This window comes from Watersipora subatra, chromosome 2 (genome assembly GCF_963576615.1).
Source record: "Watersipora subatra chromosome 2, tzWatSuba1.1, whole genome shotgun sequence".
Classification (NCBI taxonomy): Eukaryota; Metazoa; Bryozoa; class Gymnolaemata; order Cheilostomatida; family Watersiporidae; genus Watersipora; species Watersipora subatra.
The window spans coordinates 16,174,258-16,237,738 of NC_088709.1; the positions used below are offsets into that span (position 1 = coordinate 16,174,258).

The 63,481-nt window shown below is 35.3% G+C and overlaps 1 protein-coding gene and 1 long non-coding RNA gene across 2 annotated transcripts in view; one reads left to right on the plus strand and one right to left on the minus strand.

Annotated features, from left to right (window-relative positions):
- Window positions 1-625: 625 nt before the first annotated feature.
- On the plus strand, window positions 626-29,765 carry LOC137387997 (CREB3 regulatory factor-like). Its single transcript, XM_068074515.1, has 5 exons — window positions 626-691; window positions 1,170-1,311; window positions 14,436-14,829; window positions 25,456-25,529; window positions 28,374-29,765. Exons 1-5 carry the CDS (start codon window positions 626-628, stop codon window positions 28,616-28,618), a joined length of 921 nt encoding a protein of 306 aa, XP_067930616.1. The 3' UTR covers window positions 28,619-29,765.
- Window positions 29,766-52,124: 22,359 nt separating this feature from the next.
- LOC137387467 (uncharacterized) overlaps window positions 52,125-63,481 on the minus strand; it is a 15,886-nt gene continuing 4,529 nt past the window's right edge. Inside the window, exon 3 of the long non-coding RNA XR_010977909.1 lies at window positions 52,125-54,266. This is a non-coding gene — a long non-coding RNA (uncharacterized lncRNA). The remainder of the gene's footprint in view (window positions 54,267-63,481) is intronic.

The following is a 63,481-nucleotide window of genomic DNA, read 5'->3' on the forward strand; positions in this document are numbered from 1 at the left end:
AACAGTACTATAGTAGTGTAATGCTGGGGTATGCTAACAGTACAAGAATAGTACTGCGGGATGAGAGGCTGAAGTAGCAATAGTTCAGGAACAGTACTATAGTAGTGTAATGCTGGGGTATGCTAACAGTACAAGAATAGTACTGCGGGATGAGAGGCTGAAGTAGCAATAGTTCAGGAACAGTACTATAGTAGTGTAATGCTGGGGTATGCTAACAGTACAAGAATAGTACTGCGGGATGAGAGGTTGAAGTAGCAATAGTTCGGGAACAGTACTATAGTGATGTAATGCTGGGATATGCTAACAGTACAAGAATAGTACATACTAGCTTCATGTGGTCTGCCTATCCAGGTCTGTTTCACCACAAGACAGGCTTGCGTCCCATTTGTAGGTCACATTTGTATGTCACATTTGTAGGTGACATTTGTAGGTCACTATGTAAGCGATTATAAAACATATCTTACACTTTCACGCAGATCGAAACTTTTTCACCCTTTAACAGAAATCTAACCTTTAGATGAGCATCTGGTGGGGTATATCCCGGCAGCTGTACCCTTTTTATCTTAACTGGATACTAAATTCAGTCATGGTAGCTGTCAGGTAATCAAACCTTTACCCATGACCCATGGCAGATACGCTGGCAGCTGTGCACTTTGTCTCTTATCCAAATTCTATCTCTCCTAGCTGTCAGGTAATGCAATCGTATGTCAGGTGACCAGGCTGCCTACTGTGTTTTCTCAGCTCTCACACTCCAGTTCGAGACAAAAAGTATAGGAAAATAAATGCTGGCCAATACATGGTCATTTTGGCAGCTTTTGATATCAGTATTTTCATCTGCCAAATTTTAGGCGTGACTAGCGTATTCACTTTCTGCTTCAAAGTCCAAGCAATTAAGTATGCATTCAAAAGGTCACCCACTCAAGAGCCAAAAAATTCAGTAAACAGCAACAAGGGGTAGTAAAGAATTGAGCACTCAAGCAGTGGATATACTCTGTATAAAGCTTACTGCAACAATGGATAATAAAGAAGTGAGCATCCATCAATGAATATACTATGTGTATAGCTGGGCCTGACTATCTACAGAGCAAGAGTGCAGTAATATCATGGCTTTGGGCATTGTTAGTTTTGTGTTAAACAAATAGAGATAATGACATACAGAGCTTTTCTAGGTTGAGGGAGTAAAGAGTGAGGCTGCTGACGAGGATGCTATAATAGAGAAGTATGAGCAGCCCACTACCCTTTTGGAACAGGCTGAGGCAGATTCAGCCTACACATCTCTAAGCATCGAACACGATGCTGCCGATGCTGCCGGTAAGATGAAAAACATGCACTATGTTTCCATGACGCCGTTAATCCGTAATTTTGTATCATCCGGATGAAGGAAACGGCCGCAACCCACAAGTCAAGCGAGTTTTGTTACTCCCAAATTTTATCAATTGCTTAATGCTTGCAAATGATGAAAACAGCACTTGCGAAAGATGCGCAAAAAATGTTTTATTAGCTACTCCATTTTAAGCATTTTCCACACTACGCTCATTTCTATTTCGAAATCGTACTGATAAGACAGAAATGCGCTATGACTGAGAGCATAGAATTTCTTATGTTTTGTAACAAAGCGCCCGTGTTAATCCACAACTTTTCAATGTCCATTGAAACACTATCACGAGTTAACTCAGCATGTGCACACAATTCCAAAATTTTATCATGCGCATGATGGAAACATGGTTAGGTCCCTACATTTAGACAGTTGAGCAATGAGTGCGCAAAAACTAATATTTTAAAAAGTGGCTTCGTTAAGAGAACTATCGTTTCAGAAATTCTAAAATCGCATAAAGCTGAAGGTTTTTAAACTACTGAAAACAGCAATACAACATATTTACCATAATATATAAATGACAACGATATTTGGCTCATCAGACATCAGGCTGAGTTGTACCTCACAATTGTAAAGCAATGAAAATGATCCATAGATTTGGTAGACAAGAGGGTAGATAGATAGATGTTCACTTTATTTACATAGGTCAAGGTCATTTAGAGCAAATTAGAACATGAGACAGAAACATAAAATAGTTAAGTAAAACTATGTGTATTGAAATAGAAAGCTCTTTTTGCATAGCACTGTTATATAACATAAATTGACATGGTGTTGGTGTTTGGTATAAGATGTAGTAGTTTTTTGGAGAAGTAGAAATGTAATGGATGGTCAGGTAGATTGGAGATATGATTTAAACATCAAATATCTAAAGGCACATACATGTATAGCTCCTTAGCATTAAGGGCATTTAGGTGCTGGTCATAAGTACCCATATCAGGTAGTATAACCCTAGAGCATAGTTCTTGCGGGGCATCTAGCGAGGCATCTAGGGGCATCTAGTGAGAGAGTAACTAGAGATAGAGAGTTAGTGGCTATGTCAAGTATATTGTAGCTTTGAGGTGCACTTGTCAGAGAGAAGTATAACGATATGGTTACACAAGAAAAGGAGTTCCATGCACTGCCTAACTTTTCTTTGATATTATTAAAGGTTTACTTGCAACAAAATTCCCATTACAGTTATTTGGTATCAAAAGCTTCACCATGTCTTACTCTGTTGTGTTGCAGGTGCAAAATATGTGGAAATGTGATTACAAGCTCTTAAAAGCTAAAAACTAACAGTTAATCGCAGTCATCACGAGAATGCCGTAGTTTGAAATCTCTTTATTTTGATGACGTTCTCAAACATATTGGTTATTGTTTTGACACGTGATGTTATCACGTGAATTGAAGGCCAATAACAGGCTCAATAATAAATGTCTCATAACACTAGTTTATGACAAACACTTCGGGTTTTTCTGAAAAAGCCCATACCAAATATAAATGCTCGCTACTTTACAGTTTTGTTTTGGCTTGGTCTAATCGTCTAGTCGCAATCAGATCATGTGACCCAAACTTCCGCGAATAATGTCTGCGGCATTTTTCGACTTTCACAGGTGACCAACAGGCTCATCATGTTTATCAGAGGAAGATATGCACTCCAAGCTAATGTTAAAAATTAAGCGAATTTTCACAGCAGGTTTTGATTTATCAGTGCTCAAAGTGAAAGCATTACCATGATGTTCGTATAGACGTGTAAAACAATAGACATGGTTTTATTGAATGCGAGAAGTATATTTGTGAAAATATTTCGACGATTGAGGCTACATGAATGTGTTAACAAAAGCCATCGTGTTCATTTACGTCCCATTTGAGCTGTTTTTGATAGGGATTTCAATCTACGCCGTTTTCGTCATAGCTGCAATGAACTATTCGTTTTTGAGCTTTTAAGAGCTTGTAATTACATTTCCAGGTATTTTGCACCTACAACACAGCAGAGTAAAACATGGTGAACCTTTTGGTACCAAATAACTGTAATGTGAATTGTGTTGCATGTCAACATTAATTTAACTAAAAATCACAAGCTACTACAAGTTAGTCAGCAACTTTTATATTAATTTGATATCACCAACTAAGGACCAAAGGCTATTAAAATTCCTTCTGGGCCACCTTTAATTTTTTTTTAAACAAAACAGGTTTTCACCGATTTAAAAAAATTGTATATATGGAAAGCGCTTCTCCAATGTAAATAATTTTTAATTTGTTCCGGAAACGTCTGCGTTATAGAAATTTTACTCTATACAATCAGTAAAATACATGTACATTGCCTTATTCGTTTCAAAATATTTCCAAACTTCCCTCTTAACCATACAAAAAGGAAAAAAACTAGACTTTACTTTGAAATTTTCTGGTTGTAACTGCAGTAGTATTGGTTTGCATCCACATCTTTTCTCTTTTTTTATCACTCTCACTCGTTTTATAGTTTATGATTGCAGTAATTTCACAATAAGTCAAGAACATTTTCAACGTTGATTTACAATTATTTGTTCATTTTTTCTAGACAGCAAGGTTTATTTTGCAAAGGAAAATCAATAACAATTATTTTGTATGTTTACGGTAAAGTAAAACAAAAATGTATTTTCATTATAATTAAAATGGTGTGTACCTGTTCATTGTCTATCTGTCTCTAAGAGGTCACGGTTAGGATAAAATGTATTTTTCAAAGATACTCCAACTTGTAAAATTCAAATTGGTAGATTGATGCTGTAACATCTGCACCAATCAATCATTTTTAAGTATTTCTGATCAATCTGTCATTTTTTTTGCGTCATCAAGTCGTTTGCACATGAGCTCGTTCACGAAAAAGCCACCATATTTGTAGAAAACGATCGTTTTCTTTGATTTGTTAGTACTTTTAAGTGTTGTTTTGATACCATAATAAAAAAAAATTGCAAACAAAAACATCATTTTCAAACTATCATTGCAAAAGCTTTGTTTTTTCTAACGATAAAATTGTCTATAAAGATGGCCGACAACGATAAAATGACGTCACGAAAAAAACGAAGGATTGCACAGCTACTTGTTCTCTATGTTTTATCGTCACATCAGACACAGACGATCTATCATGAAGAACTAGAATGTCATGGATCGTGTGTACAAGTGTATACATAATAGAGATTACGATCTGAGTACATCTATGTCGTTTTGTCTCACAACTGCAGTGAGAGAAAGAAAACGACGATTTAAGGCTAAATACAAAATTATCGTTATTTAAATTGAATTTGAGAACTTGCACCGATTTGACATGTTATATTATATGGAAGTTTTACCTAGTACAAAGCAGAAACTTTACATAACTTTTTTACGTTATGTCGAATTTATGCCATAGGGGGTATACTTTACAGGAGGGCTACTGTACTTTGATATCATATATACAGCTATTGCGTTGCAACTCCTGCTATGCACTCTTAATAATGAAGTGGAGATTGATAACAGAGAACATTGATAAGATATAAAAATGACAGGTGTCCAATGCTAAGGGAGAGCATAGCTCCCGCTTTGTGGATGAAAACTTGTTTGATAAGTAAAGTGAGGTATATATAAGTTATCTCAAGGAGGTCTAACAAAATGTAATTGTCTATAAATGTTATATTTTGTCGTTACAGAAATTAGCTTGTTATTTATTACCTGTTAATATAAAAGTTTAAAATTTTTGTAACTAATAGCAAACAGGATTGCGCAAGAAAAACTCTCAAGGGAAGTTTTTGAAAAGCTGAAAAGCGAAGCGCTACTAAAAAAATTGCAACTGTCTTTCACTAGCAAAAATGCACGCAGTCTAAGATGTTTTAGGAGGAACTATAATGTTGTTAAAATATAACAAATAAACATACAATGAACACAATGCAAATAAACAACTGTGTTATGTATTAGTTCATTTGATTTTTGCATTTACCATATTTTTGGTAATAACCAAAACCAAGAACCAAACAAGACTGGCACAATAAAATAACGCAAAATTTTGCATCAGCTTTATCGCCAGACAGTCACAACCTTGTTATAAAAATATAAAACAGACTATGCTTCGACAATAAAGGTAATAATAACAATAAAAATTTCTAAAGGAACGCTTTGATAAAATACTACATAATAATAATAATCTTTTGTATAGTAAGAACTTTGTTTGTCCGTCCGTCTGTCTCTATGTTCGGAATTATTGTGCACATACTTATTCTCTGTGCTTTCTTGGCTCAGCTGACAATCTCTCACAACACACAAGACTGACAGGGTACCAGTTATTGACAATAATGAGAGCAATAACAATGATAATTGTTATTGATGAATGATCCTGGAGCTTTCAATTGCCTGAGAGTCTGGGTGGCGGTACTGAGTGTTGACCAGAAGAGACTGGACAACACTCAACAAACTGGTCTATTTGGTTCAGCAAATATCTTAACCCTTTTGCAGGTGATGCGACAATAATGTCGTTTTGCGATAGTTATTCTGGTGGGTAGTGCGACATTAATGTCACTATCGTGCGCATTATGTATTAAGACTTACTATTGGTCTGTGTTCATTTTTCTATTCAATTAAATACTTTCTAAAGTAAAAGAACACATGTGAGGACTTGAATAACTACATTTTAGACATGTATCTTTTTATTTCAACTTGTTTTGGGCGATTGTTATCAAACGCCCTTTCTATGTTTTTTTTACTCAGTAAGATACTAAGCCTTTTTTCCCGCATTGATTTTTATGCTTTTATGTGAACAAAAGAACTTGCTATTAGTCTGTGTTCATTTTTCTATCCAATTAAATACTTTCTAAAGTAAAAGAACATATGTGTGAACTAGAATAACTACATTTTAGACATGTATATTTGTATTTCAACTTATTTTGGACGATCATTGTTGATGCCCTTTTTATGTGCCTTTTTACTAAGTAAGATCCAAGCATTGATTTTTTGTGAACACAAAAACATTTTATAATCATGGCTTCGTCTTCCCAACGACCTGCTAGATCAACTCAAAAGGCCCAGTTTGTTTTGGCAGATTCTATAGCTGATGACTCAAACAATGACTCAAATTTTTCTGATGTCAATCTAATGGACTTTGATGAGTCTAGAGATGACGATGCTTCTGTTGTTGGGCCAAGGGATGGTGGAGGAGATGCAATCAGTAATGATGGGGTTTTGACTGTAATTAGAAACCTTAGCAATGACAAATGCCCCAATGTCAATGATTTTACCAGTCCCATTGGGCCAGTATTTGCTCCACCAGAGGCAACTGCAGTGGATTACTTTGAGAGATTTTTTGCTCCAACTGAGCAGGGGGAGTGTTTCTTTGTGGGAACATCTAGTCATTGAAACCAACAAGTATAAGGAGTACTATACAAGAAAAAACCAGGTTCTCAAGCAGCACTCCAAGGTACACAAGTGGAAAGATGTAGCAGTAGAACAAATGAAAGCCTTCATTGGCACTATCTTGAACATGGGTATAAATAGAAAGAAGACTATTGAATCCTACTGGGACAGCACCAACTAGAGTCAGAATGCCCCACCATTCAAAGAAACATTTACACAGGATACTTTCAAACTGATCTTGCGTTTCTTTCATGTCAGTGACAGTGACCAAGAGCCAGGGAAAGGAACATCGGAATATGATCAGCTCTACAAGTTCAGACCAGTACTAGAGCATCTAAGCAAAGCTTGACAAAACGAGTTTAATCTGCGGCACGTTCTCTCAATTGACGAATCTATAGTGGGTTTTAAGGGGAGGCATCCTTTGGTGAATTACATACGCATCAAGAAACACCATCGATGGGGGCCAAAGGAGTACAACTTGTGGGACTCTGCAACTGGCTACTGTTCACAGACTATGTATCATACCAAGGGAATGACAAAAGGTGTCTCTGGTCAGCCATTTCCGTATGTGAAGCACTCATGGAGCCTCATATGAACAATAGCCACCATCTCATAGTAGATAACTACTACACAAGTGTAGACCTTTGTGAGAAGTTTCTGACCAAAGGCACATACGTCACAGGAACTGTAAGAGCAGGCCGTGTGAAACTTCCCAATGAGATGAAAGTGAAAATGAAGAACAAAGGAGAGATATTGGCTAGTAGAAAAGGCAACCTTTTTGCAGTCAGTTGGGTAAACAGAAAGCAGGTCAGATTGTTGTCCACTTGCTCAAGAGCAAACACGATAGAGAAAGAGGTATACAATGCAACCAGAGAAGTTCCACAGCTAGTAGTAGACTACAATTCTGGAATGGGGGGCGTAGATCAATCTGATCAGATGACAGATCAATATTCTGGAGAGTTTCGCACAGTAAAGCTGTGGAAGAAAGTAGTCCTACACCTCATTGACAGAACTGCTACCAATGCTTATATCTGCTACAAGGCTAATCCCAACATTGTAGAAAAGAAGATGGACCATCACCGCTTTCTTATTCTGTTAGTTGAAGGGTTGATTGGAGATTACCGTGAGCCTAGAAAACGTGTAGGACGACCTAGCTGCTCTCCAGCTGCAAAGAAAACTGCCAGGCATTTCCTTGAAGTCATTCCAGATGGTAAAAGAAAGAAATGCACTGTATGTGTTAAACCAAGAGGTCAAAGCTACAAGGGTTCTAGAATTGGTACATGGTGCAGATTGTGGAGTCGGATTGTGCAAAGGTGCTTGCTTCAACTCTTATCACAAATAGACAGTATGGACTATAGACCACAAATAGACTGTATGGACCATAGAGTTATCTCCCCCTAGAGTGATAACTACACGAGCGTTTCCGGTGCCAACAAGGAGCGTTTAGGCCACGCCCCTTTTTTGTGCTAGTCGTAGTGATTGACTAGATCAATGACATCAGCTATGAGAAGGGTTAAACAAGGATCATGAATTTCCAGTTAAGATAGTAATTAATGCTCATATTAAAGAAATGATGGTTATAGTTTATTACTCTAATATATGCTTATTATTTAAAGCAATTCAACACCTACCAGGGATCGCTAAACATATTATGGAAATGTTTACTTTTTCATATCCATTTCTATCAATGATATGCGGCCCCCCACAGCCCCATAAAGCAATGATATACAGCCAATGATATACAGCCCCCCTGTATATCATTGTTTCCATAAACATAAATATTTCCATAATTTTAGAGAGATGGATATGGAAATTTTATTTTAGAAATATGGAAATTTTATTTTAGAAATATGGAAATGTTATTGAAATGGAAATAATATGGAAATGTTATTGAAATGGAAGTAATATGGAAATGGAAATAATATGGAAATAAAGTAAGGAAATGTTATGGAAATGGAAATAATATGGAAATGAATTATGGAAATGTTATGGAAATGAAATTATATGGAAATTAATTATGGAAATTTTATGGAAATGGAAATAATATGAAAATGAATTATGGAAATGTTATGAAAATGGAAATACTATGGAAATGAAGTAGGGAAATGTTATGGAAATGGAAATAATAAGTAAATGAATTCTGGAGATGTTATGGATATGGAAATAATATGGAAATGAATTATGGAAATGTTATGAAAATGAAAATAATATGGAAATGAAGTAGGGAAATGTTATGGAAATGGAAATAATATGAAAATGAATTATGGAAATTTTATGGAAATGATATGGAAATGAATTATGGAAATGGAAATTGTGACATACACGTAATCCCTGATACCTACTTGACTTGCAAAGGCACTGAATAGATAGTGTTAAGTAAGTGAGTTAATGCAATCAGTTACTCATAGATAGGATAGATAGTCATACTGGGGTTGTATTGCATTGGTGTGATGGGAAGCTAATCGACTGCCATCAACTATGAGCTGTACTACCCGAGTTGCCCGAGTAATAAAAAAGTCTGGACAGAAAATTTATTTTTATATAACATTTACCATTCTAACTTTTAAATTTCATATCATGAGAAAATATTTTTAAGCAGTTCAAATAAATTAAGAGGAAAAAGAAAACAACTGTAAAGGTTTCCAAGCTTTTTCAAACAACTACAACTTTTAAATTTCATATCATGAAAGAAGTGTTTTGTTGAAATAAATTAGGAAAAAAAACTGTAAATGTGTTTAAATGTAAAATAATTAGCAAGTAATGGCTAAATATAATCTGTTTAGCTATGATTACAATGAAAAATTATTTAATAAATAAGGTAATAAAAGAGTCTATTTTATTTTTATATAATTATAATTTAGTATAATTAAGTACGTTATAATTTATTTTTATTTAACATATAACAACATTTGCCACTTTAACTTTCAAACTACATATTATGAGAAGTGTTTTGTGTAATTGAAATAAATGAAGAGAAGAGAGAAAATAAGAACAACTGTAAATGTTTTCAAGCTTTTTCAAACAACTACAACTTTTAAATGTCATATCATGAAAGAAGTTTTTTGTTGACATGAATTAGGAAGAAAAATGAAACTGCAAATGTGTTTAAATGTAAATGTGAAATAATTAGCAAGTGATGGCTAAATATAATCTTTTTAGCTATGATTACAATAAAAAATTGTTTAATAAATAAAGTAATAAAAAAGTCTTTTTTATTTTTAAATAATTACAATTTAGTATAATTAGGTATAATTTATTTTTATCTAACATATAGCAACATTTGCCACTCTAACTTTCAAACTTTTTGCTTGCTTACATCAAGCATAGATGTCCACTAACTAGTGGACATCTTTGCTTTAAGCTAGTCTATGTCTTTGATTGATATGTATTGAAATCTAATATTACATGCAAGGGCTGTTTGTGAACTGTGGTGTCAATGAACCACTCTATCACCAAACAATGTCAATACTTTCAGTTGATGGCAGTCGATTAGCTTCCCATCACACCAATGTAATACAACCCCAGTATGACTATCTATCTTATCTATGAGTAACCAATGATATACAGCCCCCCATGTGTGGGGCCTGTATATCATTGGAGTAACTGATTGCATTAACTCACTTACTTAACACTATCTATTCAGTGCCTTTGCAATGCATGTAGGTATTGAATTGCTTTAAATAATGAGCATATATTAGAGTAATAAACTATAATCATCATTTCTTTCATATGAGCAGTAATTACTATCTTAACTGTGGAAATTCATGATCATTCTCATGGCTGATGTTATTGTTCTGTCAATCACTGCGAGTGACTAGCACAAAAAGGGGCGTGGCCTAAACGCTCCTTGTTGGCACCGGAAACGCTCGTGTTGTTGATGGCACAGTTATCACTCTAGGGAGAGATAACTCTATGGTATGGACTATGGATATGTGCTATGGACGGTCTAAACAGTGGCTAATATGCATTGCAAAGTGTGGTTCTACTTGTAAACTGCTTTATTTGTAATATAAATACAGAATATGTTTTATTCAACAATATAACATTATCGCAACAATAATCCAATTTTTCTTTTTTTTTTAATTTACATGTGTAAGGGTAGTTTAAATAGCTCAAACAGGCACAAAGGGCGTAAAACTGTTTGCAAAATGCCTTTTTATATGATACAAACTTATCATGCAACCGTAGTGTAGTAAAAAAATATCATTTCAATAAAATTTTAAAATTTTCATTTTTTTTTAATTAATTCACCCAGGGCGATAAGAAATAGGCTCAAAAACTCACCTGCGAAAGGGTTAAGAAGGATGCTGTCTGTTTAGGTTCAGCGATTCTGAATGGATATAACTGTTATATCCAGCAACAGTTGTGTAACGCCTCATTGTAATCATAAGCCAACTAGAAACAGCTATGAAACTTTTGGAAAATAACATAATAAAAGTCTTGTAGAAATTTTCATTGCAAGCAAACCATGTATTTCAAGTTTTCATACTCGACATCGCGGTGACAAACAAGGAACATGACTATACATGGATATCATTATAGGCATTGCAGTACCTGGCGGCAATAGAACAGCAAAAAAGAAAAGAAAAACTTGAAAAATATCAATAACTCGCAAAAGAAAAAAAGGATGTTTTAAAACCATCTCCAACAGTAATACCAATGGCGGCGGAAGCACTGGAGGGCTATAACCAAACTACAAGGATACTTGCATATGTTGGACACAAGGAGGTAGACAAAGGGCAGTTGTCTGCCGTAATAGGGTCAGTGACTATACTGAGAAAGGACATTCTAGGTTAGGAGTTCTAAGCAGATGCCATTAAAAAGAGGTTGAAAAGCTGAGAAAATCAGCTCATTACAATAATAATAATAATGATGAAAACATAGATGAGAAAATCAAGGAAACACAGCAGAAATAACAGCAATTGACTTACTAATCCGAGATCGAAGTACGGGCTTCAAGATGGAAATCTCTCAGTGGTCGTAGAATTCATGAGAGGAAAAGCATTCAGGCTGAAGAAACAGGTAAAGAGAATATTGGGAGCTGATGAGAAACTAGTACATGTACAATATGACATGGAGAAAAATGTTGAAAACTATATTAGTAGAGAGAGAGTATAGTGAGGAAGGTGCTGTCAAGCATCATCGCATCACACTAAGAAAATATGAAGATGCCAGCAAGTTATTGTGGCACGCTAAGAACAAAGACTAAATGAACTGTATAGGTAATAGTAATAATAATAATAGTATGTGAATAAAGAATGAATTTATGAACAAAAAAACTGAGGATTGATAAATGCAGCAGAAAACCGAGAGCTAACCAAGAGATGGCGAAAAATCAATCCAGGAAAAACTAAAATGCAGGATGTGTAAAGAGAGAGATGAAACCATATTTCACATACTGAGTGCGGTTACACAGCTTGCACGTTGGAACTTATCTTGTAAGAATGAACTACCGCATGCAAAGAACTGTAGCAGAAAAAGTTGTAGAGAAAAACCAGGATAAACTACCCTGGGAAATCGCCATACAAACAGGGCGTATAATACAAGGTGACCGGATATATTGATGCTAGATAAAGAACTAGATCGTGTGTGGTTGGTGGATTTTGCTGCGCCTGGTGATGAGAAGGTGGAAGAGAAAAAAAGAGAAAAGAAAGATATGTACCAGGAACTGGCTAGAAGGATAGGGAAGCTGTGGAAGACAGCGGTGATACCTGTTGGGATCGGAGCACTTGGGGCGCAGCGGCAAATCAACGAGAGGATATGGGAAATATGGACATGGGAAAGAAGGAGATAGACAAGGCACAGTTTTCTGCTCTGTCAAGATTTGCAAAAATATTACGAAAAGTATCGAATATCTGAGAAAAGGGAGACCTTACCGGTTACCAGTATACTACCAGACAAGAAGCTGAGAAAAGGGAGACCTTACCGGTTACCAGTATACTACCAGACAAGAAGCTGAGAAAAGGGAGACCTTACCGGTTACCAGTATACTACCAGACAAGAAGCTGAGAAAAGGGAGACCTTACCGGTTACCAGTATACTACCAGACAAGAAGCTGAGAAAAGGGAGACCTTACCGGTTACCAGTATACTACCAGACAAGAAGCTGAGAAAAGGGAGACCTTACCGGTTACCAGTATCCTACCAGACAAGAAGCTGAGAAAAGGGAGACCTTACCGGTTACCAGTATACTACCAGACAAGAAGCTGAGAAAAGGGAGACCTTACCGGTTACCAGTATACTACCAGACAAGAAGCTGAGAAAAGGGAGACCTTACCGGTTACCAGTATACTACCAGACAAGAAGCTGAGAAAAGGGAGACCTTACCGGTTACCAGTATACTACCAGACAAGAAGCTGAGAAAAGGGAGACCTTACCGGTTACCAGTATACTACCAGACAAGAAGCTGAGAAAAGGGAGACCTTACCGGTTACCAGTATACTACCAGACAAGAAGCTGAGAAAAGGGAGACCTTACCGGTTACCAGTATACTACCAGACAAGAAGCTGAGAAAAGGGAGACCTTACCGGTTACCAGTATACTACCAGACAAGAAGCTGAGAAAAGGGAGACCTTACCGGTTACCAGTATACTACCAGACAAGAAGCTGAGAAAAGGGAGACCTTACTGGTTACCAGTATACTACCAGACAAGAAGCTGAGAAAAGGGAGACCTTACCGGTTACCAGTATACTACCAGACAAGAAGCTGAGAAAAGGGAGACCTTACCAGTTACCAGTATACTACCAGACAAGAAGCTGAGAAAAATCAACCCGTAATAATAATAATATAATACTAATAATACTGCTTTTCATAAGAATTACCTTACTAATAGAATGCGTAAACTTTAAAAACTAAACTAGTTGATGAAAAAAATTGATTTGTAAATAGTTGACTTGAGAAATAAATAATTTACAAGTTGTTTTAATTAGATTTGACTACATAGTTTCGAATCAAAATTATTTATGGGCATGTAGCGGACAGGGCTAAACTGACTTGTATCATTGAAGCAAACGGCTGAGAGGTAACATTGAATATGAAAAATTAAGGAAGTGGTCTGCCACAAAGCTTTTACGAAAAACTCTTGATAATCAAATAACAAAACAACCTAATACCTGCCCTTTTAGACAACTCTAAATACAATTTGTCAATAATGCTAAAAAAATTAATTTAATTTAAATTAATTTCCAAGAAATTTTAATTAAGTTTTTACTTTCGAGTTTAATTTTTTCAGTTTTTAGTTTTCAAGTTTTAGTTTTCAATTTTCAATTTCTACACAATTTTTAATTGAATTTCTTGAATTTTTAAATTTTAGTTTTAAATTTTTTCTTTTAATTTGTATATTCTATGTAATAAACTGAAACAACTCACGGGTCAGACAATAATTTTGAAATAAGTTTGCGGCACAAAACCTACTGAGAAAAACTAGAATGTGCATGCTTGAATTTTATAAGGAAAGGCTTTCCATGATCATCGTTCATGTTTTTTAATGGTATAACCATGTTTCAAACCTTAGTTAAGGAATGCACTTTTAATAGTGATCAGAACTTGAGTGGTTTGCCAGCAAATCAATTTCTTGTAGCACAGTTTTGCTAAACAATTTCGTTCAATTACGTGTAAATGCATTTTTGCATAAGGCATACTAATGGAAATACAACAGCTAAAGATAATCCCCTGTCAAAACTTGTAAAATTCTCTTGTACTACTGTTGCACAATTTTTTTTCGAAGACGAGTTGATGCTGCCTACAACCATAGAGAAAGCAGCATCTGATGACAGGCCAGATCTAAGAGATGTGTCAAGCCAGATATCTAACAACAGCTTCTGGAAATCCAACTCACTTTACAAACGCAGTCAGGAGCCAAGTACGAGGTTTGTAAATCAGCAGATAAATGGCCACAAACCTCTAACATTCATTGACCCCGCTTTTGAACCTCTACACAGAAGCAACAGCAACATCGCAGCCAAATACCGAATTGGGGAGGGGAATGACATTACACCGAACCCGGCCAAGCTCATGACACTAGGCAGAAAAATCCAGCGAGTGAAATCCGAGCTAATGAAACCAATTAGTGGAGATAAGCACCCTGACATGCCGAGGACAAAAAAGATGCTAATATCAAGGTAAGCAGAACGTCTAAAGTTTAACTTGGTTAACAAAGCGTGTTGATTAACTCGTTAACATCAGTGTACTCAATGGTTATCATTGAGTGCCCATTAAGATTTTGTGATAAACCATCTAAAATACCGTAAAACCTATAATTGAACGCCATGGCACTCTATTTTTCAACCCTTCCTCTATAGAGGTTATACGGTATCTACTTTAGAATGTGGATGCCCAATAAGCAAGCACTTAGGCCTACACATATCCATCAACCTGGAGTTGCCTTCTACCTGCTTTCTTCTATAACATGCATTCAACACAGTAGTTAATCATTCTATTGATTAGACTATAGAGTATAGAGAAGTTCATGAGAACCTTTTGGAATTCACCAAAAGTGCTTGCTAGCCAAGCATTTGAATATCGTAACCAAGAATCACTAGCTGTATATGTAGATCTAAGGCTAAAGGTTTTAATTTTGTTTCGGAAAACAAGCATTTGTTTGCTGTAATAGATGCCTATCTGACTTTGTTATTGAGCAACGTCAGCATTTGATAAACTATTACATAGTTTATCAAATTTTCAGAATTATAGCATATTATTTGATAGCATCATTGCGGTTATCTAAACTCGGCTTACAATGAATTGACGCTCATAACTCCTCTTCTATTGCACATAAAAAAGTTTGGCTGCAGACTGTGGCAGAACATGAATGAGTGCAACGGCTTTTATGCAACATTGTTAAATGTAGTTATAAAATAAAACTATGCCTTCAATTTTAGAAAGAAATAAAAAATTGAAAGCTCCAATAAATTGCAACACATGGCACAGGCTATAATATCATCCCGAGTTAATTGTAAGCAATAAATATCACTGAAAGGTTGACTTGCAAAAAGTTTACATTACAGTTACTTGGTATGAAAAGATTTGCCATGTATTACTCTGTTGTGTTGTAAGTGCAACATAGGTGGGAATGTGATTAAAAGCTCTTCAAAGCTCAAAAACGAACAGTTGATCGCAGCCATCACGAAACCGCCATAGATTGGAATCAGTTTATTTCTCTGACGTTGTCATTACATTTGATTATTGTTTTGTCACGTGATGTTCTCACGTGAATTGAAAGGCCAATAAAAGGCTCAATATAAAACTTCTCGAAGCACTAGTTTATGACAAATGCTTCGGGTTTTACCGAAGACCCCGTATCAAATATAGATGCTCGCTACTTTACAGTTTTGTTTCAGACTGGTTTAATCGTCCAGTGTAAATCTGATCATGTGACCCATACTTCACGAATAATTTATGCAGCATTATTCGATTATCACAGGTGACTAACAAGCTCGGCATGTTTATCAGACAATGATATGTACTCCTTCGAGCTAAGGTTAAAAAATTTAACGAATTTTTACGGTAGGTTATAAGATATCAGTGCTGAAAGTGACAGCATTACAATGACGATAAAATAGACGCATAAGAATGATATATTTGGTTTTATTGGATGTGTGAAGTATATTTGGGAAAATGTTTCGACAAATGAGGTTGCGTGAAAGTGTAAACAGAAGCCATCTTGTACAACTACGTCCCATTTGAGCCGTTTTGGAAAGAGATTCTAATCTACGGCGGTTTTGTGATGGCTGCGATCAGCTGTTCGTTTTTGAGCTTTTAAAAGCTTGTAATCACATTTCCACATATTTTCCACCTACAGGCTACAACACAACAGTGTAAGACATGGTGAATCTTTTGATACCAAATAACTGTAATGTGAATTTTGTTGCAAGCCAACTTTTAAGGTTAACCTCATGTATTTTGCGTCAAAGCAACAGAACGCCCTGATTTTTTCTATAATTAAGAGAGATACATGATTGAAAGCTGAAGATAACACATGTACATCATATAGTAGTACATAACTAAGTCTGGGGACCCGAGAGCACCTTTAGGGAGACCCTGCAAAGCATTCATGCATGTATCAAAACAATTAGAACTGCCCTCGGGCTGATCTTGGCAAAAGGTTTGGGCACATTGCCAACAGTTTGTGTAGAAAACTAGGACGCCAGCTTATCAAATGTGGAACAGTCGCCAGCTTATCAAATGTGGAACAGTCGCCAGCTTATCAAATGTGGAACAGTCGGTACACATGGCACGGCTGGTCCTTTTATCTATAGTGTACCACCAATTGTTTGCTTTGATAGTGTGATTCAGACCCAGACTATCAGAGATAACATTCGACCTCACTCGATACTAGCTAGCCTACTAAAAGTACGGCCACATGTAACGATTTTTTCTTTCATTTTGACCGAAATCACGAGATGAACGAAAGACACAGAATTATTCAGCCGAAATTCACAGAAATATCTGAGCTGTGCATGCACACCAAAATCGTCGATGAAACGCTTTCAATTGTCTAAACAAATTATTAGCGATCACGATTCTAAAAGCTTTTGCAATTTATGTAGTCCGAAGCGCATAATGCGACACGCAAGAAAATACTAACGCAATTTGCCATAGTAAATACGATGTAACTGACTTGATTGCGCTAAAGATGGCAACTTTTTCTACAACGGAACTTTCGCTGCTAAAAAGAAATTGTTATTATTAAAAAAGAATGATTCCTAGCCATAGTGTCGGAACGATAAAGAATCAACAAAAGCGCAATCTAGGCAGTTGCATCATATATACTATGTAGAATTGCACTGGTACTTTTATTGTGTGTCATAATACCTGTCTTGGACTATATAAATTGTAAAAGCTACTAGAATCGTGCTCGCTAATAATTTGTTTAGCCAATTAAAAGCGTTTCGTCGACGATTTCGGTGTGCATGCACAGCTCAGACAATTTTGTCAATTTCGGCCGAGTAATTTTGTGTTTTTCGTTCATTTCGTGATTTTAGACAGAATGAACAAAAAATCATTACGTGTGGCCATATCTTTACACTGGTGTTCTATGGAATACTTAAGTGTACCTACTTACACTGGTGTTACATAAAATACTTACATGTAGGTATACCTACTTACACTGGTGTTACATGGAATACTTAGGTGTACGTACATACACTGGTGTTACATAGAATACTTCAGTATACCTACTTACACTGGTGTTACATGGAATACTTAGGTATACCTACTTACACTGGTGTTACATGGAATACTTAGGTGTACCTACATACACTGGTGATACATAGAATACTTTGGTGTACCTACTTACACTGGTGTTACATGGAATACTTAGGTATACCTACTCACACTGGTATTACATGGAATACTTAGGTGCACCTACATACACTGGTGATACATAGAATACTTTGGTATACCTACTACCTACTTATACTCCCGTCACACAGAGTACTCAAACCAAAAACAGATAGTAGGAGTTTACATTAAATTAGGCAACAAGTGTGATCATTCCAGTGTCTGGCAATGTTTGTCTGATCAAAGTTTGTAAATATTATTGCAATAATGACCACATGAGTGCACTGGTTTGTGTTTGGCATATCTCCATGCGTATGTGTGTGTGTTTTATATCATCAATTAATATTATAGCCCATGTTTTGTGACAATTCACTAAAACCTGGCAGCATATATATATATATATATATATATATATATATATATACAGTCAAACATGGATAACTCGAACTTCAAGGGACCGAGCAAAACTGTTCGAATTATCAGAGCGTTCAAGTTATCAGAGCACTGTCACAAGTCTATATATTTACTTATTTATTAGTAGATACATGTACATATACAAACTATAATATAAATCAAAAGCACAAATGGCTTGTTTCAAATTAAATGCTTCTAATGTAAAGTTTAAAACGTTTTTATGAAAAAGTATAGAGATTTTTCTATCACTTGAGATTGGTTTGTTGTTTGAGGTGATGTTATTGCCAGGACGTTTTTCAGATTGACATTGGCAAAACTTGATCGTTGTTGAAATGCTCAAAAGAAAAGACATTTTTTTCTTTTGGGGTTTTACCCACGATCAATTTTGCCGTTTTTTCTTGAAGTTTATGCAAAGATTATCTTACTTTACCTGGGATTCATTAAGAGCAACACTCCGAGGCAGTTCAATTAGAAGTTTTACGAGGTTTTACGTACATTCTATATCACTCACGTTTTTAATAGATACTTATTGAATGTACACACGTATTCTGTGTTTAGGTCAAACGATGAATAGTTTTTTGTAGCTCAGACAACGTTAAAGTTTAATTACAACAATTTTTAAGACGTTTTAAACATTCAACATTCCGACGTTGATTCAACACGGAATCAACGTCGGAAAACTATTCATCACGGGCTAGCCGGGTCACGCACTCAAGGATTTTCGCCACGCACATACAAAACAAAAACAATATGCGATTTTTGTTTTGTATGTGCGTGGCGAGAATCCTTGCGCACGTGACCCGGCTAGCCCATGCTACTCATCGTATAGCAGTATAAATCAAATTTCACCAAACCTTTAGAAAAGTCGTTGACAAAAATATTTTGCCGATGGTGGTAATAACGACGCTTATGAATTACGAAAAGATGAAGTTTACCTCTATGGCTTTGAATAAAGTGATTTTCTAAAGCGATAACAACCGTTTCGGTAGCCGTTGGGCAAAAAAACAGTTCGAATTAACAGTGTTGAGTTCGAGTTATCTATAGCAATTTATCATTACGTGGGAACGGACCAAAGGAAATGTTCGAATTAACCATGTGTTCGAGCTATCCGTAGACGAGTTATCCATGTTTGACTGTATATATATATATATATATGTATATATATATATGTATATATATATATATGTATATATATATGTATATATATATATATATATATATATATATATATATATATATATATATATATATATATATATATATATATACATATATATATGTATGTATGTATATATGTATATATGTATATATGTATATATGTATATATATGTATATATGTATATATATACATATATATATATATGCTAGCTGTGCCACCCGGCGTTGCTAGTATAGAACGCCGTAATAGAAGTGTATTTAACATATAACAACATTTGCCATTCTAACTTTCAAACTACATATCATGAGAAAAGTTTTTTGTCTTATATACAATGAGAAGTAGTGAGAGTTTTGCTATTAGCCAGTTTAATAATGTGAGCGAACAGCTTCTCGTGACGTTATGCTATGACCCGCGTCATATGTAAAGCAGTTAGGTATTGCTCTGATATAATGACTTAAATTAGCAGGCTAGCAATTCGACTTCCGTAGTCTAGTGGGCTAGGTGTAACTCTGGTGAACGGCTTGGTCCGAAATCAAATCCTCTTCAGTACAAAACATTTATTGTAAGATTTAAAAATCTATAGCTGGATTTCCGAAGACACACGAACGGACTTTGAGAAATATATATATTTTTTTATGGCAATTATTTCATTTCGGACAGAAATGCTTTTCAAATTATGTCATACAAGAATCATAAAAATGGGGCAACAGTTATCCACTAAAATCAAATATGTCAACTTTGACATAATTTATAGTGTTTAAAATACCTTTCTTTGCTAAGAGAAGATATTAGATAGCAACTTTGACAATCTTCCATCAATAATATTTTTTCAATAATCAGTAGTGGTTGTATGCAACTTGTTTGTGTCTTGTGTCTCGTAAATTGAAATGAATTGAAAACCTGTAACTGACATGTAAAAAATGAGAACACAAACCATGAATGACCTCAAAACCTTTAATTGGAAAAAATAAACATTTAGCAAAGTAAGAAAATGCAAACTTAGAAAGATTACTCATTGGAATATAACATGCTGGAATATGATGGGGATTTGTATATCTATTTTACGTGTAAATGCATTCATGCGTAGACTGTTGCATTCATGTGTAGACCGTTGCATTCATGTGTAGACCCTTGCATTCGTGTGTAGACCGTTGCATTTGTGTGTAGACCAGTGCATTCATGTGTAGACAGTTGCATTCATGTGTAGACCGTTGCATTCATGTGTAGACCGTTGCATTCATGTGTAGACTGTTGCATTCATGTGTAGACCATTGCATTCATGTGTAGACCGTTGCATTCATGTGTAGACCGTTGAATTCATGTGTAGACCAGTGCATTCATGTGTAGACCGTTGCATGCATGTGTAGACCATTGCATTCATGTGTAGACCGTTGCATTCATGTGTAGACAGTTGCATTCATGTGTAGACCGTTGCATGCATGTGTAGACCGTTGCATTCATGTGTAGACCGTTGAATTCATGTGTAGACCAGTGCATTCATGTGTAGACAGTTGCATTCATGTGTAGACCGTTGCATTCATGTGTAGACCGGTGCATGCATGTGTAGATTCCCCTCCCCATACGAACCACATGTTGATTTGAAACTATTCAAAGCGCTCTTTTGGTAATTTTGCAATTACTATTTAGCCTGAAAAGCAGGAAGTCCTAAGGTCACATGACCAAGCACCATTATTTGGTTGTCTAAAGTCCTCTGCAAGCAGCTAGCCAATCGTGTCGCTGATATATTTTCACTGTTCGTCTTTTGCCCGTATTGCCATCTGGCTAGCTAAAATATTTTATCGCAAGATTAGGTCTTTTACTGATAGTGTACTCTGATATGCCATGATTAGTGCCACTTCTTTAGTCAAGATGGAAGTCATAAGGTCAAATGCCTTCTAGTTATCTTGAGTGCTCTTCAATTTCAAAACATTCCGCAGTTTGTAGCTAGCCAATCATATCGCAGATATAATTTCTATAACGGTTAGTTTTCCCCAGGGTGCTATTTTATCCCCAGCAATATTGTATTGCATGGATTTCCAAGGCTCTTCATGTAAGCAAACAAAGGTAAAGCGGCACCTTGAAAGTACAGTCATACTTCGACTTACGAGCTTAATGCATTCCGAGACTGAGCTCGTATGTCAATTTACTCGCATGTTGGTGCAATTTATTTATATATAGAACAATTAAAGATATATTGATTGGTTTCAATACTCTAAAAAATGCAAATAAAACACTCAAAACAAGATATTGTAACAGAAAGAACATGTTGGTTATTGTCCTAACTGACCACATGCTTTCAAAAAGCAACAAACAAAAAATAATGCAAGGAAATGTGATAAATTAACATGTAAAATTAAATAAACATACAGTAGCAGCTAACGCTAGCATTTGCCAGGGAGGGAGATATATGTGTTATCCGTCATTACAACAGTTGAATTTGATAAATTTGGATTTCATCAGTCTTAAAAAACAAACTTAGCAGCAAACCTAAAAGCAAACGTTCATTTTTAACATAACATAATTAAAATTTCTTCGGCGTTCATAGTTTGAAGTTTCTCGCTGGTTAGCTAACTTTTCCTTTGTTTCACTTTCACGACTAGCCGGCCGTTTTAAGATAAACCTATCTGAGGACGTTTGCCTTTGTCGCCCTTTCAACATGTTACGATTAGGACAAACACAGGTGTCGTCACAAACGGTTAATGCACGACCACTAGCCAACTTGTCCGAATGTTTATAGTTTTGATAGATAGCACCGGCCTTTTCACATAGCATCGTTCAGTTACGCTGTCACCGGCCAATTGTTTATCTTTTATCCAATGCCTGAGCAGTCTCTCCATCAGCGATCGTGAAGATCGCTGCGCCGTTTAGAAACTATGGTTAGTCCTTATGCGAACTAAATAAATGCCCTGAATATAACCCTTCTGTTTGATAATTGTGGATGTATTTGTGTCATATTGCTGAACTAGCTCAATCACGCATACACATTTCGCATATTTTTCAATAATTTTCTGTTTAACATCAATTGTTATCATTTGCTTTTTTTTTGCATTTCATCTTTCATTTTACTGGCAAACTTTCGGTCTACGCACAGTACTTTTAATTCACATAATTCTGCACTGAAAATCGTGCACATAATAAACACGGTACAAAAGTATAACCTGAGCAGTTGAAAAATACAGAGTGATGTTGTTGTCATAAAACACCTCTGGCATACTTGGCAACTGACTCACGCGCTCGTATCTCAAACATGGCTCGTATGTTAGTGCTAAAACTTGCTTAAAAGCTGGTTCGTATCTCAAGTTTCTCGTACGTTGGAGCACTCGTAAGTTGAAGTATTACTTTACTGAACTCCATTATTAAACTTGTTCATCCAGAATGCAGTGAAACTTGTCTACCGACACCATTGGTCTTCATGTATCTGTTACCGCTAAGAACGTTTTTGTCATATAAAACTAATGGTTTGTGTGAAAACTTATTATTATCATTTTAAGGAGAATACCAAATAAAAACAGCTTGGGTTCAAAGTTAATAGATCGTACCATTTATGTTTTCACTGCAGAACAGTACATTTCTGTCTTGCAGCCGTCAACGATGCGCTGGCTATGCAAATGAAACCACCGCTTTACAGATATAAAATGTAGCCTAGTTATTTATAGTACACAGGTGCTGAACAGGAGGATGTGATTTTTAAATTATATCTTAAACCATTTAACAGTTTATCAAATGGCTCTTGCGTTGTCAGTTTGCAAGAGCGTGTAGCTCCAAAATCATATTTGTTTCTTGGAGGCCAGGAAGCTCATATAATAAGCTTTGACTGACCATAATGATAGCGCTCAGGAACTTCATTGAACAATGTCGAAGGAACGGTGAAGTCTAATAGACTTCTCAGTGTTCTCTTTAACTACATATTGTACCTTTTTATTTACAGCTGCTGTATATTACTATGGCTTCTGTCAAAGCATATTTGTCTAAGCATAAAAGGCCAAGTACAACAGGCCATCGAGTTAGATTTATTAAGTTGCAGTAGTTATACTAGAAACTCATGAAACAATATGATGGCATAACTTAAAACAAGATTGGATATCATGTCGTTTGGTATTCAACATACAAACGTAGAAAGATACCGATTTATTTTTATGTAGATTGTAGAATTGAGCTTTCTGTAGCAGTACATACCATAGTGTGTAGTCAATCACTATTAACTAGTTTCATTTTATGCATAAGTGGTTAATAATAATAATAGTTATTATTATTATTATTGGCCTTTGGCCTTTTGTTAAGACCCGGACTCAACACGGACTAAAACCAGTCACCTACCACCACACAACTGTGAAGAAAAACTTTTACAACAATAATAATAATAATAACAATAATGGATGAGTTTGAAAACAAACAGTTCCAATAAAAAATTATTAAAAAGTTCATCTTTCAATTATAAATAATTAAAAAAGTGTAACTCAGCCAAAACGCTAGTTGGGCAAGTTCATAATATGCATTTTTCTAGCGCGGTGATTTTCATTACTAGTGATTGCTCAGAACTCAAGGGTCAATGTTTAGTCCAATTGTCAAAGGTCAGAGTCAAAGGTGTTCTTCTGTCAGTCCTGAAGGTAGAATCGAACAAAGGAAGTTGCTAGATAAACGTTTAGAGTACCTGTACGATAGGCCGACACATAACTTATTGTAGTATGTATGTCTGTGTGTCCGTGTGAACTTAGTGTCCGTATGCCTGTCTGAAGCCATGCTTAGAGGTTAAAAAAAATAATGCATCACACAAGTGATGCAATCACTTGTGTAATCAAACTCGAATCAAACTCAAATAATCAGCCAGGCAGACTTCCAACTGCACCACTCTACTACCTTGCTGCAGTGCGGAATAATTGTACACATAGCTATTACACATGCTGATCTCTTACAGCGCACTGTATTGCCAGGGTAGTAGTCTGCATAAAGCCTTCTCAAAATATTTTCAGAAAACAAATTTTGAAACCAGTAAGGGTAACAGGGCGGGTTTAAATGCAAGTTTGGCCCCGATCTCACTCAGTGAGCAGGTAGTGTTTCAAATTTATTTGATGTTGTTTGTTGATGTTATCAACAAATACAATGTTTATTTCATTTCTGCCGTTTTGATATGTTTACAATGTTTATTTCTCAAAGTTAGAATTGAATAAAAGTGGAACAGAGTATGGCAAAAATAATGTTAAGATCGGCAAGTTTGAATGAATTATGAGGGAAGACAACTTCTCTTTATTTATATTATGAGGGGAGAAAACTTTTTTCTATTTGTTTCCAAAGAGTACAGTAGGTTACAACTGGTATTTCAGTACTAATGGCTTAATAAAACAATGTTTTGTTACACAGCTAACACAAAAATACAAGCCATTGGTGTCATATTAACGACGCCATAGCGCCATTATGTTTTGATTTATTTGCTATTCACTCTAACAAATCAATGTTTAGCTACAGTGAATAGAACACGAAACCATTCTTCAAAATGCATAACATAACACGCATGTGGTAGGATTTTAACACAATTACATAACCTCTACAAATTTAATTCATCGTTGGAAATTTACAATATACTTCCCAGTAAGGTAGTATAGAACTTTTCAGTTCACAATAAAAAGTTTGTTTAAAACTTTTTAACTGAACAGTGTTTTTTTGCTTTTATTAACCGTAGCTAATTGTGTGTAACCTTTGTTGCAAAATATATAAAAGCAGTTTCAACAATTTTTCAATAGCAGACACTAAGACCAAGTTTGAGCTTCAACAAATAAATATCTTTGAATAAACTTTAGTATTTTAGAACTGCAATTAATGTTGTAAAAGTTTTTAGGTTGTTTTTTTTAATTTAATCGCATGCGTGCTATATATTGTATTTTTATGGGTATTTCAGACAGAGCCGATTGAAACGAAGTGCAAACCATGAAGCAAACAAGATCATTTTCGATGGCTTAGAGAAGGAAAGAGGTAGGTATTCTTTTATAGACATTGTGCATTCCTCTGTAAAGTTGAATAAATATGAACACTATGAAAGTAATTTCAAAATTTGCATTTGAACACAAACAATCAGAGTGTATTTTAATCAAAATTGTTGAAAATCATGTTTGCATTGAAGACCAAGTTTGACAGGTTTTGAATGCCTCAATGAGGCAAAATATTAAATGACCAGAAAAAATCGCTTTCAATTTGGCTTTCAAGTGCTTCAAAATTGACTGACAAGACGATTTTATGACTACATATTTATTTCACTTAATATTCTCTCAGCTAGATTGAATGATACCTAAAGTGTGTCAGCGTAAACAACTAACTAACATTCTTAACTAGCATTGCTAACTATCATTTATAACTAGCGTAGCTTACTAGCATTGCTAACAAGCATTGCTAACTAGCATTGCTCACTATTGCTAACTAGCATTGCTAACTTGCATTGCTAATGAACATTGCTAACGAACATTGCTAACTAGCATTGCTAACTAGCATTGCTAACTAGCATTGCTAACTAGCATTGCTAACTTGCATTGCTAACTAGCATTGCTAACTAGCATTGCTAACTTGCATTGCTAACTAGCATTGCTAACTAGCATTGCTCACTATTGCTAACTAGCATTGCTAACTTGCATTGCTAACGAACATTGCTAACGAACATTGCTAACTAGCATTGCTAACTAGCATTGCTAACTAGCATTGCTAACTAGCATTGCTAACTTGCATTGCTAACTAGCATTGCTAACTAGCATTGCTAACTTGCATTGCTAACGAACATTGCTAACGAACATTGCTAACTAGCATTGCTAACTAGCATTGCTAACTAGCATTGCTAACTTGCATTGCTAACTAGCATTGCTAACTAGCATTGCTAACTTGCATTGCTAACTAGCATTGCTAACTAGCATTGCTCACTATTGCTAACTAGCATTGCTAACTTGCATTGCTAACGAACATTGCTAACGAACATTGCTAACTAGCATTGCTAACTAGCATTGCTAACTAGCATTGCTAACTAGCATTGCTAACTAGCATTGCTAACTTGCATTGCTAACTAGCATTGCTAACTAGCATTGCTAACTAGCATTGCTAACTATTGATAACTAGCATGCTAGCTAGCATTGCTTATCAACAGCGAGTATTAGCATTGTTAGGGCCTTATCCTTCACTTACCTGTCAAGGGTAATATCATCTTTAAATAAGACTGTGTTGTCAAGGCCTCATGTCGTATCCCAAAACAAAGCACACTACACTTACCTGTATAAATAGTACAATTTTTGTATCTCTCTTTTTCTTTCTCGATTTGACTAAGACTGTACTCTGGTTTTGGCTTCATGGCGGTTCTCAATGATGCTCCGTTAGCTGTTCGTCTGCCGGGAACTGAAATGGATTTTCCTCCACTTCAAATGCTGTTTGGCAGCATCTTTAATGCTTAGTCTAAGCTGTCCTTGGTGATCAGCATTGCTGTAATCAAGTAGCTGTGAGTATAGCAACTTTCTAGGGAGTCAGTCCTCTTCCATCTTATGCATGTGAACTAGCTAAGGTTTTCTTTTGTCATACCGCTTGATTCTCGTTAAGTCCATTAGCCGTCTTGTGCATGCGTGTAGTTTCTTGACTTGGGCTATGTATATAGCACAGCTTTAAGACCCAAATAGTAGAGTAGACAGCACCGCTGCTCTGTAAACTTGACATTGGGCCTTCATAGAAACATTCTAGTTGTTCCATAGCCTAAGTTGAATCTTACCAAAAGCTCCACTTACCTTTCCTGCTTTGCTGAGAAGCTCCTTATCAACCTAAGAGAAGCTTGAGACAGTACTCCAGAGGCTCCTGAACTATGCTGATCATTGCGGGCTCAAGAATGGAATGGAATAGTTTGATTTGTTGGTAAATTAACTGGAAATAAAGCCTAAGCATCGACATGAAAAACTTTCTATTAAAATTTGTCAACCAACAGTCATACGCCCTCAGCATTGTGTAATAGCAAATAGCATATCCCACGAGGTGTTCAGTTGTAAGTGTCTTTGCTTTGAAACATTAGATGTTAACGAGGTTTGCGCCATTTCTAGTTTGTATGTACACTGTATGTACACTGCATGTACACTGCATGTACACTGCATGTACACTGTATGTACACTGTATGTACACTGTATGTACACTGTATGTACACTGTATGCTCCTCTAAGACTGGTTCACACTATATCGCCATATGTGAACGCTTTCCTTTCAGCGTTCATTCTAGACAATGAACGCCGCAGTCTGAGAATGTTTTACAGCGGGTGAGAACTTATCAAGATATGCTTTCATTTTCATACTGCTGTAGTGGTTGGTCGGGTAAGAAATCTATCTATCACCACCCTCTAGTGCTACCATGTGACACCAACTAGGAGTAGCCCATCGTGGGTTTTTCAGTAAAATCTTGGGGTATTTTGTACTATATGACGTAGTACTGCCAGGATGTAGGTTTTACACACAAGATTTACTGTATATACCAAGCCTGGTGTACTACATCTGTTATGCTGTGTTGAACCACACCATACTGTATGTTACTTTTATGTGTGGAGCATTTGTGGTTAAAGATAGGTTACAGCAAGTTTTGACAAATTAATTCACACAGATGAGGACAACTCCTACATGAACCATTTACAGAATTCTAATGTGCAGTATATAGCCAGACTACTTAGCTTGATTACCTGTATGCTTATATAAATACTATCTGTTTTTTAGAACTGCAATACTAAAAAATTGTCTTCCGCACTTCTGTTTATGAGCAAAGCATGAGATTTGTGATTGATTTTATGAATTTCATTCATTTAAAACAAATTTTAGAGGAATTGAGTAGAACAATCAGGCTCACAAAAAGAAAACTAGAAGAAAAAGCAACGATGGGCGAGAGTATGCTTGACTACTGCACACTTCTGCAAAAGGACCACAGCACGAGGGTAGCTGGTAACCTTGAAAAATATGTAAACGATTCGCTTGAGAAGGTTGAGAGACGGTCAGCCAATAGCGATACAGAAAATTGTAGCGAGATGGACAGCCCTGAGAACGACAGCGCTGTTGAGAGCGAATGATGCTTTTCAGGTCCATACAAAGATCCTCAAGATACAACCTTTAATATGATTAGAATGAGTTTTCATAGTTCCAGCTGGCTGGAGGTCGATCCATAAAGGCGACTTAGAGTTCATAGAGAGTCACTACTCGAGTGCACCTGAATTCAAACCTGTGGCTGATGATTCTCAGTAAAAATTAGCCATCTCATTAATAGCCTATGCAAAAATCAATTCATGCAAAACGCGTTGACAATAGTTACTAGTTTTATTAATTTTTTATAGTTTTGAATAGCTTTGGTAATCATTTTGCAGTTAGCCTCATTAAAAATTTTTTTGTGATATTGAATACATTTCTTCTACAAAAAATGACAGTTTTAAAAATCTAACTTTTATATGGTATAAGTGCTTTAATGTTTACCTTGTTATACCAACTTGCAAATTTCTGGCAAAGTAATTCTATCATTTAAAAGCTAAATTTATTAAATTGTCATTTTTTTTGTAGACAAAATGTATTGAATGTCGCAAAATTTTTTACATCTGTCCTACCAGTAGCCTACTATAATATTAATATTATAATAGGACTAACAACTAAGAATGATTGAAATATTTAAATTGTATAACAAATAGTAACGATGAAATGCAGCAACATTTAATATTGCGAAGCTAACTGTTAAAATTACTGTGATAAACAAAGCGTTTTAAAAATTTGCTCTGAGAATGATGATCGCAGTAAAAATATACATTAAATTTATCATATAAGAATAAGGAAAACCATGAAATACTAGACGAATTTTCCTTGAATGGTTGCTCTGACTGGTTTCTAAGCAAACTTGTATTGTACCACTACCCCGCTCTCTTATGAACTTTTTTTGTCAAAACTGCTAGAGCAATCTTAATTTCTTTTTGAGTTTGTATAAAATTGTTATCATGGGCATATTCGATCCATTCGTAATATGCCCTGCCCTTTCTTTGTGAACACAATACGCACAACTAAGCTGCAAACATATCTCAGTGAAGAAATCAGCAAAGCAACATTTATTTTTTAAATTTTACACTCTTATTTTTAAAAAATTATTTTATATACAATCTTTTTATAGTGTTGAATCTATCATTTTTAATTTTTGTTGATATGATTTGAACTTGCATGCAAATAAATGATTGTCTTCTGTCGAAAGGAGAAAGCCTGCTCAGGAAAAGGTGATAGTCTATGCATCTCTTTGCTAGCTTCCTTTGTATGTTAGAAACTTTTCACTTGGGCATAACATCAATCAATAAAAAGTCATATGGATTATTTCTAGATTATATAATGCGACATGCAGTAGATAAGGCGTATTTACTTTCCTGAATTTTCAAGTGTGTTCAATGTTGCAGTAAAAAGTAACATAAAAATGTGCTGAATTTTTTTAATAATAGCTGTGCTACCCGGCATTGCTCGGGTAATAAAAGTCTTTAAACAGAAAACTGATTTGTACTGGATATATAACAATATTTACCAATAACAATATATATAACTGAATATTTAACAACACTTACCGTTCTAACTTTCCAATTACATATCATGAGAAAAGTGTTTTGTGTAATTGAAATAAATTACGATAGAAAATATAAACAATTGTAAAGGTTTTCAAACTTTGTCAAACAACTTTTAAACTTCATATTATAAGGAAAATGTTTCATGCAGATCAAATAAAATTAAAAAATGAAACGACTATAAAAAGGTTTAGGAATAAATGTGAAATAATTAGCAAGCAATAGCTACAATAAGTGGGTTTCGCTACGATTATAATAAATGATGATTTGGTAATGATACAATTAGTATGAATTGAGAAAACAAAATGAATATCCTAAATATGTAGAATTAATAATAACTAGAAATTTCCCTGTCATACAGCCCACGACCAAAGTGATATTGGAAAAAAGAAAGGGTACTGCTTGTTGAGAAATGCAATATTAGCAGTCAACTGGCACTGCAGTGCAATAGGAGAACTGCAATGGTAGCTGCAATGGTAGCTGTAATGTACTGGGTGTTATTATGTACAACAAACAGCAATAATCAAAGAAAAAGATTATATGTTTGTATCTCTCCCCTGAAATAGGAGAAATGCAATATTAGAAGTAAAATGGCAAGCTGCTGTGTAATATACACAGTTTGAAAGTTGGTTGTGTTGAAAGCGGAATGGTTTTGACAGCGATTTGTAACCAAAGTGAAGAAATGGGTCATGATCACAGAAACCATGGTAAGTCAGGAGTGTGAGATTTAGATTTATCTAAACTAGCCGAAGGACAAAATTCTCAGTTATTTTGCAAAAAGAATTTGATTCCAGCTTAATCACAGCAGATTTTATGGTCAATAAACTGAATGCATGTTTACTATTAGTGCGAAAACATAGTTTTGAGAAAACTGGTGTTAAAGTGTGGGAAACGAAAACCAATGCACAATTTTGTTTACATTTCAAAACGTCATAGCAATCAATATCAAAAAATTGTGATTTTTATCTAGATTTTTGTATTTATATGCAAAAAATTATGTTGAATTTAAAAAGCTAAACAGATTTTAGTTAGTTGTATAGAAATAGCTGTATATCTATAAGAAAGTGTAGACCTATAACTTAATTTTGCAGATAGTAAAAATGGCTTGGCAGTACCGCGATATTGGGCACAGGCGTAGTATCATCAACAAAATCTTTAGAAAAAGAATAAAAGTAACATATTGCACACCATCAGTCACTATATACTTCGATCTTGTAAATTCAAATGATTATTCTTATAATTAAATTCTTATAATAATCTCATAAAATCGAATAACTATTCTTATAATTAATATTGTAATAATCTTATAAAACATGTTAGAAAAATATCATCGTCATTTCCTTTACTTTCACTGCTTTGGACAGCAGTTGGAATACTTAAGTACTCATTATAAGTGTCCTAATGTCAGTTACTTTGAAATCGGCAAAAAAGAAACGATTACTTTTCAGTATTTCTACATTAATTACATAAACCTTCGGCCATTGATCAATGCCATAGACTGGTGAGATGTGCACGTTTCTCTCGTGAAATGTGCACGACTTAATGGTTCTACTCTCTTTCTCACGGCCTTCTCAGCGCTTCGTTGGCCGGTCTTAATTTTGATTAAAAAAGGCTTGTCAAGTTTTAATGGCGATTTTAGGCCAAATTAATCTGTCTATTTATGTATAATCCGATCAGATGGGTTAGTTTTAGGATATTGTCTACAAATTTCAAAGACTTGGTAACATATTTAAATAGGTTTATATGTGTTTTGTATCATTATTACACATTATCATTATACTTAAACGACTCCATTGAAAAATGTTTAAATTTGTTGATGAGATTTGGGCACAAGGGTTTGGGACGGCCGTTCATGAATAATTTTAATGAGTTGTGTGCACATATGCATTTATCATAAAGCTCCCAAACAATCGCTTCGCTCGTGTTTGGTCGTGGGACAATTCTCGCATAGAAGTGTTTGTGTATAAAAACGGTGACTGTTCCACTAGTAGCTATCCATCAAAACTTTGAATACAACGATATGGAGACAATATAATTGTCTGCTTGAGATGAATTGGCCTTGATCACAGATGTAGCAATCGAGCCACGCGAAAAATATTTCTTAACATGGGGCATCGTACCATGTGGCCGCCTTGGTAAAATAATCAGCGTGCACTATAGCCTGAATGACAGATCCACAGACATACTTTGAGAAATGTATATATATATATATATATATATATATATATATATATATATATATATATATATATAAATAATCGGCAATGCCCATACAAACATATCTACAAGTATATTCTATATTAATGAATGCCACATAGTGTCTGTGCACATGCGAGCGAGTGCATAAATGGTCTGTATTTCCACATTTTTTGACCGATTTCAAACCCATATGTTTTGTGCCTTCTGTCAGGTTGCTGAAAATCTTGGTTTTAAAACTCCATCCGGTTTCTGTGATCCAGCCTCTTAGACACTCACCTGCTGACTATCTGACCTGCTGACTATCTGATTTTAAGTAAAAGAACGTCAATGCACCATTTCCTTCTTTACATCGGAGGATAGTGGGTAAGAAAAACGATGACTATGCAGTAAGTGTCATACCAGAATCATCGCCTCACCTGATATTCTACAAGCAGTTTTATGGGAGTGTCAAAGATCCAGGTGCCGAGGGAACTGATGTGCCAGTATCATGGCAAAGCTACCTCACACAGAGCTTTGTACATGTGTGCACTAAGACAAAAACTGAAGCGAGAGTAGCAGAGGATGTCGATGGTGAGGACAATGACTAAGAACTCAACATATTAAACAAATAATTAAGATACGCGATATTTTGAAATATCCCAGCTCAGTTTGTAAGACTTGATACTAGCTACTAATACTACTACTAATAATAATGCTAATAATAATCACCTGTTCATACTGCTTGCAGCGTTCTTATTATTTTTGATGACTCCTCAGTTTCAAGTTATAAAACATAATTATAGTGTTTTGAATTATTTTTGTGAAATAAAGCTATTAAACCATACAATTATATACACATGTACATATACTGCACATGTACATATATAATTTACATGTGCATGTAACAATCGTAGGACATGGAATGTTCGAAAGTAGATAGAAGACGAATTTTATTTTTACCACTGACATTCTAAATCACTGCCAAATAATTATGATAAAAGTTGCAAATCTGACGCTTCTGTGGAAGGAATCTTATTTACAGGAGAGATGAATCCTAAAATATCATTTTTATCAAATTTCTTATAGAAGTGGGAATGGCAGCTGCCGCAACTCTTCGGTTTTGAATTCTCCATACTCAAATTAGTCTAAACCACTGCAGAAATTGCCACTGAAAGGGAGTGCCAATGGAACATCATTTCTAGAGCTCTTCTGCCTGCTTGGCCCATAGCCTAATAGTGTTTTGAGAAATGTTTGTGTTATACAAGGATTTGTATATTGAGACTATACAAACGCCAAACATTGTTGATAACCTGTCAGTTTCTGGGCTATATTGATGTTTTGTTATAACGTAGAGTTTATATTACATGTCCTAAACTAGCCCATGCAGAGAAAAGTGTTAAAAAACAGGCAGACTTCACAGGCTCCATGCCTTCCGTCAGTCACCAAAAATATTCGGTTTTAAACTCTATCTGGTACCTGTGAACTAAACTCTTGAACACCTACCTGCAGTTTATCTGTTTGAACTTGAAGCAAATTCCAGGCATTGTCAGGCGTATTGCTTGTCATGAAAACAAGGTAAGCCGACAATATACATCCAGCAATCATAGCAAATAGCTAATTGCAAAAATCTCGACAGAAACAACTGAAGTATGTTATGGGCAGTCGCCCTAGTCAAAACTACGGAAATTAACATTGTTTCGGATGTTTCTTGATGTTCTTTATCGGCACCCATGACACTCTCTCAAGCTACACCAGACTATCAGGGTACTAGTGCTGAGAACTTTGAATAAAAAAGCTTACAAATCGCTTATAGTTTACCATTGTAACTGTTACAATAGTAACAATTGTTATAGTTTACCATTGTAACTGTTACAATGGTAACAGTTACAATGGTAACAATTGTTATAGTTTACTATTGTAGCTCTTACAATGACAACAGTTACAATAGTAACAATTGTTATAGTTTACCATTGTAACAGTTACAATAGTAACTATTGTTATAGTTTACCATTGTAACTGTTACAATAGTAACAGTTACAATGGTAACAATTGTTATAGTTTACTATTGTAGCTCTTACAATGACAACAGTTACAATAGTAACAATTGTTATAGTTTACCATTGTAACAGTTACAATAGTAACTATTGTTATAGTTTACCATTGTAACTGTTACAATGGTAACAGTTACAATGGTAACAGTTGTTATAGTTTACTATTGTAGCTCTTACAATGACAACAGTTACAATAGTAACAATTGTTATAGTTTACCATTGTAACAGTTACAATAATAACAATTGTTATAGTTTACCATTGTAACTGTTACAATGGTAACTGTTACAATGGTAGCAGTTACAATGGTAACAATTGTTATAGTTTACTATTGTAGCTGTTACAATGACAACAGTTACAATAGTAACAATTGTTATAGTTTACCATTGTAACAGTTACAATAGTAACTATTGTTATAGTTTACCATTGTAACTGTTACAATGGTAACAGTTACAATGGTAACAATTGTTATAGTTTACTATTGTAGCTCTTACAATGACAACAGTTACAATAGTAACAATTGTTATAGTTTACCATTGTAACAGTTACAATAGTAACAATTGTTATAGTTTACCATTGTAACTGTCACAATGGTAACTGTTACAATGGTAACAGTTACAATGGTAACAATTGTTATAGTTTACTATTGTAGCTGTTACAATGACAACAGTTACAATAGTAACAATTGTTATAGTTTGCCATTGTAACAGTTACAATAGTAACAATTGTTATAGTTTACCATTGTGACTGTTACCATTGTAACTGTTGCCATTGTAGCAGTTACAATAGTAAACTATAACAATTGTTACAATTGTAACTGTTACCATTGTAACAATTACAATTTTAACAGTTACAGTTGTAAACTATACCAATTGTAACAGTTACCATTGTAACTGTTGCCATTGTAAACTATTTCAACAATATAGCCACTCACTAAAGTGCATTGATTTTCTACATCAAACCTAAGATGCTGCATAATAATAATAGCTAATAGGATAATGTTAGTAAACTAGCATAATAATAATCTTTACTATAATAAGAGCTATGTCTGTCTGTCTGTCCCGAAGCTAGGTGAAGACTGGGAAAAAGGATTGCATCATACAATATTCGAACTCGTGACATATGCCAGACATGCAACCACCTGCGCTGATTGTTCGCATCCTGTTTTTTAAAATAACTAGCCGAATGCTTGGTGTTGCAGGTAATAGAATAATTACCTCATGAATTTGATTTACTTACCTGAATAAAATCTACTAAAACAATATCCGCGCTTTGGGCCAGCTTAACAACCGTTACGAGTAATGACCAACAGTGCTAGTTATTAACCCAAGCAAGCGCTTCAAGCGCGAGTATCTTAACCAATGTAATGACTATTTGCCCCATGAATTTTTTTGTATTCCATGTAGCTTAATGGTTAAGTTCACCATCTCTAGATCTGGAGGTTCCGAGATCAAATCCAGTGCCATGCGAATTATTTATCGCTAGATTGTAATTGCTATAACTGGACACAGGGTTTAAAGATGTGGTTGCGTCAAATTTGAGTTGATTTTAAAAGAAAGTATTTTTCTTTGTCTACCAGTTGATATGTTGTTTGTTGTGTTAGGCGATCTCAATGTCAAGATATTTGAAGATTAAAATCGAAAAAATTCGATCGCGTTAAAAATGCTTCGGCCAGAAAACATGCCTAGACTTGCCCAAAGTGATGTAACGCGTGATACAACCTGTTTATATCTCTCGTAATCACATCGGCTATTTCGATAAAAGTCTAGTCCTATTCGTCCAAATTAGTCGTAAGTCTAGTCGGCTCTATTGGCATTAATTTTATATTGTATTTGCTTGTGTTGGCTAGAATAAAATATTAAATCCAGCTACAGATACATTATTACCAATGTCTCAAATGCCTCAAACAAGGAAAATTAAAAGCTTGTCCTATTAGCTTCTTCTAAATGCTGTGTAAAAATCTTAGTACCGACTACTAATTCTACCAGTCTACGGTAATTCTGTCAAGCAAACTATGTCGAAAAAGGTCTTTTGTATCGGCACAGTTCCGTTGCTACCCGCACTAATGATATACAGCCCCCAAAAACCCCGCTCACATGATGCCCATCGCCTATCCTGGGAGAGGGGGCTGTATATCATTGGCCCCACCAAAAACTAGTTTCTTACTAAGTAAAATAAGCAATCTGCGTCTTTGAAAAAACAATGTGGCGAAACAAACTATACATCCCTAAAAGTCATTTACATTGTATAGTCGACTGTCAACGTTATCTAATCATTATGGGTATCAATTCGTAGAAAAAAATTCACTGCTCACATTTGATTAGTTGATTTAAGTACTAAACCAATGGTCGAGCTATGCAAAAACGCCCGTCCATGCAGCTCTGATTGCACCTTATAAATCCATCTATCAGACAAGATTTCAGCACAGGTGTCGACGGGGCTATGATGTATTCAATGTTCTGCAAATTATGTGTTGCATTATCTTCAAATATTTTATTTTATTACATAATTTTCACATGCAAAAAAATTTTCATCTTATCATAAAGCTTTTATTAAAGATATCCACCCAAGTCATGGCCATCACATAATTACAGCTCATACATATGGTGCCTTACAGTGCCTCGCGTTTCGTGTTCTCAACTCGAGTTGTTGAACTCGAGTTGCTGTTCAAAGAACTCGGCCTGGGTTTTTGATGAACTCGAGTTGTGTTTTGCAAAACTAACCCGAGTTTGTAAAAAAAAGCAATGTGAGTAATTGGGTGTCTCATTTACAGAACTGCATTTGAGCATATTATATAAAATTTAATAATTGATTAATTATAATAATAATTTAAATATATATACATATTTAAATTATATATATTGGCGATATTTGCGCATATTTATTTATTTAAATATAAAGAGACAAAAACAATTGTAGAATGTAAAAAGCAAACTAAAAAACAATCTACCCGAGGGCTGGACCACTTCTTTTTCAAATGAAAAAAAGAGTTATCTCTTTAGAACCTGACAAGAAACCATAGTGTCTCGCGTTCCATGTTCTCAAGCCGAGTTGTTGAACTCGAGTTGCTTTTGAAAGAACTCGGCTTGGGTTTTGATGAACTCGAGTTGTGTAACTCGAGTTATATTTACAAACTCGGGTTTGTCAATATAACTCGAGTTGTACAACTCGAGTTGTACAACTCGAGTTGCAAGCTCGGGACACTATAATTCGCCATTAGCTTTTGTTTTACAGTACATACATACATGTACATAGTTTAATTTTTATTAGCTAACGGGTGCCTATTGAGGTACCATTGTTAATATAACTAGATCTATGGTTATGCTACCGTAATACTAATATAGTGCACCTTACTTTTACAAACGCGAGTTTATAAATACAACTCGAGTTGTACAACTCGAGTTGTGAACACGGAACGCGAAGCACTGTAAGGCGCCATACATACAATAGGGCAAATTCATCTACTGCAGCAAACTCAAACAAAACATCATGGTTTATGCAGCACACATTCAAGTCCCTCTTTCCCGTTTATGGCAGTTTCCACACTGACAAAGCTGCTTCGGCTGGTGGGACCCCATAAACATCCTGCAATCAATAAAACAAATGCAATAAATATATGTCATTCATAGATATTTCATTCTAACGCGTATCTACTGAAAGCTTTCAAAATGGGAGTTAGATAAATTGCGAGTGTAATTTTAAAAATAAACAAATGTTTAACAAAAGCATAAGTGCGCCAAGCCAACGATTCGAAGCTTTGATTCTGGAAGTTAAAGATGGCATTGATCAATTGATTTTCTTCACTTTCTACAAGTGAGAAGTGAACATCTAAAGTCTAATCATAAATCTAGTTTACTAGCTAAAACTACCAAAGAAAATTTGAAGCAAATATAGCTAGGTGAGACGATAAAAAATTATAAAACAATGATTGGTGATAGCAAAAAGTTATTATTCTATTAATTAGTAAAAGTATTCGTGAGTACTAAAAGTATTACCTTTAGTATATTCATCAATCTAAGCCATTGTATTGCTAGATGCTATGGATTAAAAAGAAGCCATCAAGAACTCACTGTGCGTCCTTATCTTGCACAGGAAATTACATTATAACTAGAGATGCCCTGATCCTAATTTCACCAGCCGATTCAAATACCGATTCGATATACCGATTCTTATTGAAAAATAATCCGATTCAGATCTTTTGTGTTGCATTGATAATTGTTAATTTTATTATGTAAATATAAATATAATGCAAAGAAAATATAAATAATGATGTATTTATTTGTTTGTATTTATGGAAAAAAGGTATACATGTATATATATTCACATACTGCTATACCGTGCATCTAGTAACAAAACAGTCCATGTTTCTTAAAATCTGTTATTAATAAAGGTAATTACTGTTAGTGGTACAGCCTTCTCTGTGATAATGAAGTCCCTCTTCTACTGCTGAACAAACTGCTGCACCTGTACAAGTTTAGAGCAAATAAATGTTTCTCTTAATTACCGTTAGGGGTTCAACTCTTTCTGTAAGACGTCTTTATCGTTTCTCACTATCGATGTAGCCAGTCGTACTGAAAAAGGACTCACTTGCCACAGATGATGGAAGACAAGCTAAATACCGATAAGCCACAGAGGTTTTATTATGCGATACAAATGATACATCATATCATCAGGATCAAGAGAGAGATAACTTTATGCATCGACTGCTCAAATTACTTTCGTAATGCTAGTAAATAGGAACATTACACCGCATTCTTGTTTCTCATCATTGTTCTCTTGTTCGTGATTGGCTGCAATAAATCATATCGCTGTAATTGGGAAATACCGCACTTTGTGATTACGTCCTGACTAAAGCCTAAAAATTCCTCAGCTGTGTGGATGTTTATTAGGCTATAGACATGAAATAGATTGTGTGACAGGCCCGGAATTCATTAGGTAAAAGTAAGGAACTTGCAGCTGATGATTTTTTATTAGTGTAGCAGGCTAAAATACGGTTTCTGCTAAATAGTTGATCTGTAAAAAGTATTTGAAGTTTCCGATTTGTTAAGAAAAAATCGGCCCATACCGATTCAGATACTTAAACCGTAACTGCCACGTACAACTTTTATTGTAGTTACTAGGTAAATCAGACACATTGATTCCGATTTTGTACTTAAAATTAAGATTGGTTCACTAGCTTTCAGAGTAATGAAGGCTTTTTACAGCATTTTAATATCGGTCTCAAAAACAACACGATCGGCACAATAAGCTCCGCCCATAAATACGTGAGGTAACCTAACTTTTTAGGACTGGAAATTAGGGATGTTTAGACCAATTTAGAATAATAGAGATGGGTGTCTTAAAATCCATTATTATCTACCGTAAATTCAGCTTTAAAAATAATGTTTTTTTCTGAAAGGTAGATATACTATTTAACATTACATATTTAAAAATGAGCTCAAAAAAGCGCGATAACTATGCTAGCTTGTGATAAAACCGCGCTTTTTGAGCTCATTTTTCTTGGCGTTCAGCCTATCTAAACATTATGTAACAAGCTATGAGCAACTTTAAATAGTTGATATACCTTTCATAAAAGACTGAGATTATTTTACAGGCTAGATTTAGATAATAATGGGTTTTAAGACACCCATCTTTATTATTCTAAATCGGACTAAACATCCCTAACCTCCGTTCCTCAAAAAGCTAGGTTTCGTCACATATTTATGGGCAGAGCTTGTTATGCCGATTGTGTTGTTTTCGAGACGGATATTGAAACGCTTTAAAAAAGCTTTAATGACTTTGAAGGTTAGTGGACCAATCTTTGTTTTGAGTACAAAATCGGAATTAGTGTGTCTGATTTACCTAAAAGATACAATAAAGGTTGTACGTGACAGTTATGGTTCAACACCCATATCGGCACCAATACCGATTCCGATATTAAAATCGGGGCAAGTCTAATTATAACCTCAAACAGGGAACTATAATCTGAATGTAAACACAACAGTATATCTATAGGAGACTCAAAGTAAAAGATAAATTTACCTCCATTCTCCTATCTTCCTTTAGCACTTTAACCACGTAATGCTCAAAAAACTCGGACTCACCTTCGCAGTAACTTTACAGTAATTTTTACAATTCTGTTGTTCGTCAATAAAACGTGTCGATCGAGTAATTCATTAAAGTACCGATGTTTATTAATTTAGTAAATATCGATGTCTATGCAATTTAATAGTAGAGTATAATCCCTAAATATGAGATCACAGACAACGCGTTTTACGAGTGATAACATTTATTACGACCTGTATAAAAATTTTGTGCTGATGATTGGCTAATGAAGCGATCCTATATTTATTGCTCTTTGACTCTTTTCAGATGTATCACTAGTTACGCCACGAATGAAGCACCTGCTAGAATGTGAGCTTTTTAAAAGATGACCTCATTCAAACGAATACATCTCTGGACAGGGTTAGTCTACAAAGACAAAAATGACACCAAATTGTAGCTGATGTTTTAGCCTTTAATTGGTCTTAATTTCATTAAATCGACTTTTTTGATGCAACCACATTTTTAACAATGGTTTCTGTGACATGATCCATTTCTTTATTTTGCTCTAGTTTGCAAAAAACTTCTAGGCACACGTGAATGATAATACTTGTTTTCTGTTACAGATACCGTCAAAACCATTCTATATTCAACACAACCAACTTTCAAAATGTGTATATTACACAGCTTGCCATTTTACTTCTAATATTGCATTTCTCCTACTACAGGGGAGAGCTATAAACATATAATCTTTTCCTTTCATTATTGCTGTTTGTTGTACATAATAACACCGAGTACATTACAGCTACCATTGCAGCTACCATTGCAGTTCTCCTATTGCACTGCAGTGCCATTTGACTGCTAATATTGCATTTCTCAAACAGCAGTACCCTTTCTTTTTTCCATTATCACTTTGGTCGTGGGCTGTATGACAGGGGAATTTCTAGTACTATAGATATTTTCACTTCAAACAGACACGTTTTCCAATTAAAATAATTACCGCATATTCCTAAGAATAATTTGCTCCTAATGGATTTTAGCGCATCAGGCAGATCTGCAAATGACTTAACTTGTATAGAGAGATCTGATGGGATGGTAATCATCACATATTCATCTACATCGGGTGGGAGCAAATCACAAATGGGTGTTTACGAGGCTGGTTCACAGGAGCCAGAAAGAGTTTTAAAACCAAATATTTTAGCAACCTGGCGGAAGGCATGGAGCATATGCATGTGAAGTTGGATGAAATCAACCAAAAATGTGGAAATGCATAGAGTTCATGCAGACTAACAGACAGACACACACAATGCCAAAATAGGATTTATTAATATAGATTATTATGATATCAAGTCAAATATTTATTACATCTTTAAGTTTTTCAAGTGTTACAACTACTTGAAAAACACAAAACTCAATGAGGCATTTTGATGTTACCCCTTTTTCCAAGAACAACCCTATAATGTTAAGAAGCATTTATGTGTTTAAATCATACAATCACTTGATGACACTGTAAATGGTTAACACAAATTGGCGTGACAAGAATGTTTACACTAGCAAGAAACATTCAAAGGCAGTAGTCAAAAGGTCAGACAATATGTAAGTCCACACACAATCAGGAATGTAGTACCGGGCAACTGCGTGAACTTTAGTGAAATGAATAGAAATCAGTGCTGAGAAAAAGAAAACAAAATCTAGTGAATGACATTTCAAAACTGGCTGAAGAGAGGCAAAACTAAACGCTATACCAAATAATAAAATTAAACTTTCATGGTATAATGTATAAAATGTCAATTGAACCAGTCTTGAAAACTGAACCATGACTTAGATGTTCTACTGACTGAGACCAATCGCGTATTTGTTGAGAGCAACTGAACAAACACCTCTTAGATCTGTAAAAATATTTTTACTAAGTGGATCAACAAAGGTAAAAATAAACATTCTCTGTATTACATAAAGTATATAGTATACAGATAGTTGAGCTAAGAGATACTCGAGAACAGAGTTTCGTCACAGGAAGGGGTAGTGAAGAAGATTAGTTTAAACAGCAGCCTTTTGAGACGTGTTAGCTTTCTTTGCACTTATGAAAAAATAAAAGAGCAAAGACACACGCATAAAGGTATAAGGCAACCTAGAAACTACCAGAGTTCCGACACTGTATAGAGAGTCGAGACAGCATAGAATGCATCAATCTAACAAACAGTCTGTAATAACAGTAGAGTTGGTTGAAAAGTGGTAAAACTTAGATATATCATGAGCCAATGTCGTAGATCATTTCTTACTAGCTCTGCACCGAGTCCGTTCTGTTCCTCGCTTCGTATACCAAATACTATTGGAGGACTTCAAATTTTGTATACATCACATACCTTCTAATATACATAGTTAAATCATGGCTGTAGGTAACTTGCATCAGACCAGACAGCTAGCAACTGTTTGAGAACCATCGGTCTTGTATGCGGCTCCAGAGAAATGATAAAAGAGATGTGACCAGATATTTAATAACAACTCCGATATCAAAAGACAAGGGCCAGGGTAGAGAAGAAATGGACGAATGGGTTTGCTCCAAGGACTGCTACCAATGGAATCGTGGTTATTCATAAAGCTATATACTGTAGGTGTACAGAGGGTTCAGTAAAGAGATGTCAAACATAGATTAGTGAAGAGTTAATTGGTAAGACTGTTTCTTCTAAACTCTGCACTTGGTCTGGTGTGTTCCCAACTTGGTAAACTAAATTACTATACCATCAAAAAAAAGAGAGAAATTCTAACAATGTATTTGCCGAATCATTGATAATTCATACAAGAATCTAATTTATAGGAACTGTTAATCTTCATTCATCATGTTTATTCTTATTATCCACTACCAAACAAGCAGAGCGAAGTTTGAGAGTTTTTATGATAAATGCATGTGCACACAACTTACGAAAATTATTCATCAACAACGTCGCAAACCCTTGTTTCGAAATCTCAACAAATATAATCATCGTTTTGTAGAGTCGTTAAAGCATAATAATGATACAAAACACATATAAGCCTATTTAAATATGTTATCAAGTCTTTGTATACTGTCGACAGTATCTTAAAACTTACCCATCTGATTGGATTATACACAAATAGACAGATTAATTTGGTCGAAAATCGCCACAAAACGCTTGAAAAGCTTGGTTTAATAAAAGTTAAAACCGGCTTACGATACGCCAATAAAGCTGTGCGACAGATAGTAGAACTATTTAGCAGTGCGCATTTCATGAGAAAACCGTGCTCATTTCACCAGTCTATGGCATTGTTTACTTGTAAGCGAATTTATCAGGTTTCTGTAATAAATGTAGACCGTTTGAGGCGTACACCAAATTACAGGTACAAAATTGTGGTACACAGTTTATCAGCCTATGTTTTTTGTCCAATCACCGAAGGTTTCATTAAGTTACTTAAAACGTTAGCCGAAATTCTTTACAACTTATGTACAAGCTAGGGCCGAACTACAATGCCCCTTTATGACGAGAACATTTTTTATTTTGCTGCAGTTTGCAGAAAACTTCCAGACGCGTGAACGCTCATACTTGCTTTCTGTTAAAGATCGTTATCAAAACCATTCTACATTCAACACAACCAACTTTTAAACTGTGTATAGTACACAGTAGCTTGCCATTTTACTCCTAATTGTGCATTTCAGAGTTATAATAAACATATTTCCTTATTGTTGTTGTTAAATTACATACATTACAGTAGGTTAGGCCTACAGCTTTAATTAATATTCATTTTATTGTTGTAAAACATAGGTTTGAGATAGTAGTAGATTAGGTGTGATTTTTTTACAACCTTTTGTTTGGCATAATTGACTTTTTGAATTTAATTTCAAAACAACTTGACAACTACCATGGACATACAACTTCCCAGAACATCACACCATTACATACACGTACATACACTATATTCTATATATATATTCTATATATACACTATATATATATAACATCAGGAGTGCTGTTTGTTTGCATGGCCACTCAGCTTACCGAAGCTTTGATACTGCGTTCTTTTAAGCCCAATGTATGCGTCAAGCAAACGATCTAATCTTACGCGATCTATTACTAAGACTCCGTGATGGAGAGTCGACCGAGCAAAACTATGAACTCCTGTCGCACCGATTTCCTGGCATTGCTGATCATGACCCCGTCTTCGATACTGCTACTCGTCTATTTCTAACATGTAAATTGGTCCGAGAATACAACTCAAACAGACTTTTACTACTTGGTAATCCCATTGCTCAGATCAACTCAAAACACGCTGGCCGCAATGCTCACTTGGCATCTTCTAATCTTGCATGCGGTCTTCAACGCACTGGATTTCTATCAGTCGGTTCGAGAGTTATGCTTAGAGCAAATCTTTGGGTTGAGAAGGGATTAGTCAATGGTTCAATTGGTACTGTCTTGCGTATTATATACTGTGCAAATCAAGGTCCAGCTGCATTACCTGCTTTCATTGTCTGCATATTTCCAGATTATATTGGTCCAGTGTTTCTACCCGAACATCTCAACAGTTTTCCAGTTACACCTATCAAACGTACTTGGACTGCTGGCCATGCCACCCTTAGTCGCACAGGCATTCCTCTCGATCTAGCATGGGGTTTGACAATACACAAGAGTCAAGGTCTTACCATGGCTAAGGCTGTCATTGATATAGGACACCATGAAATGACCGCTGGAATATCGTTTGTTGCTCTCTCTCGAGTTCGAAACATTAATGGCTTACTTGTTAACAACTTCGCTAGGGAGCGCATCACTCGATTAGCTATCAATGACCAAATCCTACAACGTAAAAGAGAAGAGACTAGATTGCGTGACCTTTAACAGAACGCTGAACTTATCTAACTTTTCTATATTTGTTGAAATTGTTATTTGCACCTTTTTGAAGTCGTACTACCTCAAATTTATTTTATGTCATCTCGAACAACTTTCATTTACACTATACTCTGCCAATTCCTGCTGATAACTACTTTTTCAACAACCAGCATTGCCATTTCTTTTTTCCGTTATCACTTATTCCATTATCAGGTCATGGGCTGTATGACAGGGGAATTTCTAGTGTTATTATGTAAAAGTAGCAATGTTTTTTTTGGCTTTAGTGCTAATATTGTATCCAGTGTGGCTTTGTTTTTACTGGAAGCAAGCATATCCATTCCCTCATCTTAACTGTTACTTCCTTCAACAAGTTTTCAAAGGAAAAAGCCATACAATGTGCATGGGGGAAACTATGCAAACATGGAAAATAATGCTTTTACTTAAAAAAGCAGATCATTTATTTTTATAATCAACAAATCAATTCTTGACCGCTATTGACCTCCAATCACTATGATATGCAGTTTTTTTAGTATATCAATAAGGTATTATGTAGACTAAGTAAACACAACAAAATAGACAACAAAATCGAAATGGACAAGTATTGGGGAAATACAGCAACAGTCGAGAATCAAACAACCAAGGATGCTGTGATAATCTACATAGCATTGAATAAGCTTGCTGAATAGGCCAATTTATAAGCTAATAAAATAGTTTGTGAGTGATGAAATTCCTATTTTTATTAGCTTCCCTTCCTTTATTGTAATATGCCTCAGAATACATTCCCATAGTGCTTTCGTAAACGCACTCGCTTACCTACTTTTAGTAAGAAGTTTATCGATGGTTGATTTTAATAAAAGGAATCACTAAAGAGGTCAATGTTCTTGCTCAGCATGACTGATCTATTTATTGATTAATATCCAAGGAGGACAAAGAAGCTTGCATCAGCTTAATAATTTATTGTGCAGTGTTTAGTACATTGAAGATGTGACATGTCACTGATTTGTTCTGCTGCTGTTGGTCTGATATGAATGTCAGTTTATCAGAGTAACTGACTTATAACACTACTACGTAAGAAAGCATGGTTGTGACGCATTAGCACTGCACCAATACAGTGCAGTATGCAATAATTCTGCAGTGCATTACAACATTCTTATGCGCAAGAGACATTTACTGCAACTGCGCTCCTTCTGAAAATTGTCCACTGTGATCTACTGCGCATTTACTTCCATGACGCACTACCTGAAACCCAGAAATTCATACATACTGCGAATGCGCATTCTACGAAATTTGAAACTGCAACAGTGTATTAGTGTGAAGTGGATACCGTGGATCAACAGAAACTGCAGTTTCTCTGTTACTGCGCATTTTCCAAAGTTCTCACCCCGATCGATAGTGTTTGAAAGTTCAAAATGAGACCGGATTACATACAAAGGTTCTGCTTTGATTGCCTCCAGCAGTTACCATCACTAATCGAACTTGTGCATTGACTCCCATATCATTTAGGAATAGGGAGTCGAGAAATATCACTATTTTGATGACATTAGGGTCTTTGTACAGTATTCTCATCAAAATTATAGATTAAACTCATAATAGATTCGCATTTCAGCCTCATACAACATGTCCATTATGGTCAGTTTGTTTTCATACTCATACTCAAGTTTAAGCAGCATTCACATCTTGCAATTGTGTTATCATTGCGTCAAACTCAACATAATTTTGATTTTTTCACAAAACTTTATTGTGCGTGTATGTACAGGGTAATGCAAACATTCTTACTGCATCTAGTACTGTGGAATGCGCAGTAGCAAGACTCCCACTGCATCCAGCACTGCGAAGTAAGTAATACCGCCACTGCACCGATATTGCGTAATGCATTTAGAAAACATGTATTTGTACTGCATGTATACTACATACTGCGCAGTCGTAAAAGTACACAATGGAATTATATGCTGTGTTGTGCTTACTATAGCCTGTCTTGACAAGCTGTTGTTTTTGCGTAGTTGTCCCCCCCCGTCGAGCGGCGGGCAACAACAGCTTGTCACAAGACGTACTGCACCTGATGCGTCAGCTGCATTTATAAGGAGTTGTTCTCTTCCGTCTACGCGGCTTAGCCGCGATGTTATGTCGGTCGCTCCATTGGTAATCATAACGGATTTCACGCAAAAATTTATGTAGAAAAAAACAAGATTACAACGTTTAACCAAAGACCAGGTTCTGTAATAAACTTTAGTAAAACTTAAGAATAAAATAAACTTAAAATAAAATCCATTAGAACAAATAAAACTGACTGATACAAAAATAGAAATAAAACTGACTTAGCGCACAAATAACGACATGTTTAGTCGCTGTTGTTGCCTAAGTTCTCAAATTCTAAAAAAGTTTACTGCAGACAGGGGTCGCCAGTTACACGTTCTTATCTTAATTTTTCTACATAAATTTTTGCGTGAAATCCGTTATGATTACCAATGGAGCGACCGGAATAACATCGCAGCCAAGCCGCGTAGACGGAATAGAACAACTCCTTATAAATGCAGCTGATGCATCAGGTGGGGTTACAGAGATTACGCCTACAAGAGGATTCGGCTACAAGAGGTTTCGCCTACACTTCCTAGAGGTTACGTCTACACTTCCTGGAGGTTACGTCTACACTTCCTGGAGGTTACGTCTACAGTTATGGAGATGGAGCATACCATTGATTGTTGAAGAAAAATGTAAAAAAAATGGTAAAAAATAATACAATAATAATGTTTTTACTTAACATTGATTGAAAAATATACTACCGATTAAAGTGATCTATCAATCAGAACGAAAATCGTGGAAGTGTAAAATAAAAACAATTTATTATCTCCTTTCCTTTCTTGGCTTTCTTAACGATTACTACCACTGCTACTATTTCTACTGGTGGCTCTTCGGAGCCACAAGAACGCTAAGATGATATTACTGTTTGAACATTTTAGAATATTATACCTATAACCTAGCTTAGGTTGATTTGTTCTGTATCTTGCAAAAATTATGTGCATTAACCATTAATTCTATGTTATGTACATTGGGACAATTTATTTCCAGCATCAAAACTAATTGATAACCTAAATCAGTGAATTCCTAGTTTGTAGATACTTGTAGTTATTTTGTCAAGTCTGGTGCTAGTGAAAAGTCCTACCTAATTCTACTCCGAAAATTTCATCTAAAATTTACCGATTAAACTGCTATGTTACTGTTTTTATACCTCTCAGAGATATCTTGATGGCTGCTATGTGCTCTATTTTGCTCCATCTGAGGTGGTACGTTGTCAATGAGAGGTGCAGCTGTGGCGATCATTCTAGTGACAGGTGACTCTGCCAGAGGTATGGGTATACAATCTTTCTTTCTGTAGTATAAAATAATATTATTAATGCGGGTGATTGGCATACGAATCAAAAAGTAGTGCGTTATCATTACAGTAGCATAAATATTTGTTATAAATTCAAAAAATTATAACAAATATTTATATTTGGTATAAATTCAAAAGTTTATAGCAAATATAAATATATTTATGTATTTATATTTATTATGAATATATAAATAGTATTTTATGTTTATTTCATATAATATTTTATTTTAATTTTAAAAAGTATAAAGATATGTGATTTGATATTGGTAAATATTGACTATAAATAAAATTTATTTATATCTAAAGTCAAAAATTTATAAACTCAAACATTTTTAATGATCTAAATCATGGTATTCTCAACAACATAAAATTGCTACTCTAAACAGGCATCACCCGTGACAGTGTTGGTGTATGAGTGCTTGGTAATTTTATTCCTTTAACATCGGTCTAGAGCTACTAATATTATTAGAGCATTACACAGCTTGCAGAAAAATAGTGACAACTGTGGGCCAGCCCCTCTCTGTTATGCGAAATCAACAGATGTCATCTGCTCTTGTTCACTCATCAATCTTCATTGTATGTCATTTTCATCTAAACTACGTCATCCGCACATCCTTGGATTGCAGTTGTAAATAATAAACTTCATCGCATGATTTTTTTTAAATACAGTATACCGCTGGCTCCATTGAATGTCAAGTTTTTACTTCCAATTCGTAATATATCGTCAAGCCATTTTTATAGATGAAATGTCAATAGCAAATTTTGAAAAAATAGAACAGGTTTTTATTTGAATGCTTCATTTTTTTATGCAATTACCAAAGAATTGAATCACATACAATCACACTGTATTAATGCCAGTTAGAAAAATCTAATAATTAGTGTTCCAAATTCCTTATCAAGGTGTATCGAACTTACTGGGTATATACTTTGATTATGATTGCGCCTATGATTTCATGATTATCATGGTTCAGTATTATCACTCAATATCAAACAGGCTGTAAATCCCATTGACAATTTTTGTTGTTTTTGCAGTGCTTTCACCTTAAACATATTACACAACCATTCTGTAGGCAACCAGTCACAGATGAACAACCCGTACTCTAGTACTTAGTGCTCTACGGTTAAGGTTCTTTTGAGTTAATTTTACCAAATTTGTGTTTACAGAGAAACCAATTTTACAAATTGTTTTTGTATCTCATATAAAGTTAACTTATTGATTTATGGTGAGCCAAAACACTTACAATACTTGTTTATAATTGCTGCCATTTTTCTCCTCGTCTCTCTGTGCAAATTTTCTTATCCGCTCAGTGTTGGATTTTTAATGTATCGAGCTAGAGAAAGTAAATTGCATGATCATACTTTCTAATATTCTCATAAAACATATTGCTTTTTCATGACATTCTACTCTACTTTGTAGAACATTGAAAGTCGATTAAGAAAGAATGATGACAGTCAGAAGATAGGGTGATATGACGATACATACGTTATTGAACAAATACTAGTACAAGTACAGATACTACCGTTTCAAGATGTATCACTGACATGATGGTGCTTATATGTGATGAATGAGAAAATGGAGCAAATAAATCTGTAACTGGATGTTTGTATTTTTTTGCAGAATAAATCCTAAACTTATAATATATCTATTGATTCAATTGATGAAATAGGAAAACTTCAGCAAGTAAAAATACTACAAGGATGTGTACTTAGCATATGAACTGTTGTGTGTACAAAAGTAGCCCAATTCCTCCAAATTATGCAAAAGTGAGTAATTTTGTATAAGTCTAAATGATATTCAATTCTAAATAGTCTTTTAATCTATACTTGTTATATAGCAAAGCTAAAGAGAAGGAGCAGTTATAGTCAGTTATAGTAGCTATGCAAGGAGATGTGGGTTTTTACTTCATTTTAAAGATATTTACTGCAGCATTACAAAGTGGTTGAAGCTATGGTCACTAGCATAATTTTATCAAATGTGCTTAATTGTTTTGTGGTCTTTTTGTTAATTTAGAGTTGGCTCATTTTTATGTCATATTTTTTTCTTGCTAAAATATTATTGTTTAGTAATTAAAATGTTTTGTATCAAAGTGAAATAACAGGTTATATGCAGAAAAATCAGATTTTTATGAGAGCCTTCTTTTGCTCATTTATGATGGATGACACTATTGTAAATCATAACTTGTATTTGTAATTTACTCTGTATATATGCATATGTACTCAAGGGTGATCTTAACTGGCTGTGAAGGAGGCTCCATGTAAAAATGGAACATAATGGTATGCATTAGGAGATAAAAACAACTCCAAAGTTATGCAATGATATATTGACCAACAACCATTGATCACTTTTAGTGATGGGCTGCTGATAACATATAGAAATACTCAGTTATTGACATGTGTCTGTATGTATAAGAGTAACAACTTCAAAAATACATACGCTTGTTTTTTGCTTAATGATTCAATAAAAATGTGGTTTTAATTTCAATAAAACGCTTTGTTGCAAATAAACGGCTGTTAAATCACCATGGTTCCCAATAATCAACTCAAATTAAATTTTTATATTTGCAAGGATTTGATATATGGATGATTATAGGATGTGATATAAAAGATAATTTACATAATAAAATACATCAACACACGTTCATAACATGCATTCATCGTGCCATTCGAAATTTTCTGCATCACAATTCACAGAATTAAAGTAGGGGCAATATCCTAGATCGTAGGCATAGTCTATCAGCTTGTAGACGTAATCTCCTGTAGGCAAAATCACTTGTAGGCGTAATCTCCTGTAGGCCAAATCACTTGTAGACGTAATCTCCAGTAGGCAAAATCACTTGTAGACGTATTCTCCTGTAGGCAAAATCACTCGTAGGCGTAATCTCTGGCACCCGGCAGGTGCAGTACGTCTTGTGACAAGCTGTTGTCGCTCGCCGCTCGACGGGGGGACAACTACGCAAAAACAACAGCTTGTCAAGACAGGCTATGCTTACTACAACTACTGCACTGCTAATGCAACTACATGAATATCCTGGCAAAACGTTACTGACAAACATAATGCAATTTACATATGGGTATCGGTGAGTACTCATCAATGGGCAGTTATGATTTTTTGTAATATTCACAACCTTGAAGAAAACCTTCTAGTTAGACTTTTTGGTTCGATGGTTCACTTTACTTAGAATGGAACCCTGCGAAATAAATAGGAATTGTTCTCTCATGTATGAGAACAAAGAGAGGATAACTTTATTTATGCTCTTCAAAGGCCATCTTTATGTCATATGATAAACTTTTTAATTTTCAGAGGTTTAGGCCACCTTCAGCAAGTGGTTACATTTATACTTGATACCTTGTCTTGTACAGTTTTTCCAAGTGTTGGTTTTTTCACTTGAGGTTTTACTCACATGATACATGTAGGTCCGTTAGAACTACCTATCATTAGAACTACCATGTATAATAGTACTGTAATGAAAGGAATGCGTTATGTCACAGACATCAGTATCAACTGGCATGGAAGTTAGACATCAAGCATGGTCAGTGGTTGACACGTTAACAGAGTGTTGTATTATTCCAGTCTATATATACGATATTTATAAAGGTAGTGGGAGTTGTCACTCAGCAATAACAAAATATGGTAATGATTAGTGATAACAGGTGATTAAAATCGTCACTCAATAAGAAAAACAGTGAAAAATAATGTTAATATTAATATGATATACAATTGTGATTAATTATTTACAACAGTGATAATACGAGCAAGTTTATGAATCTAAATAAATAACGTGAATATCGATAACAAGGACAAGTCTATGAATATATATAACGTGCAATGCATATAGTCAAAGTTACCATTTGTGCGTTTGTTCGGGTGCTCATTAATGTGCAATCTTTGACGCAAGGCAGGAAGGAATGCCGACTTTCAAGGCATTACCGCGCTTAGGACTCGAGATCAATAATTACCGCACCAGAGAGTAGCTTAAGCCGAACGTTTCACAAGACCAGAGGGTAAGAGTGTCACCGGTTCGTAAGGCCAGAGGGTAAGAGTGTTCACTGGTTAACAAGGCCAGATGGTAAGAGTGTGACACTGGTTCGCAAGGAGAGCACACTCTGCTGGCTCGAAGGTTCCTCACCTTACATCTTCTCCCTTAAAGGTTGACTTGCAACAAAATTCACGTTACAGTTATATGATATCAAAAGATTCACCATGTCTTACTCTGTTGTGTTGTAGGTACAAAATATGTGGAAATGTGATTACAAGCTCTTAAAAGCTAAAAAACGAACAGTTAATCGCAGCCACGCGAGACCGCCGTAGTTTGGATTCTCTTTCCAAAACGGCTCAAATGTGATGTAGTTGTGTTAGATGGTTTCTGTTTACACTTTCATGCAACCTTATTCGTCGAAATATTTTCACAAATATACTTCACACATTCAATAAAACCATGTCTATTGTTCTTACGCATCTGTTTTATCGTCATTGTAATGCTGTCACTTTTAGCAGTGATATCCTATAACTTGCCGCAAAAACTCATTTAAATTTTTAGCCGTATCTCGAAGGAGTACATATCATTGTCTGATAATCATGACGAGCCTGTTGGTCACCTGTGATAATCGAAAAGTGCTGCAAAAATTATTTGCGAAGTATTGGGTCACATGATCAGATTACGACTTGCCGATTAGACCAGGCCGAAACAAAACTGTAAAGTAGCGAGCATCTATATTTGATACGGGGGTCTTCGGTAAAACCCGAAGTGTTTGTCATGAACTAGTGCTACGATAAGTTTTATATTGAGCTTCTTATTGGCCTTTCAATTCACGTGAGAACATCTGTGACAAGACAATAAATAAACTTCATGGCTACGTCATCGAAATAAAGAGCTTCCAATCTACGGCGGCTTTTCGTTTTTGAGCTTTTAAGAGCTTGTAATCACTTTTCCACACATTTGGCACCTACAACACAACGGAGTAAGACATGGTGAATCTTTTGATACCAAATAACTGTAATGTGAATTTTGTTGCAAGTCAACCTTTAATGAAAGTAACTAACTCTCTAATGATCTCGGCTAGTCCAAATTTTAGCGCTTTGGTTGGATCGCAAACAGTAGTAGACACAATGAACAAAAAGTGTGTCATGTTAAAATAAAAACAACATAAAATAGCAAAAATCATAACAAAGGCTCCCAAAAGAATTTAACATAATTCTAAACATGATTATACAATTATTACTAGTATCCCTGTGTCTCTTGTTAGATAAATACATAACACAAAAGTCATTTCTTCGAACCTTCGTTGTTGCAGTCTCCACGACGTTGTTGCAGTCTCCACAATGTAAGTCTCCTCTGCACGGTGGGTACATGCATCATTCACCATGACGTTTTCATGCCAATATTGTAAGCAGAGCTTTCCTCAACTCTAACAGCTCAAGAAATATCGCAAATCACATTGAAAATATTTCTGTCTTCACTGTAGACAGGTGCTTACATGGAAAGAAGAGTTTGAGAACCACCAGTAGACACATTTCAGGTCTGTTGGCACACCTGGGTGCTCGTCTATTGACTACCAACAAGTTCAGACATCGCTCGGCTATGGTGCCTGCTGCTCCAAAACAGGTAAAGCTAGCCCAAATGTTTTTGCAAGAAGACCCTCTAAAGTTGATCTGATCATTATTTTCCTCTTGGTCGCCAGATGAGCCCTACAAAGAATGGTGGATCAAGGTTAGTCCAACCACTCAGTCCTGTTCACAGCCACCCATACTATGAAAGCTACATTCCACTTCTGTAACACCTAAAGACCCACTCTCAACTGAGCAGGAAGACCAGAAGGTTATCTGATCCATAAAATACTAGAGAAACAGTTGTGAATGCAAATCAGATGTGGACATTTTATAATCAGATTATGTTCAAAATCTTGGAGCACACAAGTGTTTTTGGAGTCTTTCGAATCAGTAGGGTTATCAGGTTATAAAGCTTCAATCGCCTTCAATTGTAACATAATGCTAAAAAACAGGGAAAATATTATGTTGAAGTGTTTAAAAGATGAAATAGCTAACTCTTTCAAGATGAAAATAAAAAAGTCAATATTATCTCCTGTGCCAACAGGAAATGTATATATGCTAGATAGTTTTCACAGAAGCCCAAATTTTAAACAGCTTTACACTTTTGACGATTATGCAAATCTTTAGTTTGGCAATCAACACTCATTCTTCCATTCTGCTGCTTTTATATGTTCTATAATTATTGTGGTAGCTTTCAAAGACAACAACACAACGAAGTATTCTATCATCAAGAAGCTCAAAAGATAGTTTGACTTCATCTGTCAACTTTGGTGGGTTTTTCACCAACAATTGCAAGTGCCTTCTTGTGCACCTTGAACAATACTGCGGCTCAGGTTGTAATTTTAACCTCATCCCTTCAGTGCAAAGAGAATGTTTCTCTTTTTGTAATAGCACGCAAGCGTATTATAACAGATGTGCCATTGTTTAGCTAATACTGGTACAGTTGTCATGCAGTACTGTACAGTAATGTAACAATGCAGTCATATAGTACTATGTAGTAATGTAGCACGGTGTAGTAATGAAACACTGTGTAGTAATATAACATTGTGTAGCGGTGTAACACTGTGTTGTAATGTAACACTGCGTAGTAATGTAATACTGTGTAGTGACGTAGTAGTATGTAGCAGTGTAGTACTATGTAGCAATGTAACAAGGTGTAGTAATGAAACACCGTGTAGTAATATAACACTGCGTAGTAATGTAACAATGTGTAGTAACAATAGTTCAATAACACCTTTAACAAAAAAATAAGCCAAGTGATTTTTCCACTTAATTTGATAACATGCCAGATGTGCGGGAGCCCTTTTATAGCCGCTAGTGATATTCTTTGCTTTTGCTAATCAAAAAATGTACATTGGATTCATTCTCAGCTCAGATAATCTACAGAGTTATTGAAAGAGGCATATGGTAAATAACTCCATGATTATGGATACTAGTAGAATTAAATGAATACTTATCACATGCTGTCCTACTTGTACTTTCTCTACCGTACCAGAATAGATGCAGTAAGCTCGGACTGCATTTCTAGTTATATCTTAATGTTACAGAATACTTCATACAACATTGTTCGACTTTGTACGTGTTTAAAACATCATATTTCCCCTATTCCTTGTAAAATAATCAGGTGAGATGCTGAGTGACTAGATGCTAAAGTGGCTGCATCTATTCCACTGACAAGTGATTTCTCTGAACGATGCTGCTTCTTGTTGTTAGGAGAAGCTCACAGGGAAACTAAGAAAAATGTATATACAACTTACACGTAAATACAACTTATATACAACTTTAGAGAAATAGATACAAAGCATAGTCAATCTCAAGTACAGTTGCAAATAAAGTTGGACAGTAACTAAAGGTGCTTTTAATTCCCTACAGATGACTAATCTTAAGATGTTAGATCTCTCATACAGTGACAACTTGTTAAGAATAAGTAGCGAAATATCTCAGCTACAATAACTCTCAGAGCGATATTGTATGGGTTTTGGCTTTCTCAATCTCCCCCATATGCAAAGTGTGAACAGGGGATCTCTATTGTAAATAAATACGCGAGAGTTTTAAGGTTGCGATGAGGTTGTGACTTTCTTAATCTCCCACATATGAAGCATGTAAACAAGGTATCTCAGCTGTAAATAAATACACTGGTTTTAAGGTTGCGTTCAGATTGTGACTCTTTCAGTCTCCCCCATATGAAGTGTGTGAACAAGGAATTTCTACTGTAAATCAATACACGGGTTTTAAGGTTGCGTTAAGGTTGTGACTCTCAGCCTCCTCCATATGAAGTGTGCAAACAAGGTATCTATAATGTAAATAAATAAGCGAGAGTTTCAATGTGACGATAGCGTTGCGACTTTTATCAATCTCCCTCTATGCAGTGTATAAACAGGGGATCTCTATCGTAAATAAATAAATATGTGAGGTATTAGAATTCCTATCGCATACTGCTTTAGTTTTAAGATAATTACAGAAAATTTTGCGTAATGTTGGGTACACATGGGTGTATGGCAACCAGGACAGGTTTATAGTCAGTCAAGCAAAGAGATGAGTGATGACGCATCATTAAAAACTAAAGCCTGAGATCTTTACATAGTAGATTTTCATGCTATTAGGTTGTGATAACTGAACACGTGCATTATTAAAAATTTATCAAGCATATGCAAAAAAAATTTATTGGATTCATTTTTAGATCATCGATAGAGTAATTGAAAGCGGCATATAGCCAATAACTCCAAGATTATGGACACTAGTAGAATTAAATTAATGCTCATCACGTACTCTATCCTACAACCGTTTTTTATTGTTGCAAGGTGCATCCCAACAATGCGTGTGTGCATGACAAAACATATCCAAAATGTCTATTGTGGAATGGGAGAGGGAATCTAAAAGCGCCATAAAATACTGGCTTTTATTACCTAATAAAGAGATTTAGAAAAACCAAATTATCAATCTTTAATCCACTAAGAATACAAATTTATAAACAGTAACCTGGACAATACGGGTCTACAAATAGTAACTTAGATACAGTTGTTGAGAAAAAGCTAGATCAAATATGTTGGTTGCAATAATGAAACTTCATCCATCTGCCAAGTCTGAAAACTTCATACTTTAACAGATAGGAAATGATCCTTACAAATCTTACTGTAATAAGCTTAGGACTAAGTAAACTACAAAGTTACTCAAAGGCAGCACAGAGCTCTAAATTTCACAGAATCTGGTGTTACATAATTAATAATTTGGTAAAAAAGTCATAGAAATTCATTAAGAGTCTGACATTTCAAATAAAAACATTAATTCACAAGCTATGCAACCCACAAACAGTCATTATTTTCTTGACTCAAACATGGTGTCAACTGTTTATTAAGGTATTAGCTTACTGAAATGTAGCTAACATGTTAAGCTACAAATTACTACAATGTGAACTAACAGTGATATCTGACTTGACTCAAGCCTAAACCAGCACCTTCAAACACCATGTCAACATGTCTTCATTTACACTTTTAGTAGTGAATCAATTGCTGTAGGACTGCTATAGAAAACTGAACCCATTGTTTGCTATCAAGCTCATTACAAATAGTGTTAAGTCAACCATTTCTATAGTTTACAATCATTCAGCCTTCAGCTATTCAGGGTCACAGTAATGTACTTCATGTGTCACATATTCCACTATTGAAATGAATAACATGCTTCAAACATTTAAATCAGATATACAACAAGAAATCTATAATTGATTGCATTAGGCTTTAATCTTCGGATCATTTGAAACTAATAAATATTGTAGATGATATGTTCAGCAGCTATAATGCTAGCACTTGAGTAGGTACAACCTCTTTGCGAATATCTAACATTTTCAAACCATAAGTACACAACAAAATCCATTACATCTAGAAAAGGACTTACTAAATCCAATAAGAATTAATCCATTAATCCTTTCCCATGGTGCTCCAACCAAAGCCTTACCACAAACATTGGTTAAATCTTTAAAAACTGACCTATCAAAATTTAATGTCTCCCAAAATTATATTTTTTCTTCATTCATAAATAAACAGTACTGTCCCTTTGAAAAACAAAACACAGACACTCTCGTGTCTCTTTCTGTACCAATCTTGAGCAGTTGCTAGCGTGATGACGTAACTGTGAAACATATATTTGGTGACGCCATCTTTGATTCGCTCAAATGCTAAACAAAGTTAACTGTGATAGTTTAGATAGTTAAAGTGATAGAAAAGCTTTTAAGAGAAAATTTAAACACTGAATAGACCGCTGCACCAAAATATGCCACAGATGAAGGCGCGGATTTGAGCGGTAAACAAAAAAGAAAATGTGAGGAAACTGTACAGGTGTCTGCACTGATGGAGCAGCAGCCAGCTAACATATAACATTACTAAAGAAAAAGCTGAATGCGAACGAATCATTTAAAGAAGATAGCGTGCTTTCATAGAGCACCTATTAACCAAAAGACATGCCGAGACAGTCACGCGTACACCTAATCAAGGAGAAATGTGTGTTTGTTGTAGACCGAATGTTTCAAGCTAGTCCAAAATGATCAGACGACTATAATTTTTAAACTAGACAAATTTTTTTAGACTAGTTGAGAATTTTCAGACTAAAATAAATAAGAGCATATTTAGGAAGAGGTACACAAAAAGGGAGCAAGAAAACCATTTGGGGAGAAAATTAGACTAGGATAAAAAAGGATCTCTCACCAAGAGTGAAAAACTCCTTGAACAACCCTTCCACTCCTCTGATCTGTAGACAGCATGCTAACCACTACATCACTGTTGCTCGATGCTAGTCATGGAATAAATAGTCACATAACAGTCACAACTAGACTGTTCTTTTATGTCAAACTATGGCTTGTAAGCGTCAATTAAAAAGACAAGATTAAAATCAGTTTTAATATGCAAGTTTTCAGAGAATATTCTACTGTAAATTCTAACTAAAAAATCAGCAGCTCTCCTTCGGAATGGCATACATGGAAAACTGGTAACGATTAAACAATGACATAAAAGCAAAAGTTTGAGTTTAGATTGCTTTTTTGGCGATGAGTTCTAAGAAAAGGCGAGAAAAGTATCTTAGAATAAAAGACAACGATGAAAATTTTAATTAAATTAAAAGTGAAATTGCAATAATCAAGAAGAAAATTTGAAAATCATGGATGGATAGCTTCTGACACGAAAAAAACAAGAAAATTGAGCCTAAAGTCGGCTGCATGATAATTTGTGTTTTGGTCACAAAAGAGTAGCTCACAGAGATAGGAACAAAACAACTAGATGGGTAATGGACAATTATTCATAGGCTACCAGAGATGTCCTAACCCCTTTTATAGCAATTTGTACTACACACTCCAGCATAAAAGTATGACCTCACGAGTCAAGCCAGCGATAGCGCCTTTATCAAGTAAGTTTCCGAGATTTTTTGGAGATAGAGTTAATGGATTTTCACAACTCGCCCTGTGACCGCTTGACACCGCTACATACATGAGCATTAAATATAATCGATTACCATAGAAAGTGTATTCAACTTTATCCTTTGCAGACTAAATGTGCAAAAAAGATGATGCAAGTGCTGCAGAGGTACTGCTGGTCATTTGAATAGCCAAAAAAATCTTATGTGACAATTTTCAAAGTGTTTAGAAACAAGCTTTTAGATCATTTTGCGAGAGAAAATACCATTACCATGGTGTATGGCACACCTAGAATGCCTACAACACAAGGATTAATAGAAAGGAGCAATATCATGAATATCAGTAAGCGTAGAACTATAGGTGTATTTCCATATGAGACCATACTTGGCTTAAAAGCCCACAAAGAAACTAGTGACAGAGAAATAAAACCTGAGCAAGATAAAGATGCCAAAGACGATGAACCAATGAACAAGAAAAACAGTGCAGATTTACGAAAACCAAAGCAAATACAACAAGTGAATAGTTGTACAAACTCATAAATTAGTAACATTATTTATGGTGGGTGGAACAGTAGTTCTGAAGATCCATAGACCAGACAAGGTGACCAGCTTATACCCAAACATGCTAGTGGGTGAAGTTACTGAGGTCTCCAGCGATTATGTGAAAATGGTAACAAAAAGGTATCATGAAAGGCTGGATCAATGTCGCAAGGCTAACTACCGTACAGGATGAATTTATTCGCGGAGTTATATTTCGCGAAAATGGTCTTTTCATGCATATTCGCGGATGAATTTATTCGCGGCTGAAAACTGCCACTCTCTATGAAAAGCTAACTCTATTACGTCTAGCAATAGAGTTAACCTTACGCATGCGCGCATTGCGCGTTTCGTTTTCTATTTAGCTTACAACCACGGGTGGATCGTACGAAGCTATAAATTCTTTGTTGCGTTCAGAGGTTTTCACGAATATTCACAGATTTGGAGGCCTTTGATGAACCAACAATTTGTGGTAAGTAATGAGTTTTTCACATTTACTAAATTAGTTGAAACTTACTTTGGTTCTTCGGTAAAACGCAATATTCAATTTTTCCATCCCTACCAATTCATTATTTGTTTTAGTGTGAGAGAGAGATTTTTCATCATACACGGAAGAACAATGATTGCAAGGGTGGTGTATGTCATTTTTAGAAGATCACGAATCATTCAGGGAAGTCTGGAAATTCAGATAGAAGTGACCGCAGCTACTTACGAGGAGAATATATCTCATTTAAAAAAAAGAGCTAAAACGCCTTTACGAGCACAAATCTTTGGCCAGCCGGCAGAACTTTGCAATAGTAAGCTACGAGGAGAGTTCTGATGATAACTTCCTTACCAGCCATGTAGTAGCAAGAGAATCGCCTTTAACATCTACCCAAGACAGTGACAGCGATGTAGAGCTGCTATTACCAAAATAACTAATCAGAGAGCGCCATTACACGCTAGTATTCACTTATCAAGAGTATCAGTTTAATTTTATTGCTCTAGACAACCGCAATATAGACTAAACTGTTTATATTTACTCCATTCATCGTTTGTAAAATTTTATTTGTACACTCAAGTTTGTAATAAATTATAATATATCTATACATGAAATAAAATATATAATTTAATCATGTTTGCTGCAGCGATATCAAGGAGTTGTTGTCAATGAAGGGGTCTAGGTTGACTGGTTGCTTCTCTGCCAATATTCCTGCCTTGATGAATATTACTACTTGTCTCTAGTTTTCGTAATCGGAGTAGGTTGTTTTATTCTCAATCTGCAGTAAACACAGATAAGAAAAAAATCTTAACAAGTGTCAAGGAAGTACAAAAACAATCGCTGAAGTATTTAATGAAAGCGATCAGTTTTTAAACAAAAGAGTTAACTAATGCAGTTAATAATGGAAAAACGTATCTGCACGGCACATCAAATACATACCATAATGTCCAGATCAGAATCATGATCGTCCTCAACGTCGGTATTCGAGATTGATGGAGTTGATTTCAATGTATAAAGACTAGGAGAGCTTTTTTGCGATGATGAAGCCATGCCGAACTACTTATAAAAACCTTGAATAATTTTGTAAAGTTTGCTGCAATGGCAATAAAACTCGAACCCCGGCGAAAATTATAAAGAAGTTTTGGAACTCGGCTACGTTTAGTACTTCTGCCTAGTGGCTATTTTCGCTATGACGCCGTTCTGCCTATCTTGTGACAACCTTGAATAATTTTGTAAATAAATGTGATGCATTGGCAATGGTGTTAGCTCAAAGCCTAGGCAATGATTTTAAAAATGTTTTGGAACTCACCTACGTTTAGTAGTTATATTAAAAACTAGCCTAGCGACTAGTTTTTTGATGCAGTAGTTATTCTCCCTTGTGATAAAAAATAGAACTAATTATTCACGGAATTTAATAATTCGCGGAGTTGACTGTTCGCGAAATCGCGAATTTTTATATCCATCGGATATTTTCATCCTGTACGGTAGATGAAGTAGCATCTTTCAAGTTAATGAACTTGATTATACTAGAGAAATAACTTTTTTGCAGCTTGCGGAAGCATTGCTCAGTAAATGTTTCTACTTTCGTGACCTACTTGTTTTTGTTTGCTTAACACTTTCAAGGCTGCCTGGCTATTACATAACACGTCTCAGTCAGCTAGGCGTTTTGCTCTACTTTGCATTACCAACACAATCATCTTTTTTGCGTTTACTACTATGTTCTATATATCATTTGAAAGCCAAAAGCCTCCTCTTTCCATTGGTACCAAAAATTATACCTCTGATACAGAAGTCTAAGGTACACAGTCTAGATAACTCAAGTCCTAATTTGCACATGAAACTAGTGCGTAATTTATATGCTAGCAGAATGAATTCAGTATAAATTTAGCTGTATACTTTATTATATATACTGTAGAACACAAGCTATAGTTACTGTCATAATTACCACCTTTAGCAAAAGTACTAACACAATTTACAATAACATGGAAGATTATAGAATACAAGAAGAACATAGATGGTAAAAACATAGATCATAAAAGATAGAAATATTATTGTGTAAAACGGCTGTTAGGGCGATGGTATGGATGAAAGCAAGCTACACACAAAGCCACAGAACACTCTTTACATAACCATGAGGTTTCTTTTCTTGGCTTCTTCCCATCAGGACCCGTCTTAGATGAGCAGTGTGCACAACGAAGTGTAGGCAACTGCTTATGTTCTGTAGGCGGTATCCGGATAGGAAAGTGATCACCAGGTCTGTTCCTCACTGGCAATTGAGCCGCTGATGGTGTTGTCACATATTCAACTTGTGTAGACAACTCGTTGGCAAGAGAACACAGATAGCTAGAAAAAGCTAACTTACACCCAGGATTAGAAATCCGGTGCATTTTGTAGCAGTTGATAAGGCCCATTTCAAAGAGCCAGAAGAACAGCTTTTTCCACCATTTCATCTGCCTGCGTCTGAAAGGATAATAAGATGCCATCTGATCGTGCTTGTCTACACCTGCCTTGTTCTTATTATATGTGACTACTGATGCTGGCTTCAAAGTCTCATGATTGCTATACCGAGGCCCTTGAGTGTTAGTATTAATCATGGCATCTTCATCTACAGTTGACAATGTGTATACATCTCGAACATCTTTCCACATAGTAGCCAGTATGTCTCCACACTGCTTGGTGATGCATTCACCCTTTTTGAGCTTTTTATTTTTGAATTCTATTGGAAGGTGTTTACGATTTTTATTTACTGTACCAACAGGATAAAAATCCATCTCTCGTAACTTCTTGAATATTACAGGTGAACTGTAACGCCTATCCATGAACACTCTATGACCCTTATTGGAAAATGGACCCAAGACACGTGTCAGCAGCGCTTCTACCGTGTTATCGCCAGTAGCGGTGTACACCTCCATATTGCAGACAATGCCAGTAGCGGAGT

Bases quoted from the DNA above. Each gene is read 5' to 3' on its own strand.
- LOC137387997 (XM_068074515.1), top strand. From the start codon at position 626: ATGGCAGATACGCTGGCAGCTGTGCACTTTGTCTCTTATCCAAATTCT. The intron at 14,830-25,455 runs GTAAGCAGAACG...TGGGTATTTCAG, and splicing joins AAAAAGATGCTAATATCAAG to ACAGAGCCGATTGAAACGAA. The intron at 25,530-28,373 runs GTAGGTATTCTT...AACAAATTTTAG, and splicing joins TGGCTTAGAGAAGGAAAGAG to AGGAATTGAGTAGAACAATC.